The following is a 72,089-nucleotide window of genomic DNA, read 5'->3' on the forward strand; positions in this document are numbered from 1 at the left end:
ACAGTAGTGAAAATGTGCCTGCTTTGCTGATGGGTAACATATGTTGACTAGCTTCTAATACAATGTACTATAAAGCTTATTGTAGCATGTATTCTTACAACTGTAAATATCTAATCAAAACCACAGAATTTACTGTTTTTTTCTTTTTAAAAACAATAAAATTATTGAGTTGAATTAAGTTCAGCACTCCACAACTGTCCCAGTTCCTCTTCATGAAAATTATTTGCCCACCCCTGATCTATTATATACTTTTATCTTAATTACGTGCACTGACCCCTGACTCCATGATGTCAGTGTGTGACTCTTTTAAACCCTGTCTCTTGCATTGCTAACATACATACCTGAGTCGAGGAAGACATATCTCCAACGCTGAAACACCTAATCCTTGTTCTTTTCATAAATTCTTATGAAGATATTACCTGGCTGACTGTCACACTCAGCAGCACTTATATAATAATAATAATAATAATAATAATCTTTATTTATATAGCGCCAACATATTCCGCAGCGCTTTACAGTTTAACAGTTTCAAACAACAATCATAGGTAACAATGTTAGCAATACAATAATAAAGCAAAATAAGACGACCCTGCTCTTGAGAGCTTACAATCTACAATGAGGTGGGGGAGATACAAAGTACAGGTATGTATTTACAATGATGTATTCACAATGATGGTCCAGCCATCTTCAGGGGGTGGGGGATAGATGGAGATAGTGAAAGGGCTACACACACACAAACATAAAATGACCTTGATTAGTTAATGTGGTAGGCAGCTCTGAACAAATGTGTTTTGAGGGAGCGCCTAAAACTATGCAAGTTGTGGATGGTCCTAATATCTTGTGGTAGAGCATTCCAGAGGATTGGCGCAGCACGGGAGAAGTCTTGGAGTCGGGAGTGGGAGGTACGGATTAATGCCGAGGTTAGTCGAAAGTCATTTGCAGAGCGCAGCGGTCGGTTAGGCCAATAGACAGAAATGCGGGAGGGGATGTAAGGGAGTACCGCACTGTGGAGAGCTTTGTGGGTGAGAACAAGAACTTTGAATTGTATCCTGTAATGAATGGGCAGCCAGTGTAACGACTGTCGAAGAGCGGATGCATCTGAGTAACGATTAGCCAGATGGACAACCCTAGCTGCTGCATTAAGGATGGACTGGAGAGGGGAAAGTCGAGTAAAGGGGAGGCCAATTATCACCCCCTTTAGGCCACGTTCACACTAGCAGTATTTGGTCAGAGGTTTACATCAGTATCTGTTTGCCAAAACCAGGAGTGGGTGAGAAATACAGAAGTGGTGACGTGTTTCTTTTATATTTTTCCTCTGATTGTTGTACTCATGGTTTTGTCTTACAAAAACTAATATAAAATACTGACCAAATACTTAATGTGGCCTTAATTTTTATACTATATCTGATACATGGTGGTTCCTACACTGGACCATAATCTTGAGCAGTGGCAGTGGATTCTTTTCATCTCTGGATTTGAAACATAATAATAATAATTTTATTTATATAGCGCCAACATATTCTGCAGCTCTTTACAAATTATAGAGGGGACTTGTACAGACAATAGACATTACAGCATAACAGAAATCACAGTTCAAAATAGATACCAAGAGGAGTGAGGGCCCTGCTCGCAAGCTTACAAACTATGAGGAAATGGGGAGACACGAGAGGTGGATGGTAACAATTGCTTTCGTTGTTCGGACCAGCCATAGTGTAAGGCTCAGGCGTTCATGTAAAGCTGCATGAACCAGTTAACTGCCTAAATATGTAGCAGTACAGACACAGAGGGCTATTAACTGCATAAAGTGTATGAGAACATGATGCGAGGAACCTGATTATGGTTTTGTTTATTTTTTATTTTTTTTGAATGGGCCACACAGGGATAGTTAGGTTAATGCATTGAGGCGGCAGGCCAATCTGAACAAATGAGTTTTTAGGGCACGCTTAAAACTGTGGGGATTGGGGATTAATTGTATTAACCTGGGTAGTGCATTCCAAAGAATTGGTGCAGCACGTGTGAAGTCTTGGAGACGGGAGTGGGAGGTTCTGATTATTGAGCATGCTAATCTGAGGTCATTAGCGGAGCGGAGGGCACGGGTAGGGTGGTAGACTGAGACCAGAGAGGAGATGTAGGGTGGTGCTGAGCCATGGAGTGCTTTGTGGATGAGGGTAGTAGTTTTGTATTGAAACATGGTTGAGCCTGGTGTTTGCACATCCCTCGAAAGTGAACGCATAACCATAAGCCCTTCCTGTCATCCCCCATTTCGACTTCTTTAAGGTCTTCTGCACTATGGCGAGCTCTGCCTTTTACATTTTCATTCTCATTACAGTTTTATCTTTTTACCAGTGGAATGACAAACACTGACCATATTGGAGAACATCAGGGCCTGTAGGTTCATGCAGACTGATCTACTTCTAGATTCTTGTAACTTACTGAAAATGGAGGTTGTCAGTTCATGCTGCCCAAACCCCTGGGAGCATAAATCAAGAGTCCGGCTGCACAATTGTTGTCAGATATGCTATTCTCTGAATGTTTGAAAGATCAATCCAGGGACTATAGGGAGAGATCTGACTAGTCCCCCCTTGACCATGTGATTGACAAGTCTCCCCTTAAACACACATACAGTAGGGACCTGTCATTCACTTGGGGCAGGGTGTGACAAGTCAGACACGGGCAGTGTTGGACTAGCCTCTTTAACCCCTTCACGCCTGAGCCTGTTTTCACCTTCATGGCTATGCCAAATTTTACAATTCTGACACTTAATGTGGTAAGAACTCTGGAACGCTTCAATGGATCCCACTGATTGTGAGAGGTTTCTTCGTGACATATTGTACTTTCATTTAAAAAAAACTGACCATCACATCCAAACACAGACTAAGTGTGAACAGGTGCTGAACCTAGAGTCACCAACTCATATACAGTCAAGTAAATAAGGCAGCACACTGCAGCGCTGAAACATGCAAACATGAAACATGAACTGCATTACTGCACTAGAAATATGAAAAATGAGAGCGTTTAGCGCAAAAAATGGCCAATTTTATGTGTACCTGGTAGCCACTTTAGGGCATCTCTCATATACCAGGTCCTACGCTTTCCTTTCTTAGCTGAGAATAAACGTCTCCATGTGAATGGGTACCTGTGAAACCTCTTCTTAGACTAACATTCTCTCTCTCTGTGGAGGGGAAATGGACCTGTTGCGATTATTTCTAGTGCAGTAATGCAGTTCAGTTTTCATGTTTCATGTTTGCATGTTTCAGCGCTGCAGTGTGCTGCCTTATTTACTTGACTGTATATGAGTTGGTTACTCTAGGTTCAGCACCTGTTCACACTTAGTCTATGTTTGGATGTGACGGTCAGTTTTTTGAAATGTATTCTTCAGCCTTCTGACTGAGCACTCCGCCTTCTAGCCACAGGTGTTTTAATCGCAACAGGTCCATTACCCCTCCACAGAGAGAGAATGTTAGTCTAAGAAGAGGTTTCACAGGTACCCATTCACACAGAGACGTTTATTCTCAGCGAGGAAAGCGTAGGACCTGGTATACGAGAGATGCCCTAAAGTGGCTATCAGGTACACGTAAAATTGGCCATTTTTATGCGCTAAACGCTCTCATTTTTCATATTTCTAGTGCAGTAACGCAGTTCAGTTTTCATGTTTGCATGTTTCAGCGCTGCAGTGTGCTGCCTATATTGTACTTTCATGACAGTGGTAACATTTCTTCGCTTTAACTTGCATTTATTTCGGGAAAAACGGAAATTTGACTCAAATTTTGAAAATGTTGCAATTTACAGACTTAACTCTGATTTAAGGGCATAAAAGTTAGGTCAGACAGCATAGTTAATAACATTTCCCACATGTCTACTTTACATCAGCATAATTTTGAAAACAATTTTGTTAGTAAGTTATAAAGATTAAAAGTATACGAGCAATTTCTCATTTTTCCAAGAAAATTGACAAAACCACTTTTTTTCCCCCTCACAAAAATTTTAATTTAGACCTTTTTTTAATTTTCACAAGGGTAACAGGAGAAAATGGACGCCGATATTTGTTGTGCAATTTCTCCTGAGCACGCAGATACCCCATATGTGGGGGAAAACTACTGTTTGGGCGTATGGCAGGGTTCAGACGGGAAAGAGTGATGTTTGACTTTCTGAATGTAAAATTTGCTGGCATAATTAGCAGACTACATGTCGCATTTGGAGAGCACATGATGTGCCTAAACAGCGGAAATGGCCCACAAGTTACATCATTTTTGAAACTAGAGCCTTCAGGGAACTTATCTAGATGTTTAGTGAGCACTTTTAACCCCCCCCCCCCTTCCCCAGGTGCTTTACAGAAGTTTTTAATTTTGAGCCATGAAAATAACAAAATCACATTTTCCCACAAAAAGGTTTTTAGCCGCAAATTTTTTCACAAGGGTAACAGGAGAAAATGGACCCCAAAATTTGTTGTTCAATGTCTCCTGAGAATGCAGATTTATCGTGTGGGTCTGTGTGTGTGTTTGTGATGTGGGGGGTGGACTACTGTATGGGCGCTCAGAAAGGAAGGAGTTGGAAAGCAGACTTTGATGGAATGGTCTGCGGGTGTCATGTAGTGTTTGTAGATCCCCTGATGTGCCTAAACAGTTGAAAATACCAAGTGACCCCATTTTGAAAACTAAACCCCCTCAAGGAATTTATCTAGATATGTGGTGAGCACCTTGAACCCTCAGGTGCGTCTCAAAGTTTTACAACGTTGATCTGAGAAAATGAAAAATATATATATTTTCCCACAAAAATGTTTTAGCCCCAACATTTTTCATAAGAATGGGGGAAAATGGACCACAAAATGTGTTGTGCAATTTCTCTTGAGTAAGCAGATACCCCGTATTCGGTCGAAAACTGGTTTTGGAGGCACAGTGCACAGCTCAGAAGGGAAGAAGCGCCATATTGGAGTTCAGATTTTGCTGGAATGTTTTAAGGGTGTCATGTCACATTGGCAGAGCCTGTGAGATAACAGAACCCCCATTTCACAAATTACACCTCTCCGTGAATTAATCTAGGGGTGCAGTGATCATATTGACACCACAGGTGGGTCACAGAATTTTATACCATTGTACAGTAAAAAAAAAACAAAAACAAAAAAAACACATACATTTTTACTAACAAATTTTGTTCTAGCCCCAGATATTACATTTTCTCACAGGGAAATGGGTAAAAATAGCTCCAAAATTTACCCCACAATTTCTGAATGTAGAAATATGCCATATGTTTCTGTACTGCTTAGCCACACGGCGAGACTCTAGAGGGAAGGAGTTCTATTTGCTTCCTGAAGTTCAGATTTTCCTAGAATATGTGGACTCCATATACAGAGCCCCGCCAGTGCTAGAAAAACAGAATCCCTCCCTCAAGTGACCCCATTTTGGAAATTATATCCCTTTGGGAATTTATCTACAGGTGTAGTGACAATTTTGTCTCCATGGGTGTTTTCCAGAAACAAGCAGTAGTGGAGGTTGCTGAGTGAAAATTACAAACTGCCATTGTGGTGACCAGTACATGCACCTGTAAATTAGACAGGCTATCATCACTGTATAAATACCAAACATGTGAACGCTAACAGCGGTTTAGGCACACTCTAGTGCTCAGAAGGAAGGGGACCATTTTTATTTGGGAGCACAGTATTTCGTAAATTTGTTTGGGGGGGGACGAGGGGCCATTTAGCTTTTCCAGAGTCTTTGTTCTACCAGTAACGTGGAAGCCCCTATATTTCCGTTAACAGATGAGGGACCTGAATGGGGACTTGCTTTTTTTTGTGGATTGAGTTGAAGCTTTTATTGGGAACATTTTACAGAACGTTTGGGATCACATTTATCCTGTGCTCTACACCAAGCACCTTCATCGAGGTTTCCATTTAAATCTCCGAGTAACGTGATTCGGATAAAACCCCCGCGGGAGCCATTCACTACAAAGTGGCAGCAGAGTTAGGCCAAATGCACACATTCAGCATTTGGTGAGTTTTTTACCCCAGTATTTGTAAGCCAAAACCAGGAGCGGGTGATAAATGCAAAAGGGGTGCAATTGTTTCTATTATGCTTTTGCTCTGACCTTTCCACTTCTGGTTTTGGCTTACAAATACAGGGGTAAAAAAACTCACCAAATACTCAATGTGTGCACATGGCCTTACTCTGGAAGCATTCTGGCCTGATCAGCGTGGTCTCTCCCAGAGATGCACAAAACTGAGGCCAATGGCCATAGCCAGATCATAGGCCAGAAGATGTCCACAGTGCCTCCACCTGCCTCACGGTAGAGAATCTTCCGTGGGTGGATCCGTCTGAATCGCGCATTTCATATATTTCCCCAGAAGCCCTGGTGTAAGCGCTCAGCGGAGAGCGCAAGATAAATGTGAGCAGAGCCTTACTGCGGTCTTTGGGAGGCAGAATGAAAACCGCAGGTGAAGAATTAGCTTTATTTTTTACGCCGTTCCTCATGTGGTATAAGCGATTAGACGACTATTCTATAGGTCCGTGCGATTACAGCGATACCAGTTTTTTTTTTTTTATATGTTTGTCTGCTCTCATACACTAAAAGACGCTTTTATTTGCATCGCCATATTTTGAGGGCTCTAATTTTCCCATATTTCGTCCGACAGTCATGCAAGGGCTTGTTTTTTTGAGGGAGAAGTTGACATTTTAATTTTTACCATTTTCGGGCTCATGATGTTTTTTGAATGCTTTCTATTCCGATTTTTGGGAGGTAGAATGAGCAAAAAACAGCAATTCAGGTTTTTTTTTTTTTTTTTTAATGTCGTTCCGCATGTAGCCAAACTGGCAAGGCAGCTTTATTCTTCGGGTCAGTACCATTACAGCGATACCACATTTATATAATTTTTTTTATGTTTTGGCGATTTTAAACAAACTTTTATAGAAAAAAAATATTTTTGCATCGCTTTATTCAGAGCTATAACTTTATTTTTCAACTCATGGATCAGTATGGCAACTTGTTTAATTGCCAACATTTTCAGAGATATCATTTTTATTTACCATCTTTTTGATTGCGTATTATTCCACTTTGTTTGGCAGTATGATTTAAGCATAATTCCTTAATTTTTTTATGGTGTGCGCTCAAGGGGTTATCTAGTGGGAAAGTCTCATAGGTTGGGTCGTTTAACGCAGCAATACAGAGTAATTTTTTATTTTATCCCACTGCTTTTTGCAGTCCGATGGCTTATAAAGCATAGCTATGCAAGAGAACGGCAATGCTTTATAAAACTGTTAGCGCTGCACTGACTGACTAACTTGCTACACCGTGATCTGAGCATGGTGTAGTAAGTTTACTAGCTCTGGTTACCCGAATGTTGTCATGACATCATCAGATTACCATGACAACAATCGGACCACTGTGATGACAAAGTCACAGATCGGAGGGCAGAGGGGCTCCCTCCCTCAGCAGGCCTGCCAAAACATCGGGAGCGAGAGTCTCGAGTGTCAGCTTCAGAATCAACTGACCTAGCGGCGATCGTGCGCGGGAGTTTGCCATGACGCACTTCCAACAATTACGTGAGCGATACCTACAACCATTAAACACCAGCTGTCATGACACAGCTGTTGGGTGACCAGGGGGCTCCTTCCCTGACCCTACCACATTTATTACAGAGATCTTAACTAAAGCAGTTAAGATCTGTAATCTTTTTTTTTTCCCCCTCACATCTTCAAACAAGTGTAAATATAGACGAATTTGGAAAAATGGACTAGATTAGGTTTCAGTTTCTAAAAATCGGTACGGTATTTAAAATAAATAATTGAGACAAGGGAGAAAAACGTTTGTTCCTGCAAATGTGTGAATATAGCCTTAGTCTGAGGCAATTGCCAAGTTTGCCCGTCCCCTCATGCCCACCATACCCCCAGCTCTATAGCATACTGGTCACATATAGGACGGCATATTCAAATGTTCAAGTTTTAAAAACAAATTTACAAAAGTTTTAACATGGGAAAAAGTTTATTAACACATTCATTGGCAACCAGAAAACAAATACATAAAGCACTGTATACTTTATGGCAACCTCTGGTACCTACCTACTTACAGGCATTAAAGTGCAAAAACACAAATTAAAATTCCGTACATTTAAAAAAAAAAAAAATAACCTACAGAGACAGAAAAATATAATACGAATCAAATTTTTCTTTTTGCAAAAAAAACAAGTTCCAGATTGTATATACATAGATACAAGTAATCAATAAATAAGACAGACAGGTAAAGGCAATCTGAGTTATCATGCAATGTTTATCTAGGAAATTGCTACCGGTTTCCTCCAAGGAGTTTTTCCAACATTTAATTGATAGAATATGTCTTTATGTGATGTAGGAGGATTGGGTCACCAAAACAAAAAGATCTGTGGTTTAGTTTATAGGTCATTCTTGGGTCTCCAGAGAAAAGGCATGATAAGGCTAATGAGAGAGGTGGGAATAACAGGATGTAGCCCATTTTTGGAAACCGTGAGGACACAGACTCCTCAATAATACATTTGTGACTAATCCCATCTATGTGAAAAGGATGTAAAAACCCCTTTAGTCCGAGGTCCATACATGGATTTTTCTGCAGCAAATCTGAGGCAAAATACGAACACAGGTTTTGCAGCAGACTCCTAATGGTTTTTCATCTCTGCTCGAATAAGGTTGGGTCTACGTGGAGAAGTGTCACAACAGTAATTCTCACAAGTCGCGCAAGCAAAAACTTATGTGAAACTGGTCTGCAACTAGCAGTCACATGACCATTTGAGATCTGCAGCTATACTGGAAATATCCAGGGGTACGGCAATACACCGTAAGAAATCATTACAGGAGAGGTCGCAGTGTGACATGTATCACCATGTAGCCCTTGCCTAAAAAGAATGATGTCCGAGGTGAAAAGCCAAATCAGAAATTGACTTGCGGCGTGTGTGTGGGAACCCAAAGCACATGGATGAAACATCTTCCACGTTACGTGTGGACCTACCCTACAAACAGAGTTCAAGTAATGCTGGCCCCAAATGTGACAACTTGCTTCCAATGTCAGTGTTCAGTGATAATTGGCCACCAAGACGTTGGGTGTCAAAGGGGCATAAGCTGAAGGATATACAGAGCGATGGGAATCCTACAAGTGCTTTTCTGCCCAATTATAGATTTTCTCCATAACTTAATACTTTTATTCCAAGTGTTAATCATGAATTGCCAAGAAATTGGGAATCCCACAATTGTTATAGTAACACGGACATTAAAAAAAAATAATTATGGTATGTTCAAGTTTACATCTATGGCCACCTTCAGATGATGCCATAAAAAGTGGATAGTTTTTAAGGGGATTATCCAACCCCTTTACCGTTCACAATGGTATAAAAAAGGAAACAAAGCAATATTTACCTAGCCAATCCCCAGCTTATTGTGTGCCAATGTTTCCCTGGTCTCCATCACCCAGCTTCAGCACAGCAGTGCCCACGTATGAGATGGTGTTCTCCTCAACAAAATGTTAGAATATTACATTCTGCCCAATATTCCCATTACAAGTATTATCATGGGATCTTCTCAAAATGGACACAAACGGGTAAAACAGCTGAATATGGCTTGCATCTAGTGTATCCGATCATTGTAATGACCATGCTGCTGGAGTGCTGTCAAGCATCTTCCAACCACGAAGTGAAGGGGGTAGAAGCATCCTTGTCACTGGATGCAGCAGTCAGGTTTTGGCATGAAGCCTGGTAACCAGAGACTGGTGGGGGAACCAGGGAAGCCATGGCACCGAAGAAGCAGCGGCTTGGTTAGGAGAATATTACTCCTCTTTTTTTTTGGACCATTGCAGGTTGTCAAAATCTCACGAGTTGAACAACCCGTTAAACTATGTCAGCGCACACAAATTGCACCTCATCTTCCCTTTTAAGAACGGTTATTCCACATTGGTTCCATTGTAATGCACGTTTTAGATAATCATCAGGCAACAAGAGTTGTACCTACAGAATATCTACTACAGGTGTCATAAGACAGCTGCACATTCTTGCTATGGAAGGCCATCAAGTGTCAAAACAGACATAGGTCAAGTACCCTGTTCACAGGTCGAGGCTCACCCATGAGAGTGCTGCTGTCGTTAATGGCAAGGCTTGACTTTCACTAGATTAGCAGGAACGGAGCTCCTGCTTCCTATATGAAGCCCACCATGTGTGTGTATACCCTACACCAAACCGGTAGAGATTGGCTCGGCATTTCCTCTCCCAGTGGAATGTGCCTAGCTTTGTTGTCTTTTCCTTCATTTAGGTGAATTTTATTATAGTATTAATACCACTAAGTTTTATAGAAAAGAATATTTGCAGTTGCTACACGGAGCAGGAGAATGAAATGACAATAGGACTGAGAATAATACCCCTCTCTCATGTGCAATAAAATAGGCTGAGAGGCTATTTTTTTGTTTTTAAATAGGAAGAGAGACAAAAACACTAAAATAGGAAAGAGGAGCACAGATAGGGCGAGTCAGAAATTGGACCGAGTCAGAAATTGGACCACTTCTTCAGATTTGACCCTTTGTCTTTAGCAGCATCCGGAGGGACCTCTCCCTTCTGCCTGGTTTGGTCGCGCTCCCCCTAGTGACTCAGTTAAGGATTGCTGAGGGCCAACCTTGATCCCATTAGCCTTTAGAGAAAAAGGATAAAAGGAGTAGAACGTTACAAAACAACAAGCCGACAAGCACAATTCGATTGTTAGTTTTTTGCTATTTACCTCATTGTTTACATCAAAGAGCCCAAGCTGAATTTTCTTGTAGATTTCTTTGGCGGTACCAATAAAGGCCTTGGGGAAAATCCATGCAAAAAAAAAAAATTAGACTAGAACTAGGAATTGAATCTCAGCTAGCTAGTTATTGTAACTGGTACCTCTTCTACATTGGCTGCAGTTTTAGCAGAGGTTTCCATAAATATCAGGCCGTGTTCACGGGCAAAAGCTTCTCCTTCCTCCCTTGAAACATCTCTGCGGCTTTCCAGGTCACTAAGGAGAAATAAGGATGAATATGAGGTATGCTCCGTACAGAGGACTACTGCAATCTTGTCTTATACAACCACATTATGTAGTAAACTGCTCAGTTATTAAAGGGTTACAGAACTGTACATTTTCTAAAGAAATATCTGACGTATTAATGCACAAAATGACTTCAGACGGCGGTTTAGGCTTTGAAGGACATAGATCTGTCAAATTCTGCCCCCCACCATTGTACCTTCACATATACAGCTCAAAGCAATGATGGAGGAGGGAGCGTCAGCGGATGTTCCTGCTGCAATCACTCTGGGTGTGAAGTCTCACGGCGGCAGACGCCTCGTTATACTGTAGGGAGCACCAACTGGGTCCCCGTTATATTGTGGGGCCCAGGTATAATGTAGGCAACACTATGAAGTGCATTATACTGTACGGAGGACTATGTGGGGCCATTATACTGTACAGAGGACTATGTTGGCGCCCATAATACTTCCTGGAGAATCACACCGTGATGGGTTACCATACTTTGCTGGGGTGGTATAGTAGGGTCACTATAACGTGCGTGTGGAGGAATCATACTGTGTTTGATGCCCACAATCTTGCCCCCATACTTTTTCATGTTTTTTTTTATCCTTTTTCTTACATGTTGAAATTAGGCCATTGGGTTATATGCTTTTTACTGCTCTAACCTAGAATAAAAAAGTTAGAATAATATCTTAAGATCTATTAAAACAGTTTCATTTGTTCGTAGGACAACCCCTTTTGCATTTATTTCCATATGAAAATGTTCATTGTTGTATTTTATGACAAGGAAAAAACTTCCTCATGGTAATTTACTTTTTTTATATTTCAATATCAAGGTCGGCCCGCGACTTTGTCCAAACTTTTAATTTTGGCGCTCTAGGTATTTAAGTTTGACATCCCTGCTTTAGGTACATGGAACCTGATTCCAGCAATGTATCACTTACTAGTACACTAGGAGCAGCAGTTATGATAGAATCATAGCTTTCTCTGTCGTAGATCTTGCAGAGCTCGGTTGTTGAGCTGCGTATAACCCACCAATACCACAGCTTTCTGTAGACATTCTACAGTGAGAGTGGATAACCAGTGCTGGGGGTGTGGTTGGACTAGGAGGCACAAGGCCAGTTGTCCTGTAATGATAATCTCCTACTGATAAAACATTGTATAAAAGCAAAAATAGAGCCCAGTAAGTGATACATCCCTGGAATCAGGGTCTCTTCTCCTACATTATGGTCATTTCAGGTTACATAGCAGAAAACTTGTGACAGATTTCCTTTAACCCCAAAGATGGTTTGCACATTAATGACCGGGCCAACTTTTACAATTCTGACCACTGTCACTTTATGAGGTAATAACTCTGGAACGCTTCAACAGACCCTACGATTGCTTTTTCACGAGGAGCCATTTTGCTTTTCCAGAGCCTTTGTGCTACCAGTAATGTGGAGGCCCCCTATATTTCCGTTAACGGATGACAGACCTGAGTGGCGACTTGCTTTTTTTCTTGATTGAGCTGAAGTTGAAGCTTTTATTGGGAACATTTTATATAACATTTGGGATCACATTTATCTGGTGCTCTACACTGAGCACTCACTTTAGGGTTTCCATCTAAATCTTTGAGTGACGCGATTCAGATGAATCCCCCGAGGGATCCATTTACTATAATGAGGCAGCAGAGTTACTTTGGACTCTGTTTTGTCTGTGTTCAGCAGTGCCCTCCTTTTCAGAGTCGCACAAAACTGTGGCCGACGGCACTTTTATGCAAACCTAAAAAGGATGGACACTGCCGGATCACAGGTCCTATGGCATCCACAGTGCCCCCATCTGCCTCATTATAGGGAATCTTCCGCTGGGGGTTTCGTGTGAATCACACATTTCAGAGATTTACACAGAAACCCCCAGTGTAAGCACAGGATAAATATGTGCAGAGCTTTACTGCGATCTTTGGAGGCACAATTGAAAAGGTGTGTGTGTATGTAATGTATATAATTATATATATATTCAGTGCGATTACAGTGATATCAAATTTATACCGGGTTTTTATGTTTGGCTGCTATCACACACTAAAAGATGCTTTTTATTGCATCACCATGTTTTGAGCGGTATAGTTTTTCCATATTTTGGCCCACAGTCATGTGATGGCTTGCTTTTAGCAGGACGAGTTGATGTTTTTATAGGTACCATTTTAAGGCACGACATTTTTTGATCGCTTTCTACGGAAAGTATTCATTTCCTCTTTAAATTTTTCACTCTGTTTCATTACAGCCATTTGGTAAATTCAAAAAAGTTCATTTTTTTTCCTCTCATTAATGTACATTCTGCACCCCATCTTCACTGAACAAAAACAGAAATGTAGTAATTTTTGCAAATTTATTAACCCCTTCCCGACCCATGACGCCACGTAGGCGTCATGAAAACCCGTGCCAATCCGACCCATGACGCCTATGTGGCGTCATGGAATGATCGCGTCCCTGCAGGCCGGGTGAAGGGGTTAACTCCTATTTTACCCGATCTGCAGGGAGAGGGGGAGTGGTGCTTCAGCCCAGGGGGGGTGGCTTCACCCCCCGTGGCTACGATCGCTCTGATTGGCTGTTGAAAGTGAAACTGCCAATCAGAGCGATTTGTAATATTTCACCTGAAAAACTGGTGAAATATTACAATCCAGCCATGGCCGATGCTGCAATATCATCGGCCATGGCTGGAAACACTAATGTGACCCCCCCCCCACCCCACCCCACCGATCGCCCCCCCAGTGCTCCGTTATGGGGTCCGGTCCCCTCGGTCCTGTGCTCCGCTGCCCCGTGCTCCTGCCCGCTCCCCCCGTGCTGCTATGCCACCCCCCCTGTGCTCCGACGCCCCCCCCCGTGCCCCGATCTCCCCCCCCTTATACTCACCGAGGCTCCCGGTGTCCGTCCGCCTCCTCGCTGGGCGCCGCCATCTTCCAAAATGGCGGGCGCATGCTCAGTGCGCCCGCCGAATCTGCCAGTCGGCAGATTTGTTAAAAGTACATTTTGATCGCTGCGATAGGTTCTATCACAGCGATCAAAATAAAAAAAAATAATAAATAAACCCCCCCCTTTATCACCCCCATAGGTAGGGACAATAATAAAATAAAGAAAATATACATTTTTTTTTTTTTCTTTTTCCACTAGGGTTAGGGTTAGAACTAGGGTTAGGGTTACGGGTATGGTTAGGGTTAGGGTTAGAGGTAGGGTTAGGGTTAGGGCATGTGCGGATTTGGCTGCGGATCCGCAGCGGATTGGCCGTGGATCCGCAGCGGATTGGCCGCGGATTGGCCGCTGTGAATTCGTAGCAGTTTTCCATCAGGTTTACAGTACCATGTACACCTATGGAAAACCAAATCCGCTGTGCCCATGGTGCGGAAAATTCCGTGCAGAAACGCTGCGTTGTATTTTCCGCAGCATGTCAATTCTTTGTGCGGATTCCGCAGCGTTTTACACCTGTTGCTCAATAGGAATCCGCAGGTGAAATCCGCACAAAAAAACACTGGAAATCTGCTGTAAATCCGCAGGTAAAACGCAGTGCCTTTTACCTGCAGATTTTTCAAAAATCGTGCGGAAAAATCTTACACGAATCCGCAACGTGGGCACATACCCTTAGGGTTAGGGTTGGAATTAGGGCTAGGGTTGGAAATAGGGTTAAGAATAGGCTTGTGGTTAGGGTTACGGATAGGGTTAGGGGTGTGTTGGGGTTACAGTTGTGGTTAGGGTTGGGATTAGGGTTAGGGTTGGGATTAGGGTTAGGATTAGGGTTGGAATTAGGGTTACGGGTGTGTTGGGGTTAGGGTTGTGGTTAGGGGTGTGTTGGGGTTAGGGTTGGGATTAGGGTTATGGCTACAGTTGGGATTAGTATTAGGGGTGTGTTGGGGTTAGTGTTGAAGTTAGAATTGAGGGGTATCCACTGTTTAGGCACATCAGGGGCTCTGCAAACGCAACATGGCGCCACTATTGATTCCAGCCAATCTTGCATTCAAAAAGTCAAATGGTGCTCCCTCCATTCCAAGCCCCGACATGCGCCCAAACAGTGGTTTACCCCCACATTTGGGGTACCAGCGTACTCAGGACAAACTGGGCAACAACTGTTGGGGTCCAATTTCTCCAGTTACCCTTGCAAAAATAAAAAATTACTTGCTAAGACATAATTTTTGAGGAAAGAACAATTATTTTTTATTTTCATGGCTCTGCGTTATAAACTTCTGTGAAGCACTTGGGGGTTGAAAGTGCTCACCACACATCTAGATAAGTTCCTTGGGGGGTCTAGTTTCCAAAATGGGGTCACTTGTGGGGTGTTTCTACTGTTTAGGCACATCAGCAGCTCTGCAAATGCAACGTGACGCCCGCAGACCATTCCATCAAAGTCTGCATTTCAAATGTCACTACTTCCCTTCCGAGCCCTGACGTGCGCCCAAACAGTGGTTTACCCCCACATATGGGGTATCACTGTACTCACAACAAACTGGGCAACAAACATTGGGGCCCAATTTCTCCTGTTACCCTTGTGAAAATAAAGAATTGCTTGCTAAAACATCTTTTTCGAGGAAAGAAAAATGATTTTTTATTTTCACGGCTCTGCGTTGTAAACTTCTGTGAAGCACTTGGGGGTTGAACGTGCTCACCACACATCTAGATAAGTTCCTTGGGGGTCTAGTTTCCAAAATGGGGTCACTTGTGGGGGGTTTCTACTGTTTAGGCATATCAGGGGCTCTGCAAACGTAACATGATGCCCGCAGACCATTCCATCAAAGTCTGCATTCCAAAACGTCACTACTTCCCTTCCGAGCCCCGGCATGTGCCCAAACAGTGGTTTACCCCCACATATGGGGTATCAGCGTACTCAGGAGAAACTGGACAACAACTTTTGGGGTCCAATTTCTCCTGTTACCTTTGGGAAAATAAAAAATTGTGGGCTAAAAAAATCATTTTTGAGAAAAGAAAAATTATTTTTTATTTTCACAGCTCTGCGTTATAAACTTCTGTGAAGCACTTGGGGGTTCAAAGTGCTCACCACACATCTAGATTAGTTCCTTGGGAGGTCTAGTTTCCAAAATGGGGTCACTTGTGCGGGAGCTCCAATGTTTAGGCACACAGGGGCTCTCCAAACGCGACATGGTGTCCGCTAATGATTGGAGCTAATTTTCCATTCAAAAAGCCAAATGGCGTGCCTTCCCTTCCGAGCCCTGCCGTGCGCCCAAACAGTGGTTTACCCCCACATATGGGGTATCATCGTACTCAGTACAAACTGGACAACAACATTTGGGGTCCAATTTCTCCTATTAACCTTGGGAAAATAAAAAATTCTGGGCTAAAAATCATTTTTGAGGAAAGAAAAATTATTTTTTATTTTCACGGCTCTGCGTTATAAACTTCTGTGAAGCACCTGGGGGTTATAAGTGCTCACTATGCATCTAGATAAGTTTCTTTGGGGGTCTAGTTTCCAAAATGGGGTAACTTGTAGGGGAGCTCCAATGTTTAGGCACACAGGGGCTCTCCAAACGCGACATGGTGTCCGCTAACGATTGGAGCCAATTATTCATTGAAAAAGTCAAATGGCGCTCCTTCCCTTCCGAGCCCTGCCGTGCGCCCAAACAGTGGTTTACCCCCACATATGAGGTATCAGCGTACTCAGGACAAATTGGACAACAACGTTCGTGGTCCAGTTTCTCCTTTTACCCTTGGGAAAATAAAAAAAATTTCGCTAAAAGATCATTTTTGTGACTAAAAAGTTAAATGTTCATTTTTTCCTTCCATGTTGCTTCTGCTGCTGTGAAACACCCGAAGGGTTAATAAACTTCTTGAATGTGGTTTTGAGCACCTTGAGGGGTGCAGTTTTTAGAATGGTGTCACTTTTGGGTATTTTCAGCCATATAGAACCCTCAAACTGACTTCAAATGTGAGGTGGTCCCTAAAAAAAATGGTTTTGTAAATTTTGTTGTAAAAATTAGAAATCACTGGTCAAATTTTAACCCTTATAACTTCCTAGCAAAAAAAATAATTGTTTCCAAAATTGAGCTGATGTAAAGTAGACATGTGGGAAATGTTATTTATTAACTATTTTGTGTCACATAACTCTCTGGTTTAACAGAATAAAAATTCAAAATGTGAAAATTGCAAAATTTTCTAAATTTTTGCCAAATTTCCGTTTTTTTCACAAATAAACTCAGAAATTATCGACCTATATTTACCACTAACATGAAGCCCAATATGTCACGAAAAAACAATCTCAGAATCGCTAGGATCCGTTGAAGCGTTCCTGAGTTATTACCTCATAAAGGGACACTGGTCAGAATTGCAAAAAACGGCAAGGTCATTAAGGCCAAAATAGGCTGGGTCATGAAGGGGTTAAAGAAGAAAAACAGAAATATGACAGTCAAATATTCAAACCCCTTGCTCACTATTGAGTAGAAGCACCCTTTTGAGCTAGTACAGCCATGAGTCTTCTTGGCAATGATGCAACAAGTTTTTCACACCTGGATTTGGGGAGCCATTCTTCCTTGCAGATCCTCTCCAGTTCGGTCAGGTTGGATGCTGAACCTTGGTGGACAGCCATTTTCAGGTCTCTCCAGAGATGCTCAATTGGGTTTAGGTCAGGGCTCTGGAATGGTCACAGTGTTGTTCTGAAGCCACTCCTTTGTTATTTTAGCTGTGTGCTTAGGGTCATTGTCTTGTTGGAAGGTGAACCTTCAGCCAAGTCGGAGGTCCAGAGCACTCTGAAAAACACCCCCATAGCATGATGCTGCCACCACATTTCACTCTCAGGATTGTATTGGGCAGGTGATGAGCAGTGCCTGGTTTTCTCCAAACATACCGCTTAGAATTATCACCAAAAAGGTCTATCTTCGTCTCATCAGACCAGAGAATCTTATTTCTCATAGTCTGGGAGTCCTTCATGTGTTTTTGAGCAAACTAAGCGGGCTCTTGCACTGAAGAGAGGCTTCTGTCGGGCCACCCTGCGATAAAGGCCTGACTGGTGGAGGGCTGCAGTGATAGTTGACTTTGTGGAAGTTTCTCCCATCTCCCTACTGCATCTCTGGAGCTCAGCCACAGTGATCTTGGGGTTCTTCTGTTCCTCTCTCACACGAATTCTCAGTTTGGCTGGATGGCCAGGTATAAGAAGACTTCTGGTGGTCCCAAACTTATTCCATTTAAGGATTATGGAGGCCACTGTGCTCTTAGGAACCTTGAGTACTGCAGAAATTCTGTTGTAACCTTGGCCAGATCTGTGCCTTGCCACAATTTTGTCTTTGAGCTCCTTGGCCAGTTCCTATGATCTCATGATTCTCATTTGGTCTGACATGCACTGTGAGCTGTGAGGTCTTATATAGACAGGTGTGCACCTTTCCAAATCAAGTCCTATCAGTTTAATTAAACACAGCTGGACTCCAATGAAGGAGTAGAACCATCTCAAGGAGGATCACAAGGAAATGGACAGTATATGAGTGTCTGAATACTTATGACCATGTGATATTTCAGATTTTCTTTTTATTAAATTTGCAAAAATTACTACATTTCTATCTTTTTTCAGTTAAGATGGGGTGCAGAGTGTACATTAATGAGAAAAAAAAAAAAAAAAAAAAAAAGAAGAACTTTTCTGAATTTACCAAAGGGCTGCAATGAAACCGTGAAAAATGTAAAGGGGTCTGAATACTTTCTGTACCCACTGTATATCTTTTATGTTTTGGCGCTTTTACACACTATTTTATAGAAAAAATTATTTTTGCATCGCTTTATCCTGAGCGCTATAACTTTTATTTTTCCGCTGATGGAGTTGTATGGTGGCTTGTTTTTTGCGGAAGAAGATGACGTTTTCAGTGGTACCATGTTTATTTACAACTGTCTTTTTTATCTCGTTTTATTATACTTTTTGTTCGGCGGTATGATAAAAAAAACAAGGCAAAAAAAACAATGCTTTGTTATTTTTTTTTTAATGGTGTTCACTAAAGGGGAGTTTTATAGGTTGGGTTGTTGTTGATGTGGCGATACCAAATATGTAATTTTTTTCCTATAAATATTTATTTATAATTAAAATATCTTGATTTTTTTCAAAAAAAACTCTCCAATTTTTTCTCTATTTTTTTTTTTTTTTTTTACTTTGCCCAACTATGTGACTAACAATTTTTGCAGGCTGTTCGCTTGTATAGTACGGTGCAGCAGCATCCCCATGCTCTATAAACTGTCAGTTCTGCACTGACAGACTTGCTGATCATGCACTGCGCATGTTCAAGCAACTTTCCTAGATCTGGTGACCCAGATGTCGTCATGACAACATCGGGTCACCATGGCAACGATCAGGACCCTGTCACGCCATGGGGTCTCCGATCCAAGGGCATAGGGGCTGTCATCCCTCTGCCAGCTCCCGGAATGCTGTTCGTAGTATTTCGGGGGTTAAAGTGCCAGGAGAGGTGCAGGACCATTCCTGGCACTTACTGCCGGGTGTAAGCTTTCAGAATCAGCCGACACCCGGCGGTGATCACCTGCGCACCACCGTGTGCACAGGCGATCCCTGTGACGTAATAATCCGTACCTGGTCAAATAGGCCCAGGGCACAGGGACAGATTGTTATGTCAGAAAGGTGTTAAGGAGCGAACGGCTTCAGGTTACATTACTGTATCTGTAAATCATTTCACCAAAATCTGCTGCATTTACATAAGAGATTTGTAATTAAGATATGAAATGTACCAAGTTCCATCTTTATGGAATATTATTATTTTGTCACTGGGTTGAATCAAAAAATTTATCTCACGCTGCAATATTCGGCCTCTCGGTTCTCCTGAACAAGGCCAACAAATCAATGGAACCCTAGCGATCCAAAAATCAGGGCTTTGGAGCGAGGCTCTTCCTCCTCTGCATTCATTGTCTATCGGACTTCTGAGTGTACAGCAGTCCAGCAGTCCCATAGACAAAGAATGGAGTGAAATCCGTGCATGCGTACCTGATCTTGGGAAAGCCGAGGGTCCCATAAGGTGGACACCAAAATCTCTAAGGTTGAAATGCCCACGCAGAAAATGGTTCTTCTCGGCTCCATAATCGCACATTCTATTCTACCCAACAATTTCCATGAACAGAATTTCCGTCTTATTCTCCCAAAGCACAAAGGATGAAAGTAAAACAAGGACTGCACCTTTTGTTTCCGATCAGTATGATGACCATGTTGCTGCTGGAGTGCTGCCGAGCATCTTCCAACCATGAAGTGAGGTGGATAAATGTTTCCCGTCTGAATATGAAAGAAAATTGGTGACAATTACACATTGAATAATGTTAGAGAAGCTAAAGATATGTATCCATATGGCCAGAAAAGGAACGTATACACGGGATAGGTAATAAATGTATGATTAGTGGGGGTCCGACCGCTGGGACTACCACCGAAGAGAATTTTGGTGTAAAGGCCTCCAAGTGACTAGAATAGGGCGTAGGACAACCGCTGCTTTACTTACCATCTATGGATTGAGGGACCTAGCCCATATAAAGGAAAGGAGCATCAGTAGTGGCAGCAAGTGATTTTACATATTAGGAGGCATTAATAAGCAAGAAATACAATTATAGCATCAGCTTATTGAAAGTAGGACAAGTAAATGGTTGCACCCACCTAGTGATATCATACACGAGCAGTGCCCCCGCAGCGCCTCGGTAATAAGACCGGGTTATAGAGCGGAAACTCTCCTGCCCTGCCTGAGATCAAGCAAAAAAAATACAAAAAACAGACAAACTGTAAAATGAGTGCAACAACTGCACAGGAGATGGAGACAAGCGATTTCCACAGTGACAACTGGATGCACAGGAAATACAGTTCTGCCATTCTCGATCCACGACATGGGTGGAATACCACCAACTTCATGGCAGATCTATGTTTGGCTCATAGTCCACATGGCATGCTCGACTATAAATTATATATTTAAATCCCATCTCACCGTGTCCCATATCTGCAGCTTGATGGGCTTTCCATCAATATTAATCATACGGGCACCAAACTCCACTCCTAAGAAAAGAAACAGTATGTTAGCAAAGGGTGGGTTCAAGATTGAAAAAGGGTCACGGGGGCTGGAAAATCTAATCTACTATATAATTGTCTAAGGGTCACTTCCGTCTTTCTGTCTGTCTCTCATGGAAATCCCGCGTCGCTGATTTGTCGTGGCCAGCTGAAATGGCCGCTCCCTCCTCCCCTGCAGTCAGTGCCCCCTCCTGAATCCCTCATGTAAGGATTCATCTCCACTAAAGGTCTAAATCGGTGCTGCACTTTATGTACATACTGTGAGGCAGTGACCCGTTACAGCTAGGAGGCGCTGTTTGTGCTGCCCAGAATGTGCATGGAGGCGTATGACGGCCATAGGTGTGCATGGCAGTCGCAGGTGTAGCTGTGATTGCAATGTGAGGCAGTGACTCATGTCACAGGTAGGGGTCACTGTGTGTTCGCCCCAGGTTGTGCATGCAGACGGATGAAGTCCATAGGTGTGCATGAGAGTCACGGATTTACGATCCGGGTTTTCCATGTGGCTGAAGGCCACAAGGTTGTGTGTGTTAAAAGCCCTGCAGTAAGAGGTTTGGGGGTGTCAGGTGTGTGAGGTGCACGTCAGTGTCAATCAGGTGTGTGTTGGTGTGCAGATCAGAGGCCTGCAGAGCACTGGCTGAGTGCATGGAGGCACAGGCCAGCGGAGCCAGCACCCAGGGCAGCTGAATAGCCTGGCACCCGCAGCGTATAAAGCGATGCAAGTCATCCATGGTACTGGTCTCGGATGTGGACAGTCCTGTGCCCGGAGGTGGATGTCCTGTGCCCGAAGGAGTCGGATGTGGACAGTCCTCTTCCCGGAGGTGGATGTCCTGTGCCCAAAAGAGGACTAGCATGTGTAACAATTGAAAACAGGTGGATATGGTGCCCAGCTGCTATCCGGAGGATATCCTGGGCTGTGTACGACTGTGTGAGTAAAGAGACTGTAAGACTGATGCAGTGGATGCAGGACACCCACGGGAACTAGTCGGAGGGGGCTGGTGTGTGTAGTGTCTGCAACATATGAGGCTGTGTGTATGGAGACTGTAATATGGCTTGCGGTCGCCCAGGGAAACTGGACAAGGGAAGTCTGGCCTGTTCAGCGACCGCAAATCTAAAGCCATGTGATAGGTATTGGTGTGAACTGAAAACTGATAATATACACTGAAGTTATACGCATTTGTGTGAGTTGGACTTTAATGCTGTGAGGAAACACATTAAAGAGACTTTTGTTGGAACTTTGAGGGTCACTGCCTCTTCACTACGTACGATGCTACCACAATCTTACAATATTACAATACTCACTAGTGAGCAGTGCTGTGGGGTCGGAAGTTTAGGCGAGATGAATCTGTGCTGCACTTCATGTACATGCCCTGAAGTGACCAGTGCTGTGGGGTCGGGAGACAGGGAAATTGAGGAGTCAGAGGTTTGGCTTACTGACTCTACAGCCCTGAGGTAAAATCTTAAAGGGAACCTGTCACCCCCAAAATCGATGGTGAAGTAAGCTCACCGTCATCAGGGGCTTATCTACAGCATTCTGTAATGCTGTAGATAAGCCGCCGATGTAAGGCTACTTTCACACTAGCGTTGTGTGACGTACGTCGCAATGCGTCGTTTTGGAGAAAAAACGCATCCTGCAGAGTTGCCCGCAGGATGCGTTTTTTTCTCCATAGACTTGCATTAGCGACGGATTGCCAGACGTCACATCCGTCGTGCGATGGATGCGTCGTGTTTTGGCGGACCGTTGGCACAAAAAAAGTTCCATGTAACTTTTTTTGTGCGTCGCATCCGCCATTTTCGACCGCGCATGTGCGGCTGAAACTCCGCCCCCTCTTCCCGGACTGCAGAATAGGCAGCGGATGCATTGTAAAACTTCATCTGCTGCCCACGTCTTGCAGTTATTTCACAGCGTCCGTCGGCCCGACGCATTGCGACAGGCCCATACCGACGGATCAGTGTGAAAGTAGCCTTACCTGAAAGAGGAGAAGAAGAGGTTAGATTATACTCACCCAGGGGCGGTCCCGCTCCGATGGGAGTCTCAGGTCCGGTACAGGGCCTCCCATCTTTATTCCATGACGTCCTCTTCTGGTCTTCACGCCGCGGCTCCGGCGCAGGCGTACTTTGTCTGCCCTGTACTGCAGTGCGCAGGCGCTGGAAAGGTCAGAGAGGTCCTGCGCCCTTTGCTCTGCCCTCAACAGGGCAGACAAAGTACGCCTGCGCCGGAGCCGCGGCGTGAAGACCAGAAGAGGACGTCATGGAATGAAGATGGGAGGCGCCAGAGCGGACCTGAGACAGCCATCGGACCGGACCGCAGCGGGACCGCCCCTGGGTGATTATAATCTAACCTCTTTTTCTCCTCTTTCAGGTAACATCGGGGGCTTATCTACAGCATTACAGAATGCTGTAGATAAGCCCCTGATGACGGTGAGCTTACCTCATCATCGATTTTGGGGGGTGACAGGTTCCCTTTAAATTCTCATAGGGTATGTGCACACATTCAGGATTTCTTGCAGAAATTTCCTGACAAAAACCGGATAATTCTGCTAGAAATCCGCATGCGTTTTTATCGCTTTTTTTGCGCGTTTTTGCCCAATGCATTAAATAGCGGGGAAAAAACGCAAAAAAATCCACAAAATTAATGAACATGCTGCTTTTTTTTACCGCAATGCGTTTTTTTTTTTAGGAAAAAACGCATCATGTGCACAAAAATTGCAGAATACATTCTAAATGATAGGATGCATATGCATGCTTTTTTTTAATGCGTTTTTATAGCGAAAATTCCTGAATGTGTGCACATACCCATAAAGAATGGAAGAACGGAAGTGCCCAATACAAAGATATCGGATCCATGTGGAATAGGGGTTAAAGTCATCGTACGTAGCAATACTGAATGTTCTAGAAGCAGATCAGACAAGACTGAAGACTGCCACAATTATCACATACACATCAGTGCGATATACAGAACAGGCAGACATGAAATGAGACGTTTCACCTATTGTCAAATCGTGAACCGGCTGAAATCTCTTATCTGTAAACTGCAGCAGTAAACAGGATTTTCCTACTCCTGCAAAAAATTGAATAAAAATATCCATCAGTTATTGGCAACACTTAAAAAACCTAATAGCAGCCTCCTTTTTCTATTTATTCTGAGAGAAGCATGATATAGTGGCAGAGACCCTAATTCCCGCGATATGTCACTTACTTGACTGCATGCTGTCGTTTTGATTCAATCATTATTTTCTCTGTAGCAGATCTAGCAGTGTTCAGAATGCTAAGCCCTGTATAGCCCACCCCCAACACATGCTGTCAGCTTTCTGTGTACACTGTGCGTTAATAGAAAGTTGCTAGTTAGTGCTGGGGGCGTGCTTGGACTAAGGCACGACACACCTAGTCTAGTGATAATCTCCTGCTGAGAAAACACACTTTACTGAAAGAGCAACATCTAGCTCAGTAAGTGATACATATTTGGGATTAGGCTCTCTGCCCCTACATCATGCTGCTCTCGGACTGCAAAGCAAAGCCTGCTGACAGATTTATCTTAAGATAGGTACAACGTTTTTATTCATTCATATTACCGTAGGTTTTCGCCTATAAAACCGAAAATACGTTACAGGTTGAATGTCCAGTGTGATGTCAGGCAATAAAACTAACCAATGAAGGTTTGTTTCGTATTTTTTTTTTTTATTAAAGAGGATATACTGAGGCAAATTTTGCAATGCATCTTTTGTTTAGTTTAAATATGGTCCATACAATCAGATATGAGGCTATGTATCCAACGGCTGTACCCCCACACCAAGGGTACGATGCTGGCAGTTGCAGCATGGCCAACTCACTTCAAGCAATGCTGCTACTTAGTTTTGACCAAGACAAGACGGCCATGATTCTTTTACTGGTGAGCCGATGGCTTTTTTTTTTTTTTTTTTTTTTTTAATACATATATAGTGAGAATTTGAACCACACTTTTATAGAAAGCTTATATTGATCTTTAATAGCTTAATATAATAGAATCTTCTATTAAGTCTATATTCATTATTTTGCTGACATGTAAGATTTTCTTGTGTGGTGATGTATTTTTCCAGAATGTCTGTGTGGGATGTTCAAGGCCGGGAAATATTCTTACAAGACATGTGGATGGTTTATTAAACAATGTACTCATTGAAAATATAATTAACTTGTGAGGAAAGGTTTCTCTTGTAGCAACAGAAAGGTTTCAAATGTATGTAACTTGTATAACAGTGTCCTTCAATGTTGATTATAAAAATAGATGTAACCCCAGAAGCGGGAGACACTCTGCCTTATCCTTTCTGAGGTGATTTTTTGAGCTGTCGCCTCATATATGAGAAAAACCTGGGTGTTGATACGACCTTAGCTGTCTATAGAATGAAATGGCCAGAGAAGGGAGATTTTTCTGATACACATACCTTAGAATCTGACCAGCACTGCTTGTATCATAGCATTGGCTCGGCTGAGCCTGTGGGAAGATTATAATGAGGGCAATCTGGGCTACTGCCTGAGGCTCCGGGTGTGTTCCAGATTGCCCTTATGTCTTGTGCGCCATCCACCCGACAATATAGCAGACAGCACACTCTGCATGGTCACATCAGCTTCACTCACGTCACGCGCAGAGCCTCTGAAATTCCCGCCTGTCTACCCCTGCAGTGCCCAGTGCTGGCTCTGCCTCCTTGTGCTGCCCTCCTACTGGCAGCTCGTGGTGATGGCAAGAAGCAAACCGCATAGGATAGATTGTGTGCGGTGAGAGGGACGTGGGCATTTTACCCTGGGCGCCGCAGGGCACGTTACCACAGATTAACGTTACTCTGTAGGAATGGAGGCTGAAGGGGAGGCATGTGTGGGCTCATACTGTAAATAGGGAACAATGTGTGGGCTCATACTGTATCTAGGGGCCATACTGCCTGGGCCAGTGAGCTGTTATCCTCATTGCAGGACAGCTTATTGTCTCCTTTTCTTGTCTTAATTGAAGAAATTCCCTGATGAACCACTAAATAACCAAAGGGAGGGGAACGCGTTGGAAGAAGAGGTCACTGAGCTAAGTACATAACTGTGTAAAAATCAGACGACATCTGAGTGAGGTCTAGTTTTCATGGACTGACCGAGTAAAATGGAGAAACTTTTTTTCCCCTCCACATCTGAGACCTACTGATCACCATAAATCGGACCAATTTTCTTGGATGAGAGAAAAACGGTCAGGTGGCCCTAGCCTATCTGAGGGGATGTCAGGGGAAAGAAGCCAGGGGGCGGATTAAGGATAGAGGGCCGCGGGGCAGTTTAGAAGGAGCGGGCCCACCCCCAGCTGACAAAATAGCTGCATAGCGCACATTTTTCCTTATGTACAGAACTATGCAAAACAGCACTATACATAATAGAGCAGTGGTGGGAGATTACTTGGTGGAGGCCAAACCAATAGGCTGAAATTAATTCCGCTCAATTTTAATAACCATTTTTGTTTGTTAATTGCATGACTTAACATTGAGCAGAATTAAGTATTCTGACCACCTTTTATATACAATATGAGCCCCCACAGTCAATCTACGAGGCCCACAAACAAACAAACAAACAAAGTTCTCTCATTCGTTAAAAACCCCAATTCATGACGACATACATGCACATCAAAAAAGATTTAAAAAAAAAAAAAAGCACAGAAATGAGGGAAAATAGGGACATAATTCCCTTCCTGACAGCGGAGGTTGGCACTCTAGTTTGAAATGGTATGGCATGGTGCCTCCGCTCCTCGTCAACTGCCCCTATGTAGCCGTACCACCACTCTACTGACCAAGCATCCTCTATAGGTGATCAGCTAATATGTAACGCACATATATAAATATACACAATACAGATATTCTCAATATATTTCAACGATTTGACCTGACCCCCCCCCCCCCCACTGAGCTCCAGGGCATACTTACCTGAATCATCTTCTTCTGCGCCCGCAGACCATGACTGAGTTGGTAATCCTACCCAGATACCGCTCACCTGCACCGCACGCTACCATGTAGTCCTCCTGTGGCACTTCTAGGGACCCCACACCAGGCGATGCCAGGGACCCCCGCTGCCTGCACCTACAGGGCCTAAGAATGACTCCTTTCTTCAACAGGTATGTCTGAAAGAGGTTCACCTATCAAGGACAGGAAACCAACTGATGCGTGGGATAGGTGTCGCCCTTTTATGTCTGTAAGTTTCCTGTCATTGAAGGAGCTAATCCCTTTGTTGTGGTGCTGTCATGGGGGATTGAGTATATTGCTGCTGCGATTTGGGAAAGTTGCTGTAGTGTTTTGCATTAGTATTTGTTAAGCAAAATCAGGAGTGGAAACAACACACAGAAAACTAAGGAAAGATTTGACCGTCTGTTGCACCTTGATCTGGTACCAGCTTACAAATAGTGAAACAAAAGCCAAGTAATATAACCCAGCAGCGTGCAGCCTGCACCCCTCCTAGAAGAATGTAGAGGAAGACGAGGATGGCGGGGTGGAATGTGAAACATCAGTGGGGCTGGATGTTGGTATCACGTGGCAGGCGGCCAGGGAAGATAAGGAAGCAGTAATGTTTATACAAGATATATCATTTGGCCAGGGCAATGCCACCGAGTCGCTGTAACACACAGGGCTCCGAGTCTGGGGTGGCACACAATCCGCCTGTAATCACTGGAGGATTTCGTTTCTAGCAATTTCTCAAGTGCAAAAAAGGAAATTACAACAAGCTGCCAAGCACAGGAAAGACTGGTACCAGTACTGGAACCCTTCCAGAGACAGGTGTGTGGCCAGGTAAGACCAAGGCGACAACGCCAACTCCACATTAGAATAGTGATGTCTGCAGACACAATGTACACTGATGCATGGCTACAAGCTTCTGGGGAGTTATAGGGCACCCTGTCCAATAACCGGTTTTTAATAGACTAAAAGAGCCTGTTCTTAAAGGGTTAAACAGGAACATAAATGTAAAGCTAGATCTGTGCTTAGTGGGACGTCTCCTAAGGGGTTACCACCGTGTTCATTGTTTATCCGTTAACGGAAGTGTATACATGGTCTTCTCAACCACTGGGTTCCTCTTTTTCTCATATACGGTTTTAACCGCTTGTATTTCTGAAGTTTAGATATGGCTGCCAAGATCTCACAGCTTTTCGTGATTACCTAAAGGGATTCTAGGGGGTATATAAAATAATAAGTGTTACTGGGAATAAATTCTAAATGCCTTTAATTAGTAACTTATATTCCATTTTTCTATGGAGGTAATTACTGTAGTAAAATACGGCCACCATCGTGATGATAAACTGACCGGAACCTGTGTAGAACGTTTGGAGTGGATAGCTGCCCAGGAGCATGTGCAGTAGGACGCTCCTCTGCTGTAACCCGGAGGTAGAAGTAGGACATGGTATAGGTCATCTCCAGGACATGCTAGAGGAGCGTCAGGCTGCCTGGGAGCAGTGCAGTAGGACGTGGTATAGGTCATCTCCAGGACATGCTAGAGGAGCGTCGGTCTACCCGGGAGCATGTGCAGTAGGACGCTACTCTGCTGTAACCGGGAGGTCTTAGTAGGACGTGGTATAGGTCATCTCCAGGACATGCTAGAGGAGCGTCGGGCTGCCTGGGAGCATGTGGAGTAGGACGTGGTATAGGTCATCTCCAGGACATGGTAGAGGAGCATCAGGCTGCCTGGGAGCAGTGCAGTAGGACGCTACTCTACTGTAACCCGGAGGTAGTAGTAGGACGTGGTATAGGTCATCTCCAGGACATGCTAGAGGAGCGTCGGGCTGCCTGGGAGCATGTGCAGTAGGACGTGGTATAGGTCATCTCCAGGACATGGTAGAGGTACGTCGGGCTGCATATGCTCACAGGCACCTGACTGCTCCTAACACGCCAGGACAGATTTCTGTCAGTGTAACAAGAGGTCTTTCACGTCGGTGTACTAAATAAAATCTATATCTATATATATATATATATATATATATATATATATATATATATATATATATATATATATATATATATATATATATATATATATATCCACACACACACTTTTTTTTATGGGAACACTAATTCAACTTATTTTCACATTTATTTACAATGACAATGTCTCATTCTTTATTTCCTGTAATCTGCATAACCCTTTAAATGCAGATTCAATACCACATTTCACAACACAATCTGTATAGAATATTAAATAACATACCAGGTGAGATTGATGTACTTACTATGAAAAGCTATATCAGAATGGCTGTCTAATCCTTCCCTTAAGACCATGTTCACACATTAAGCAGTACAGAAGTGGTGCCGTGTTTCTATTATACTTTTCCTCTGATTGCTCCACTCCTGGTTTTGGCTACAAATACTGAGGCAAAAAAAACCCCTCAAATACTGAATGTCTGAATGTGGCTTAAAACGACCATTTGAGAGCTGATGAGCCCAAGGGTATTTAGTCCCATCCCCCAGCCTGACAGCTGCAGGGAGGGGGGACACTGAGCAGCTGCCAGACAGGCCAGGATGTAAACATTCAGAAAGGATTAGACAGCCATTCTGATATGGAATCTCAAATTAAAGTAAATACACCATCATTATCAGGTCCAAGATCTATACCGATCTGTGCAGTCTGCATTGTGAAATCTGGTGACAGATTGGATTTTAGTAACAATCAGAAAACAAAACAAATATCAGTAAGAAAAATACAATATTCTAGTATTAGTAATCAGTTACTGCTAACCTGGGGAAACAGGCTCATCTAGATGTGCATACAATTCATCCTTCTTACGTAGATATATCCAGTTCTGACAAAAGGTAAATTAATCCTTAAAGGGGTTGTCCAGACTAAGCAATTCAGGTTCCAAATTAAAACAAAAAACAGTGAATAGCCACCTCCTGTAGGGGCGCCGCTCCATCAATGTCAGCTTTGCTCTTCCAATGGTTTTGTTACATTGCTGTGTCACTTGGAACCTGCAGCCAATAAGCGACTGCTTGTCAGCTGCAGCCTTTACTATGTCAGAGGCACGGCACATGACAATATAATGTCACCACAAGGAGGAGCAGTGAGGACATTACTGAAGTGGCGCTGCCATAGGAGAGGCGCATACACTCTTTATTACCGGTAATTTGGGCCCTGAATTGATTAATCTAGGGTTGTCTGATAGTGGTTAACCCTTTAATGACTACTTCCTAACAATTTGTCTCCATAAAAGAAACACGTGATATAATAATGATTAACAAATCAGCTGAACTATGCACCACTTGTGTAGGATTTCTGCCGGAGAACAGATAGCCGAGGCCAATACCGATCAGAGCTCAGTGCTGCTAAGATAAGGAGCCCTAGCTGGAGACTCCGCCATTGCTCAGGGGATCAGTGCGCTGCAGGTAAGATTTAGCTAAGCCTCGCTTTTTATACAATGAATGTTGGGCAATATGATAAAACAGACTGATGTGACAGCGGGTAGAGCAAGATGCAAACATGCCCTGCGAGGAGGAAAGAAGTAGGGTACAGAAAGATACAAACTGGCGCAAGGGTCACAGCACTTAGCTGCTAGCGCCAACATATTATCCACTATCAGTGGGGGAAATGATAGGAGAAATGCACCCAGTCCACGAGGTCTGTATGTGGTGTGCGGCAGCAGGGAGAAGGGCCACAATTAGGGAGGAGCGAATAGCTTCTTAGAGTCATCAAAAGGCGGCAGAACTTGGGGGGTCTCAAAATTAACTTTAGTCTTAACACTTAATGGTGATCTGAGGATTCCCAAGTCTGCAGCCACACAGCGCCGGGCAAACCCTGCTAATGCACGCACTGCTCCGGACGGTGGATTCTCCGATGATGTAGGCAGCTTCGCCTCTGCAGGATCACGTAACAGGCAGCGTCACAAGCTGCAGAGCAACGAGCCTGGAAGCGCCATGTTCCTTGCCCAGGAGCCCAGCCACTGCAGAGGGGGCCGGGAACTGGGGCAACAAGCAGAAAACTTAAGAGGGTCTTTAAGAAGCGGGAAATTGTAGAGTAGCTGGATTTTACCTATTTAAGAAGCAGAGAATAACCCTGTAATGCGGGGAATGGTTAAACGCTCCAGGCCACAGTGGTTACTTAGAGCTAAGGGGAAGGCCAGATATCGTGCGCATGTCTAGAACATGCCGCTGCAGAGTTTACATAGAATGGAGGAAATAATAATGGAGGTCTTGGTTCCTCAGGCCGGTAAGAAGCGGAGCGTGGGCACATGGTCTGGCCGCCCTGGAATAAGACGTGCCATTATTACACTAGGTGCTGGCTCCTCTGGCTGTGATGCCGCCAGATGAGGACACACCTGGGCACAGCACCCACACACAGTCTGGCAGTCAGGGCACCATTCAGACTGACAGCGATCAGCGGCAGGGAACTGCGGCGCCCTTCTCCACTGATGGCTGCACAGCACATGCTCAGTCATTGTACAGGGTTTTTTTTTTGGGGGGGGGGGATTATTAATGTGTGCTCCTGGTGGAATCTGCCTGCAGTGTTGTGCACTCGCCCCCTACATAGGCGTTCGCGGAGGGGATGCAGCCTACTCCTATGTTACAGCGGGCTTATATTGGGGGGCTCTATGTCCAGGGAGTCACATTGTTATGTTACATGACTGCTGCAACCAATCAATAAGCAATGATCGGCGGCAGCTCATCTACAGTCACCACAGTGTGCCGGTACCAGTGTATCGGGCAGCAGCCGGGGAACATCCCATCCCTAGAGACACCCGATGTGGCCACAGACCCCCAAGCATGTCCCCTGTGCTGCCCACCAGAGACCTGATTTAATGGAGAAAGTGGACATTTAGAAAAGCTGCCCCTCTAACCAGCTCTATCCATACTGCGGTCACCACCAGGACGAGGGCCCCTCCGGCACTGACCCCCAGCAGCCGCCGCCATCACGCACCTGTGTCCCCGATAATGATGTATTTGAACAGATACGCGTATGACATGACTGCAGCCGGAGAAGGGAGACGCTCTACCCGCTGGATGTCTCGTCTATGCTGCAGATGGGGACGGCCTAGCCTCTGTTCAAACTCTATGGTTCCCGGAAGTGTCATCCTATATGTCAGCCGAGTGGGGGCGGAGCCATAGCGCTACTCTAGGCACGCCCCTCCGCTCTGACGCTGCACTGCTCTTGTCATGTTCTCGTACACTAGGTGACACTAGTCTCGCAGGATGACGTCCCGTGCCTCCCCGGAAGCGGATGTGCCGCCATCTTGGTGGAGGCGGAGAAGTGTAGTTATAAAAAAGAAGGGGAGCCCGCGGCCCTGACGATGGAGGTGAGGCACCCTGTTATATGAGATGGTAGTGGAGGCAGGTGTGAGGAGAAGGCGCTCTGGGACACGGCTCAGGCGGATTGTACCTGTGGTGATAACGGCTGTGCACGCAGTGTGTGTGGTACGGCGCCTTGGGGGAGACTCCATGGTGTCTGCAGTAGTACGGAGGCTTCTGGGCAGGTGTTGTCCTGTGTGGCGGAGGCTTGTAGTCAGTGGCCTGCGCTAATATGGAGGCTTCTTTGCCGTGGTTGCCTCACTTGTGACCTCGGTTTTTCTACCTTCCCTCTTCTCTGAATCTTCTTAGGCTTCATTCTCCGGTGAGGGTTTCCGAGCCCTTCCCTCCCTCATTCTGGCCTCCTCCATCCCCATGGTGCCTGTGCACCGGGTGTAGCTCGCTCAGACTGGGGCATGTGTGCCTGGTGCCATGGGAAGCGGACACTAGTATATTTACCAGCAGTAGAAGGGTGAGCTTGCGTCTGATGTTGCACAGTTTCGGTGCATACTTGACCTGGACCTTTGATGGTTTCAGCACTATACATGTGGAAGGTGCGGGTTTATCATGTGTCCGTGGAAGGTAGTTGTGGAATATTTGGAGGCTTCCCCATGAGAACAAGGCTGACAGTAACCATTCTCATCTGTGAAAGTCATGGAATCTTCTGTGTGAGTGAACATACTCTTAGACTGGCCATACATTGCTAAGTGGACGTCTCTTTGGCGCTTCTTTAATGGCCTGTTTGGGCAGGACGACCTTCTAATGCACACAGAGCAGCTGCTGATCGATCGTTCAGTGTTAGTAGACTGCCATTGTTCTCGGCAGCATGTTCCGTCTACATTGGATGATGTGCTGACGAGTGATTTTACGAATGCTTTCAAATCGTTCTGCCCGATGAACAAGTCTTTTTGCACTCCCAATTATTGGGAGATGGGCATTCCTAGGAACGCATGATTTCAGTAATTGTGCAGTGTGAACGCCCCATAAGTTATCTATCCATTGTGTAGGTGATCATTGTCAGAGATCCATCAGATCACATCTTCCCTGGTTCTATTCTGGCTGCAAGACCACAAACAGGAGGTGGTCAATGGAATTAGGAATATGCCCTAGCCCTCCATTTAGACACCAATGATGTATGAGGGCTGCCGATCAGCAGTGTCGGGGGCTTGAATGGAGTGACAGGGTGGCTGCGTGACACTGCTCGACACCACCTGGTAATGGTCTTGCAGCAAGGGAGAAGGGGAGAGGAGGAGGTCACATGTCCCCGTACTGAAGATTGGTTGGGGTCCCACACTTATCTGCAGTAGTGACTGCACTATGGTGGACAGAGGTTGAACAAGCATGGGAAATGTTTGTGTTTTCAATTTTCCTGGGGGTAACGGTTGGGGTGTCAGCACCCAGACCACCAGATCATTCTTTGGTGTATGGAGATGGCCTCAGTGCCCTGATGCCTCCAGTGTTTGCTCTTGTAATTCACGGTTGGCACCAAAGACGGAGAATGAAAAGGCTTCAGCTTCATTATTCTGCCAAGTGGGTTCAGTTGTGGCAGTTGCCATGTGATTGGGAACCTCACTGGCCCCATGGCTTGTCTTGTGGTAAGAGGCTATGTAAGTTCTGGGGCAGTAGCTGACATTCTCATGGATCTTCTTGTGTGAGAACATGTAAAAGCCCCAGAAATGCTGATACTTGGGGTTGTGATTGGCGGTAGCCATAGTTGTAATGAGGCGAGAGCCGTCCGGCTTGTTCTAGTTAAGGAAATGCTTTGTGTTTGTATCGTACAATATTAGTACCTGGAGTTAACCCCGTATGTTTCTGCAGACTGTGGGACTACTAGTCAATTAATGGACTCCCATTTCTTTATGCGTTTGGATGGTGATAATGCTGATGGGAGTACTGCATTTCCTGGCCAGCATTTACTGTTATCAGGGGAGGACGATCCATCCTCTCTGCTGGACTCCTCAGCTCTGGTGCCCACCCAGCGTATGTTTGGCATGTATGGGCAAAGCAAGGTGAGAACTGGGGGCATGGGTGTAATAATTATCTTGAACAATCCACTATGCTAATACATAGCAGTTGATCTGATAAGTCAATAGGCGCTTGATTTCGCAGCCCCCTACATATACATATATATATATATATATATATATATATATATATATATATATATATATATATATATATATATTTTGTTCTAACGTGACATGTTGGCTTTCCTGTGTCATTCTGACCTTTGAGTCAAGTTTCTCACATTACAGACTGCACCCAATGTTGTGTTGACCTAAGATTAATAATATGGGTGGTGGTGCTATTAATAGCCAGCTTATACAGATAACTGGTTGTAAACTTTATTGGGGTAAGGCTAATTACATGGACATTTGGACCTTCGATACTTAAACACTTTTCACATTTCACTTTTAATGGAAAATCACCTGATGGATAATACTGATTTTACTTGTAATAAACAGCTGACATGCGCATAACAGGATGTCTAACAAGGATGTATATGCCCACTCAAAAGAGTATATAAGGGCAAGGTCTGATTGAATATGTTCATGGCATTTGATACTCTGTCTCTATCCATCACTTGCTCGAGCAATCACAACATTTGACAACCATCCAATATATTTTATGGTCTTACTTGAAGACCACTCTAACATTTTGGCGTCCCTGTGTGGGCTGGTCAAAACGGAAGACTCCCAATATCTGAACTCTGGCAACCGCAGGCTGGGGATCAGAGGACACACAGACCAAATCCCGGGAAGGTAAGAACTTTAGTTTCTTACAAACTGTGTCTCCGCTTGTCTCACAATCTGCAGACCGAGCTCTGGGTATGCTATAATCAAGTCTTTCTACACGACCAGCCCATATTGTTCGGCAACAAACTGTAGAATATCCTACAGGAAAGAAATATATCTTGGTACCGTGTTAGCCAGTAGATAGAGAAATGTTTAGAATTGAGAGTCCTCAGTGGTTGATACCTTTTAATGGCTAACTGAAAAGATGGTAACAAATTGCAAGCTTTCGAGACTACATACGTCTCTTCATCAGGCAAAGACTAAAACAAATTCTGAAGAATCACATATTTATGCACAACATAGTATAGAGAAAAAAAAAAAAGAGGGGAAAAAACCATGGATAAGCCAGGTGACATGAAGCAGAAAGAGGGGAAAAAACCATGGATAAGCCAGGTGACATGAAGCACCATGTCACCTGGCTTATCCATGTTTTTTTCCCCTCTTTTTTTTTTTTTTCTCTCTATACTATGTTGTGCATAAATATGTGATTCTTCAGAATTTGTTTTAGTCTTTGCCTGATGAAGAGACGTATGTAGTCTCGAAAGCTTGCAATTTGTTACCATCTTTTCAGTTAGCCATTAAAAGGTATCAACCACTGAGGACTCTCAATTCTAAACATTTCTCTAGAATATCCTAGTGATACTTGAAGGTGTATATTGGATTGGATAATTTTCTGTGCTGCGATCTGTTATGTGTTCTGTTATTTGTCTAGCGTATGACTGAAGTATGAATGTATGATTCAACCTTGAGGAGTGATAGAGATACGGTGTAAAAAGAGTATATAAGGGCAAGATCTGATACTCTCTCTATCCATCACTTGCTCGAGCAATCGCAACATTTGACAACCATCCAATATACTTGATGGTCTGACTTGAAGACCACCCTAACAATGTAAATAATCAAATCTGCTTTTGATAGTGATCACTGCCATGTTTGTATGAGCTATGCATATTTTTTTGCACTAACACAAGAACTTTACTCACATTTTTAGTTTGGAAACACACCAAAATATACACACAAATGGTGCCGATCTGCAGATTATGTGCACACGTTGCATTTTTGCTGCGTTTTTGTTGGGGGTAAATAAAGCTTTTTACAGTAACAGCAAAGTGATGAGATTCCTGAAATCCCATGCACATACATGCTGCTTATTTTTTTTGGTCTTGCGGATTTGAAGCCGTTTAATATCTGAAGCATGTCTATTACAGAATTTTGCAGCATTTCTCATGCATGCTAACAAATGGGGGGGGGGGGCATGTCTGTATTTTACAGTGTTTCTTTTTCTGTTAGAACATCTGTATTTGAAGCAGATTTTTTGTCTGAAAATACTGAATGTGTGCACGTACCCTGAAGGTCCCCATTGAAGTTATTGAGTAAAATCTGCACTAAAATGGAAATTTACATGCTGCAGATTTCGGTGCAAAAAAGCAACAAAAGCCAAAATCTGCTTTGATTTCACACCAAAAAAAAATGCAGCATGTGGCTATAAAATCTACACCAAATACTCACTGTGGTTCTGTCAGAAAGGCACCTTTATAGAGCATGTTTTAGAAGGTTTACTAGTTGCATTGCCTTACAGATCTTAAATCTGTTGATGGTATATGATTAAGACTTGACCTCTAGGACCCCCAGTGACCCTAAGAATGGAGGGAAAAGGCACCAGTTTAGCAATTTCCCTGCAGGGAAGCTGATGGGAATGCCCCTTTAAAAGACAATTTATTTCTAGGCTAAATGTTGAAACAATCAATAAATACACTTCACATAAAAGAAGCAACACAGTAACTCTAAACTTTGTATATGAGAACTACTAGTCAGGAACAGGCTGTTTTGTTTTTTTTTTGTGAGTGAAACATTGATGGCCTACACGGTTTCATCGATGAAAGTCTGACCATTGACAGTCGGCAAAAGAAAGGGGAAATGTCACTCTCCGAATCCTTTATTTGCGTGGCGACACAAATGAACAAAACAAAAGGGCTCAGTCATTTTGATGGTTGCCTGGTTTAGGACCCCCGCTGATCAAACCTTAATACCTGTCCTAGGGATAGACCGTAAAGTGTTCTTTTGGAACCACTTTAATGAGTATTTGTGTGAAGGCCGAAAAGGCAACGTTGTGGAACTATGGAAATCACAGGATCGATTTAAAGGGTTGCTGTCCCTTGATCTGTGCTGCACAGTCCACGGCCAGCATGAATCTGAGCCTGGCTGCAGGATTATTATTGAGTAAATCATTATCTGAAATGCTCGAGCGTTTCAGAGAAAACTTAGTTTGACGTGCCATCCAGGAACAAGAATTGTGACTAGTCTGGCTCATCTGCCTTCTCACCACACTGCTTTAAGGCCTCTTTCACATGTCCGTTTACAGTATTTCTGGTACCGGAAAAATCTGTATGGGAGATGTCCGTGTGTGTAATACTTGCCGCACACATGTGGCAAACGTGTGCCGCCCGTGTACCACATCAGTACCACACAGACGGCCGCCGGGGAAGAAGCGCTACAGTAAGCGCTGTTCCCCAGCGATGGGTGCTGAAGCCGGCTCTCATCATTCTCCCCTGCTCTGCCAACGATCGGCGCGGGCAGAGAAGATATTCTAACAATGGCCGCAGGTTGGAGCAATTGTACCAAAAGCCCCCATCATCCGACACCTGCTGCTGCTAATAACAGTGACAGCAGGAGCGGGTGATCAGGATATTCCACAGCCGCCGCCTGCGAACTAACGAAATAAGTGAAGAACCCAACGTGGGTTCCTCCCAAGAATTATCAAGAATAGAAGGGTAGAGGCATTAGATGCGCCTTATCTGGACAGTTGCAGGCTGCTGTTCTTAGGATGGGGGGGCCTATATCAATGGCCCCTTACGAGCCTGAGACTAGCAGCCCCCAGCTGTGAGATTTAGCAAGGCTAGTTGTCAAAAATGGGGGGGGGGGGGATCCCATACCATTTTTTTTAAACTATTTAAGTAATTTAAAAAACACAGCGCGTGGGGACCCCTCTATTCTTGATAACCAATCTTGCTGACAGCTGCAGCCCCCGGCTGTGAGTTTTGCCTGGTTGGTTCAAGAAAATACCGGGAACCCACGCTGGGTTTTTCATTCATTTATATCGTTATATCGCAGGCGGAGATCATCCCAATTATCTGCTCCTGTCGTCACTGTTATTAGCGGCAGCAGGTGTCGGATGATGGGAGTAATTGTCCTAAAAGCCTCCACCTGCTGTCATAGTTCAGACTTTAATATAACTCTCATCGTTCTCCTCTGCTCGCGCTGATCGCAGAGAGAGCAGGGGAGAATGATGAGAGCGTCTTCAGCACCCGCCGCGGGGGAACAGCGCTTACTGTAGCGCTTCTTCCCCGGTGCCGTTGAGTGTCACACGGATGACATCAATGAGTGCTCTCTGTGTGTGAATTTCTACGTGTGTGTGTCTCCGGTACATGTGAAAACTGTCACCACACGTACCAGAGACACGGAGGTGTGAAAGAAGCCTCAGTGATGGACACATGGGAAAGACCTGTCAGTCAACGAGAGCAGTTCCCGTCTCTTCTATGGTGCCTGTCTGGATCTTCAAGCTGTTCTCGGAAAACAGCGGAGCATTTCAGAGAAAAACATACCAGGCTGCAATTTTTGCTACCAGGATCAGATTCATACTGCCTGTGGTTTGCACAGCACGATTCAAGTGACAAGTTCCCTTCAATGATTAAGCAAATTATTAAGAAACTAGATGATAGCCCGATTCTAACGCATCGGGTATTCTAGAATATGTATGTAGTTTATTTAAGAAGATTTTAGAATAATACATTGAATACACAGGATTCGGCTGGCCGCGACCAATTAGCAAAGCGTGGTTCAAATCCCGCGCCAATTCGCGGCCAGCCACGTAGCGTATAGCACAGCCCACGTAGCGTATAGCACTGTGGGCTATATACTCACCTTCCGTTGGCCCCCGGATCCAGGCGAAGCGGTTACCGACGCTCCTCGTGCGCTCCGGTCCCAAGAGTGCATTGCGGTCTCGCGAGATGATGACGTAGTGGTCTTGCGAGACCGCTACATCATCATCTCGCGAGATCGCAATGCATGGAGCGGTCGCCGGAGCGTCGCGAGGAGCGGGGAAGGTCTGTTCTGGATCCTAGGGGCTGACGGACGGTGAGTATATAACGATTTTTAATTATTTTTTTTTATTATTATTTTTAACATTAGATCTTTTTACTATTGATGCTGCATAGGCAGCATCAATAGTAAAAAGTTTGTCACACAGGGTTAATAGCCGCGTTAACGGAGTGCGTTACACCGCGGCATAACGTGGTCCGTTAGCGCTGCCATTAACCCTGTGTGAGCGCTGACTGGAGGGGATTATGGAGCGGGCACTGACTGCAGGGAGTAAGGAGCGGACTGTGCCCGTCACTGATTAGTCGCGGCAAAACAGCCACGACCAATCAGCGACTTGGGATTTCCGTGACAGACAGACGGAAGTGACCCTTAGACAATTATACAGTAGACTAGATGGTGGCCCGATTCTAACGCATCGGGTATTCTAGAATATGTATGTATATAGCAGCCACATAGTGTATATAGCACAGGCCACGTAGTATATAGGAGTACTACGTGGCCTGTGGTATATACCATGTGGCTGCTATATACATGCATACAGAATGTAGAATACCCGATGCGTTAATATAGCCCACGTAGTATATAACACAGCCCACGTAGTATATAACACAGCCCACGCAGTATATAGCAGCCACGCAGTATAGAACACAGCCCACGTAGTATGTAACACTGGCCAGGTAGTATATAGCAGCCACGCGGTATCTAACACAGCCCACGTAGTATTTAGCAGTGTGGGCACCATATCCCTGTTTAAAAAAAAAAAAAATAAATAAAATAAAAAATAGTTAAATACTCACCCGCCTGGATCCACCGAAGATCCAGCGAATCTCTGGCGATGCGCGCGTGGCTGCCTCCATCTTGCGTTCCCAGGATGCATTGCAAAATTACCCAGATCACTTAGCGGTCTCACGAGACCGCTAAGTCTTCTGGGTAATTTCGCAATGCATCTCTGGAACCGGAAGCTGGCGGCAGGCGCGAGCGCATCGTCGGACTACGGAAGGTGAGAATAGCAGGTTTTTGGTTTTTTTTTAAATTATTTTTAACATTAGATCTTTTTACTATTGATGCTGCATAGGCAGCATGAATAGTAAAAACTTGGTCACACAGGGTTAATAGCAGCGTTAACTGAGTGAGTTACCCGCGACATAACGCGGTCCGTTACCGCTGTCATTAACCCTGTGTGAGCGGTGACTGGACGGGAGTATGGAGCGGGCACTGACTGCGGGGAGTATGGAGCGGGCGCTGGGCACTGACTGCGGGGAGTATGGAGCGGGCGCCGGGCACTGACTGCAGGGGAGTAGGGAGGGACTAATCAGACTGTGGCCGTCGCTGATTGGTCGCGGCAGCCATGACAGGCAGCTGGCGAGACCAATCAGCGACTTGGATTCCATGACAGACAGAGGCCGCGGCCAATGAATTTCCGTGACAGACAGACAGACGGAAGTGACCCTTAGACAATTATATAGTAGATGTAAACAAAAACTCTTGGTTTATTTAGTATGAGCGCCATGCCATTTTTGAAGACCATAACACGAGGCTGCAAGTTGCTCGTGCTACTGTAAGTGGCGTGCATAGCCTAAACATTCAACCATGGCCTGCAAGGTCTCCAGACTTGTTTCCCATCGAGCACATCTGGGATGTCTGCAATTACAAAAGGAGCTTCTATCAGAGGATCTTGATTTGTGTACCCAAGTGTATTCAGCGCAACAGAACACTCCTCAGACAACCATTATGAACCTCAATGATACCATGATAAGGTGTGGAAGTGCATGTATTTCTGCACATGATGCTCATACTTCATACTGAATAAATTGACATGGTTTGATTTTTTTTTTTTTTTTTACATCCTTTGCATCTCATTGACATGCTTATTGATCCTATGATCTCCAGAATGCCATGACTTTCTTCTTGGTGTTACTATAAATGTATATCTCTCTATCTTTAGATATAATTGATGAAGGGGTTACTTATTGGCCCTGTCAGCCGACCAGTAGCAACAGGACCAATTATGAAACTGTTCTCACAAGTGAATAGTATGGTCTCTAGTTAAGGTGCCCATACACTTTAGCTACAAGTTGATGACTTTGTTGGGACCCACTATCTAAGGTGTAGCAAGTTACATTGGCTTTTAGCTTGTCTGAGCCTTTGTTGCAGTGGGAGGTAAGCTGCAGACAAGGCTTACATGCCGAAGAACTGTGGCCAGCAGTCCTCCATTTAGTTTCTGTGCAGAGTGTAGAAAACCAACCCTTTGCAGATCTATGTGCCTCCATATCACTAACAAACCCTGTGTTCTTCATGAGAAAGATATGCCATTCATAATGGACATCTAATGTGTACGTCTGCTGAAATTCCCCTAGAAAACTAAATTACAGTCAGCGGTTGTCTGGTGATATTTATCAATTAACAAGGAGCACGTACCCAGAATGAGCTAAACATTAGATTGGGTGAACATGATTTGAAGAGAACCTGACTGCAGATTGTGACACCCCCAAACTAATGTCAACTATGTAAAGTTGCTGTAATGTTTGATAACCCTACCTTTTGTGTTTAGAAATCTTGGTTGGCACTCCACTTAGTTTTCTGGCCTATTATTGTGTGGTCTCCGCCTGCCTTCTGTTAGTAACCTGCAGGTCACTCATGTCTCCCCCCACCTTAGATCTGACCCAGGCACCATCATTACCTGCGCTAGATCTTGGCGCTAGGCAGCTGAGTGACCTGCTGGTTACTACCAGGCGGTGGGCAGGAAAGCTATAAATTAAGTGCCAACCTTCTACCTCATTTGCATAAAAACATTTGCAATTGGGGTTGAAATACTTTTTCCATAGCGGTCTGATCCTGCAGTCGTCCCAATCAGTCTGTTCTCTCCTTCTTGCTTCCCTACCACATGAATTTCCATTCTGCAGTTTCCTGGGGGGAATGACAGTTACCTGACCATCACAGGATCCGGGCACCCCTTCCTGACCGGGACAGAGGTGAGTGGAGAAAGCAGAATGTTATGGCTTCTCTTTATTACTCCCTATTTGGGGATGTTCACACATGGTGGATTTTGTTATAGAAATTTCTGTCGTACGTCTGAATGCAGCTGTTTTACGTGAATGGGACAGTTAAACCGTTCCAGAACTTTTCTCTAATCTGCAATTTATGAATCTTTACACTGTTAAAATGGTCTACACCTATGGAAATAAAAAATTAAACTGCAGCAGATTTCCTGTGCATTCACTTGTGCATGTGATTTTAGGAAATCTCTGCAGCATAAATTTAACAAGAGCTGTGGCTTTGAGAGCCAGGGAATATGCTGCGAATTTAACGAGTAACAAGCCAGCAGGAGAACTCAGTAGGTGTGTTTTTATGGGAAGATTACCTGGCATGTGGGGGTCAGTGCTGGGGGAGGGGAGCGGTGCTGGTCTCTGCATGCTGGGTATTCTTACGGTGTGCACTGACAGGGCGCTCTCCTACTGGCTTGCTACTTCTGATCAGAGCCACAGAGAGCGCACTGTCACTGTGCATATTACAGTGACCAGAATCTACTGAGTATCTGTTTGAATTGACAACTGATACATGTTCAGTAGGGCAGGGACTATCCCAGCCCCTGAAACAAAGGTCTCTGATGACTCTGCCACCTCCCTGAAATGAAGAGTGCAGCAGTGACTGCAGCCTATGCCCCTTGTTGATGATTTGTTTGAATATCCCGGCATTCACTACAATTCTCAAACAAATGAAGCATCATTAAAAAAGAAAGTAGCCAATAAAAAGAAAGCTATTTAATGTATATTAGAAATAGATTAGATCATGGCATTAAATAAGAGGCATTTAGGATGAAAATTAATGTTTCAGACCACCCCTTTTAAATATCAGTAACTATCCTGCTTTAATTCCTGTATTGATGGAAATGTGTCCAATTCTTTTCTACAGACCTTTCATACACCCAGCCTTGGGGATGAAGAGTTTGAGATTCCCCCGATCTCTCTAGATTCTGACCCTTCTCTGGCAGTGTCTGATGTGGTGGGACACTTTGATGACCTTGGGGATCCTACAGGAGTCCAAGATGCAGGTTTTGCAGCACAGTATGGAGTGCAGACTCTAGATATGCCAGTGGAGATGAGTCACGAGGTTATGGAGCAAACAGAAGGACTGCTTGGATCTGGATTAACCATGGTAAAGGATTATTTTTTCTTTTATAAAAGTGTAAAAAAACAAACAAAAAAAAAACATAAGAATATGAAAATGTTATGTTTTGCCATGTTGTCTGCATACTGTTGTAATGATCTTTGTTGATGATTCAGGATTTGGATCACCCTATTGTCACTGCTTACAGTGCCAATCCCCCAGTCACGATAGATGTTTCAATGACGGACATATCATCTGGGCTTCTGGCTCATAGTCAGCTGACTACTATTGACCAGTCAGAGCTGAGCTCCCAGCTGGGCTTGAGTCTTGGCGGTGGCACTATTTTACCTCCAGTTCAGTCACCTGAGGATCACCTTTCTCCTGCCCCTTCTCCAACAAATTCTCTGCATGATGAGGACATGGAAGACTTTCGAAGGGTGAGTTTATTATGTGACAGAATTGCACATTGTTGGGAAGCTCTGGATTGGACAAATTTGCACCGATAGGGCAGTACCTTAAGAAACAAAATGGGGGTGAGGGTAAGAATAGTGCTTACCTGTAAGGATTCTGTGAAGACACAACACTGTAGAAGCCAGAAATGCTGTAGCTACATCCCCATGGCTGGAGGAGAGTATCCTACAGGTAGCAGTTTGGAAAGCTGAGATTATCACCGTGCACCACAGAAAGGGTTAGATCCGCACAGTATAAGCAAGGTTTTTGTTTTCACACCAAAACGTTTTGGCTTTTTATCTTGAGAAAGGTGCTTTTCTGACACTGAAACGCATCGGTGTTACAAAAATCTTTTCCCATACTCTCCGGATCCAATCCTTTCCGTGAGAGCAGCCTGGACATCGTGATGATCTCAGCTTTTCCAAAGTGCACATTAACACAACAGTTAATGTCAGTATTTATGTAGTATTCCTTCTGTAATTCACTTACCAAGTTAGGAAACCTATTTTGTAGTTTCATGCAACTATAACATATTTTTATTCAAGCCAAGTGCAGATTTTCAGTTTTTCACATGGCGTCTGATTCATCTACAGATAACTGCCCCTAAGAGTATTGTCGTTGAACAAGCAAAGAAACAGAAAGCTTCAAAAAAAAGGAAGAAGAAAAATCCTAATGAGCCTCAAAAACCACTCTCTGCATATGCCCTGTTCTTCCGGGACACCCAAGCGGCCATCAAAGGACAAAACCCCAATGCCACATTTGGAGAGGTATCTAAAATTGTGGCTTCCATGTGGGACAGTCTTGGAGAAGAGCAGAAGCAGGTAACTGACTGTGGTCCTTGTGGATACATTGTGAACAGATTGTTGTATTGAGTCCATGTCAATCTATTTCATTGCTCGCTTTAGAATTTGATCAGTTAAATCTTTTTCTAAATATCCATTTCTTCTCAGGTTTACAAAAGGAAAACAGAAGCTGCAAAAAAGGAATATCTGAAGGCTTTGGCATTATACAAGGAAAACCAGATGTCACAGGTAGTCGTTCTGAAATGTATTTTTACACTGGTTATTGAGTATTTTCTCACTTTGTATGGCCCCTCAGGCTGTAAATTGGTAGTATGGCATCAAGTAGATGAAGGAATGGTCTCCTTACACCACCAAATGCTTTAGATCAAGGTTGTAGGTATAGTGGCTGAGCCTTGTGACTCGGCAATGCTGCTTCCTCCACAATGGACTCTTGAATTGCTGAACTTTGAACTGGACCACCTTAATGAAACACTGCAGCATTTTTGCACATATAATGGTATGTCACTAATAATATCCTAGCTATGTAATAGGTTTTGTTCCTGTTCGGGTGCATTTATATATTTTAACCCCTTCAATATGGGCACCTGAGATGTTGTGTAGATTGGTCGAACTCTCGTGGACAAAATCCTGTGTTCGATAGGATTGTATCACCATGGCTTGTAGAATGTGTCAAGGCAGGTGTATAATTGTCATAATTGAAGGCTTGATAGTATTCCCCTGACTCCTGCTTGTGATAATGTTTCTCCCTGTTAATATTAGGAAGCAAGGAAATGAGCTGATGCTGAGTCACACAGGATAAACTAAACACTCTGAAGTGCCAGTTAGTTTTAATGCCAAAGGGCATGAGTTCTGTCACTTTCTATCATTGCGTAAGAAACTGTAGTGGGATGAGATTCTGCAAAGTGAGAAGTGTAATGGGAAATGTAGGCTGCAGGCCAGTGTCCGAGATTGTTTTAGAGAAGCCACATCAGGAAGGAAAGAGCCAGGATGTTGAGCGGCATATAATTGGGACATTAATACAAACACGAGCCTAGGTTATTCCTTAATAAAGTATGTGGCGACAAATTCCCCTGAAATGTATTCTACAATCCATGACACCCATATTTTTTTTTTTTTTTTTTTTTTTGTATTTTGGTCTAGTCTTGATGACAATTCATTATTTATTGATATATCAATTCTTCGGACAGTTGAGTATGGGAATTAAACCACAACATGGGAAAAGTGCTACTGTATTGCTACAAAATCGGCTTGTCAGTATATGCGCAGTGATTTATTACTGTGTCTTTAATGCTGTTCTATTTCATTTACACAGGTTGTCGTTGATTCACTGGATTTAGACCCCCCGGCTGCCCCGGCTGTGATTACAGAAGCACCAGTTCCATCTCCCTCTATTGTGACAATGTCAAGTGTTCCACAGTGTGTTTCTTCACCACCTACACCTACTGTTACCCAGGCACCAACTCCACCACCTGCTCCTACACCGCCACCTCAAGCAACGCCCCCTCAGCCCAGCATTGCTAAAATAATCATTTCAAAGCAAATGCTGCAAGCAGGACAGATTCCCACGTCTATTGCCATGTCTCAAGGCATGGTGACAGTAATCCCAGCCACCATGGTGACTTCCAGAGGCCTTCCTCTCCATCAGTTACAGCCCAGCCCCCAGGCTCGAATTACCCGTTCTGTACTTCAGGCAGCAATGCAGTTACCCCCTCGCTTACAGCCTCCACCATTGCAACAGATGCAGCAGCCCCCTCGTCTGCAGCAGATGGCCCCCGCTCAGCAACCATCCATTACTATTCTTCAGCCACCGCCACCTCTGCAGCCTATGCAGAAAGTGCGGCTGAGTGTACATCAGCCACCTCCATTGCAGATCAAGATTATACCACCTCCTCTACAACCTCAACCACAGACTGTTCAAGTCCAAGCAAAAGCCATCCCAATTATCAGTGTACCCACCTCCCCTGAGGTCTCGGTCTCACCTGAGCACTTGGAAGTGTTAACAGAAGTGGTTCAAGAAGTGAGTTTCAATTATTTCATGTTTACGGGGAAGTCAGTAGAGATGGATGGAGTGCTGCCTCCTTTCTGTGAAAAGTGGGGGCATGTAAAGGGAGGCAGTCTGTCCAAAATATAATCTAAACATTGTAGGAGATTTCACCTATAAAAACTTACATTTTGCTTCTAACCGCTGCATCCATTCTGCAGAAACTGAATCTTAATTTCCTTGACGACCTATGACATACAATTTTGTCACAGGTTGCTAAAGCTGCATGGAGCAGGCTCAGGAGCTGAGCCCACTTCCTATGTAGTAGTTGCTGGCAGAATTTAACCCCTTACTGACATCGGACGTATTGTACATCGGGCCAGAAATATGCACATCGGTGACCCGTCAGGTGATCGGTAGTGATGAGAGAATATACTCGTTACTCGAGATTTCTCGAGCACGCTCGGGGGGGTCCTCCAAGTATTTTTTTTAGTGATTGGAGATTTCGTTTTTATTGCCCCAGGTGTTGTGAATTCTGTTTTTGGCTCCCTCTGGTGGCTACTGGTGGTACTGGTTGACTTTGGTCTTGTGTTTCCAGTGCACCTGTTTTCATCAGGAAATTGGGAGTTTCCTATTTAGTCTGGCTTCTCAGTCACTCTAGTGCCGGCAATCAATGTTACCAGAGCATCTCTGTTGCTTGCTACCTGCTCCAAGTCTGCAATTCAGCTAAGTTGAAATCTTTGGCTTTTTGTGTTTGTTTTGTCCAGCATGCATTTATATTTCTCGTGCTGCTGGAAGCTCTAGTGATCTGAAATTACAACTCCGGTGTCATGAGTTGATAACGGAGTTAAGGTAGTTTCAGGATGGCTGCTTAGGGTTTTGAGGTAACCGCGAAGTCCTCTTTTGTATTTTCATCTATCTAGTCAGAGGGCCTCACTTTGCTGAATCTATATTCATACTGCGTTTGTGTTTTCCTCTTACCTAACCGTTATTATATGTGGGGGGCTACTATAACTTTTGGGGTTTCCCTGGAGGCAAGCCAGGTCTGTGTATTCCTCTTATAGGGGTAGTTAGCTCTCCGGCTGGCGCGAGGTGTCTAGGGATACAACGTAGGCACACCCCCTGGCTACTTTTATTTGCGTGTTAGGTTCAGCATCGCGGTTACCTGAGATACCATCTTCCTAGAGCTAGTCCGTTTTTGCCCATGTCCCTGCCATTGGGAATCATGACACCCAGGCAACCCCCACATGTACTTATGCTGGCTAATAGCTGTAAATCATTCAGCTGCGGCAAGAAAAACTAAATCTCCGAGCACTAAAAAATACTGAGGTCACCCGAGCCTGCTTGGGAAATCTCGAGTAACGAGTATATTTGCTCATCACTAGTGATCGGGGGTTATCGGTTCGTCGGCATGACAACCAGAGGTCTCCTTGAGATAGGAGCTCCTCCTCATAGCAACTCAGTAATTCTGCTACATACAGATGATTTGACCATCGCCTCTATATAGCAGAACCAATCGAGTTGTGCCAGCTTCTAGCCTTCTATGGAGACCATTGAAGCATTGCAAAAGTAAAAAAAAAAAAAAAAAATGTTTAAAACAATAAGTTCAAATCACCCTCCCTTTTGCCCCTTTCAAAATAAAACTATAAAAAAAAATCTAACATATCACCACGTTCAGAATTGCCCAATCAATAAAAAAAAGTTAACCTGATTGCTAAGCGGCGTAGCAATAAAAGTAAAATCGCCAGAATTACATTTTTTTTGGTCGCCGCGACATTGAATTAAAATACATTAGCAGGCGATCAAAATAACGTATCTCCACCAAAATGGTATCATTAAAAATGGCAGCTCAGCGCTCAAGAAAGAAGCCCGCACCCAACCCGAGATCAACAAAAATAGAAACGCTACGGGTATCGAATTTTATTTCTTTCTAAGCAGTGTTTGCTTTCACCACTTCGATAAAAAAGAACCTAGACATATTTGGTGTCTATGAACTCGTAATGACTGGGAGAATCATAATGTCAGGTCAGCCTAGCAAAAAAGCCAGGCAAAAAACAAGTGTGGGATTGCACTTTATTTTGCAATTTCACCGCACTTAGAATTTTTTTCCTGTTTTCCAGTACATGACATGGTTAAACCGATGGAGTCGTTCAAAAGTACAACTTGTCCCGCAAAAAATAAGCCCCCACATGGCCATATTGATGGAAAAATAAGAAAGTTATGGCTCTGGGAAGGAAGGGAGCAAAAAACGAAAACGCAAAACCGAAAAAAAGGTCATGAAGGGGTTACTTGGTGCAAATGCCAGTATGCACGTGCATCGGCTCCTTGCGACTTTGTTGCAGGGAGCTGATGAGTGTCCATGGCAGCAGGAGGCCTGCTGTGGATGTCCCCATACCTGCCATGTTGGTCCTCCCGTTAAAGCTCTGTTGCTCGCTGGGCTTATAAAACTACAATGCTAAAGTAATGCTGTAGTATTGAATGATTACATAACCTCAAAAAGAAAAGGAGTACAAGTCCTCTATTGAAAATATATAAATTACATTTTATTAGTCATAACAACATCCGATGTACAATAAAATCACATTTAGAGTCAAATACATAAACTGAACAGCGAGGAGAGCTAGGAAAAAACACTGGAAATAGTCACTACGATAGTATCCCCAAAATGCCTCTGCATATTTCAAATTATAAAGTGCTAATAGTGCATTGTCATGGCAGAGGGAGATACCCCATACTGGGTCACTTCGTGGTAAAGTTACATTACACGGAGCCGACGCGAAACGCGCGTTGGGGCTCCGGTGGTGTTCCCTGCGTCTCTGCTAGAATGGGTAAGAGGGATTCAACCAGGCTGAGCATGGTACAGACCTAGACCAGGCTCTATAAGTGGATCCGTGTAATGTAACTTTACCAGGAAGTGACCCAGTATGGGGTATCTCCCTCTGCCGTGACAATGCACTATTAGCACTTTATAATTTGAAATATGCAGAGGCATTTTGGGGATACTATCGTAGTGACTATTTCCAGTGTTTTTTCCTAGCTCTCCTCGCTGTTCAGTTTATGTATTTGACTCTAAATGTGATTTTATTGTACATCGGATGTTGTTATGACTAATAAAATGTAATTTATATATTTTCAATAGAGGACTTGTACTCCTTTTCTTTTTGAGGTTATGTAATATGTAGGTGGAGTGTCCTTAAACGTGATATGTGATCTCCTCAAATATTTTGATATACACACATGACCATGAGCATGTGTGGGAGATCGAATGTATTAGTATCCATTGTGGGATGTTTTTATTATTGAATTATTGTAAGTTCAAGTCTCACTAAAAAAAATAAAGTAAAAATAAGTTTTAATCCACCCCTTTTCCCATTTTAAAAATGTAGGGAAAAAAGCATATTTGGTATCATATTGAAAAAGTCTAATCTATCAGAAGTATTTAAACGGCAAAAAGAGAAAAATTGATACACCAGAATTACTGTTTTCAGCTTTTTACAATAAAAAGGGTTTTTGTTTTTTTTTATGTTCCCCAATAAATGGTGTATTTTAAAATTACGACCCAGATTCGTCAAAATGATGACTCTAGAATTCCTGTGGGTAGAACAGTGCTCTCGGCTTCTTGGCTACACCAAGGGTGTACCGAGCACCCTAACTATCGTGCTTGATGACATTTCTGTTTCTGCAGAAGGATTAGAACACTAAGGTTATGTGCCCACATTCTGGATTTTTAGCGTTTTTGCGGCAGTTTTCTTACATTAAGCATCCCATTATTTTAATGCATTCTGCAATTTTTGTGCCCATGCTAGTTTTTTTTTCCGCAAAAAAACCCGCAGCATGTTGATTAATTTTGCGGAAAATTAGCGTATTGGGATGCTGTGGAAAAAAACGCGTGCGGATTTCCTGCGAAAGGAGTCCGGTTTTGATCAGGAAAATTCTGCGCACAATCCTGAATGTTGGCACAGTCTAAAGGTGTCCTTTTACAAGGCTTTATGCTTGGTTTATACTGTAAGCTTGGGCTGAAATCCTCAATTTAAAGGGGTTGTCGGTGACTTTTCAAAGTAACTGGTTGACTTTAAAGCTACAGTGAGGGCAGAGAATGGTATAAAAATAAAGGGAGAAGGAAGGAAAACAAACTAAAACTTACCTGTTCAGTCCGTTGTTTGTCTCATTCCTTTGGTCCTACAACGATGGTCTCATGTCAATCATTCATGTGACTGTTGCAGCTAATCAGTTTATATTTACTAATAGCATGACCATGGGAGAGATTTATTATAGTAACTTCTTTTTTTTTTTCCCCCACTTATTTCCTGTCCGTGCCCAATAAAAAAAACCAAACAAACAAAAAAAAAATTATCACCGTTAATCCTTTTCGAGTAAAAATATATATTAATGTTTGATTTCTCTAGGAATCTCCCCCTTCACAAATGGATGTTCAGCTAGTGAGTGGTTCTCCTCCACACAGCCCATCGCCCCAGCCACGATGCCTGCGCTCTGGGTGTGAGAACACCCCTGTAGAGAGTAAGGATTGGGATAACGAGTACTGCAGCAATGAGTGTGTGGTGAAGCATTGTAGGTGAGTCCTGTGGACATATCATCAGATACTTCAGTGTTATACTGAAGTTCCAAAAATGTAGGTGAAGCCCCTGGGCTATATTGATTTTAGTATTCTGGCTTTACACACCATTGACATATATATAGATGGATATCATTTTTTTTTCCTGCCTTACAGGGACACGTTTACGAATTGGATTGCAGCTCGAAATCAAGGGACACTTGCTTCAGTGAAATAACACTAGTTACCCTTTGTAGGATTATCACGTGGAAGGAAAGAGGTTGTAAACTCTCAACGCCAATATGTATAGGAAAAGGAAAAATAAAACGAGTTTTTATTGACTGTTCTGTGTATGACCTGAGCAAAGCAAGGACAAGATGGTACAGAGTAAATTTTGCCGACACCTATGCCAGAGGACATGGAGTGGGTATCTGTGTTCTTTGTCTAATTCTCTTTTCTGCGATGAACTTGTAACCAGAGGTAGGAGGGTGGCACACACAGGAGATGTTGCACTGCTGTCATGGAGTCTGAAAACGATTGACATGCTTCCTTGGAGCAAGAATCATGTACACCACCAATCTGTAGTGTTTTCTATCATTTCTCAGCCACTAAGATGTTCGGAAGCCTTTATGGATGCAGTCTCGTTAGACCTAACAGGTCACCATTTTGTGGAGCCATCTGTATTAAATGTACTTCCAGATATTTTGAAGATGTCACATTTTTATCCTGATACGTAGCCTTTTTAATGCCGATTTCACAAGAGGCCTAGTGCGTGTCATTTGCAGGTCGAGAAGTTAGACTTTTCTGTAACTCCTGAGTACAAAGAGGTTCCGAATTGTTTCAGCACCTACTTTGGAGTTAGAAAGTCACTTTGTTTTAATTTGGGACTGCATAATTTTCTCCTGTAATGTTTCCAGTCATTCATTCTGTACAAGGGCTTTTATGATCACTTGCACATTCATTGATTTGGAGTGGTTAAAGGTCTGTGTATTAAAGGGAACCTCTTGGTGAAAGATGCATTACTGGCCTGCAGATATAGTGGTAGTCTGCATTTAAACCATGTCTATCAGGCTTACTGGAGTAGCGGCTGCAAGGAGAAAATTTAAGTTCTATTCTCCCTGCAACCTCATGTGCCCAGTCATCAGGGCAGTGTGGGGAATGGCTATGGTAACCGCTGACTAGTGACTATGCTATAATAACTCCCTTGCACATTTAGTAACCTGTTCTGTACATATTCTGGAGAGCAGGCTCTCGGTGTACTGGAGTATGGTTACTGTACTGAGCAGTGCCTCCAATGACTAGAAGCAAGCAGCTGCAGGGAGAATATAGCTTAACTTTCTTCTTATAGCATCTGCTCCAGTAAACCTGCTAGACACGTTTTATATGCTGTTTACCTGCAGATTACTTCCATATCAGTAGGTATATGGCATTTCTGGAGGAGGCGATGGCTACCTTTTAAGTATATTGGCAGCGGTTAGACCATAATATTTGCATTTGGTTCTTTTTACGTCTCCACTTGGCAGAGCTCATTACTCTGGGCAGTTTGGCAGGGGTGAATTAATAAATCCTTTCAGTAGGAATGGCCATAATAAGATTATTTGTGGTATGGTGGGACATTCCCCAAAAAATAAAAAATTGTCATGGTTTCGCTAATATTTAAGAAGGCCACAGTGGTGGCAAGAACATAGTCAATCTAGCAACTATAGTGTATAAGGAATGGGCTCCAAATGCTGGTGCTAATGTCTGCTACAGTCGTTTTTGTATGATTTCTCTAATCACAGTAGGATAAATTAATGAGAATCTGGTAAATGGAAGATTGGCAATAACATTTTATGTAATTTGAAACAAAACCTACACTAAATGTTTTATAGTACATAGGACAGGTGTACATAAAAGATATGGCACCTTATGCAATCGTTTTAATATCTATTTTATATTCTATAGGTGAACTTAGAGTTTTCTGGTAGGGTCAGACTTGATCTATGTATCACTGGCAACACAAGTTTGCAGAGCAATGTAGACAGAATTGGTGAAATGTATTTACCGTATATACTCGAGTATAAGCCGACTCCCCCCCCCCCCCCCCCCCCCCAATTTTGCCACAAAAAACTGGGAAAACTTAATGACTCGAGTATAAGCCCAGGGTGGAAAATGCAGCAGCTACCGGTAACTGTCAAAAATAAAAATAGATACCAATAACAGTAAAATGAGTTGAGACATCAGTAGGTTAAGTGTTTTTGAATATCCATATTGAATCAGGAGCCCAATATAATGCTCCATACAGTTCATGATGGGCCCCATAAGATGCTCCATATATAATGCTGCACAAATGTTGATTATGACCCCATAAGATGCTCCATACAGACATTTGCCCCCATATCATGCTGCACATGGCCACATACGATGCCCTATGCAGATATTTGCCCCCATATCATGCTGCATATGGCCACATAGGATGCCCCATACAGATATTTGCCCCATATCATGCTGCACATGGCCACATACGATGCCCTATACAGATATTTGCCCCCATATCATGCTGCATATGGCCACATAAGATGCTCCATACAGATATTTGCCCCATATGCTGTTGCTGAGATTAAAAAAAATTTAAGAAATTATATACTCACCTCTCCGGCCCCCGGCACTTGCTATAGTCACTTGCTCCCCATTCCACCACTGACCGCCGCTGTGTCTTCCCATCCTCTGCACCGACGTTCAGGAAGAGGGCGGCGTGCACTAATCGCGTCACCACGCCCTCTCACCTGAGCGTCACTGCGGAAGACACAGCGGCACAGACGGTGGAACGAGGAGCAGGTGAATATTGCACACTGCCCCCGTTATACTCACCTGATCCTGGCGTCGTCGCTGCACGTCTATGGGAGGTGGAGCCGCATATTTATTACTGTAATGAGCGGTACCATGTGACCGTTCACTACAGGAAGAAACTGCAGCGTCGGGAAGCAGGGACCGTGCCAGGAGCAGGTTAGTATAATTAGACAGGCCCCCCTCCCCCTCCCCTGCCGACCCCTGGGTATGACTCGAGTATAAGCAGAGAGGGGGACTTTCAGCCCCAAAAACTGAGCTGAAAATCTTGGCGTATATACGGTAATTAAAAGTAGGTAGAAAGTTACTTAATAGGACATTGAGTAAAACATAAGATTGTAAAGGTGTGCATAGCCTTTAGCTAACATTGAATTTAGATTAATATTACAGGGGTTTTCCCACAAACAAAAGTTCATGTTAATTAATAGATTTTGAAATAATAATTTCTACAATCGTATGTATTTATACAAAATGTTCCTGTGTGGAGATAATCTTATAAATGTGCCCTTGCTGTGTAATGGCTGTGTCTGGCTGTACAGGAACATGGTCTGATCATATCGCAGTCCCCGGCCAGGGGAGGAAGTAAGAGTATACAGACAGGACAGCACGGGATCACAGCTGAAGTAAAACATTGTTTGAAAACAGGCTGTGAAATGTTTACCTTGCAGAAATAATTATTTGTGATCCCCTGCTCTAATGTCTGTATACTTTTTGTTTTTCTTTTTCTTCTCCCCCTTCCCACTACCCCTATGATCAGACCACAAGCCTGACGCACAGTCAGATACAGCCATTACACAGCGCACAGCAGGGGCACGTTTACAAGATTGTTCCTGTCCTGATATCATTTATTAACACATGCAATTGTAGAAGTTATTTCAAGATCTGTTAAACAAAATCAACTTTTGTTCGTGCGAAAACACCTTTACGTTTTGAAAAACTGTCCCCTCCCTCCGCTCTGAATTCGAAGCCTTTTTGGAATCAAGGAACCGGGGCTGTAGCCAAAGTTTGGTGTAGCTGCCTCCATCCGCTCCAACTACTTAGTTTCTACTTTGTTATACACATTGCTTGGAGAACTGGTGCTGTTCTGGCACATCGTTCAGTATTGTAGGAACCTGCCTGGCAGAGTATTTTGCACTCTTGATTTACAATTCATGTAAACATGAGGTATTGCAATGACAAGTTTTATGTCTGGGCAACAATAAATTATTTTGTAAAACTGGTTTCTCCATTTCTGCATGGACCCAATCTCTGTTTATAAATTGGGTTAAGCCTTCAGCTGGGGCACAAGATAACAGGATCGGGAGACAATTTCCAGAAAATGACAGATGTAACTAACAGCACAACTTCTGCAGCAACATCACCTACACTGTGTAACCCCCTAACATGCTGCTGTAAATGATGACTGCAGCCTCTGGGCCATTCACTGAAGGTGATCTTATTTTTAATCCCATCAGCACTTTCCTTGACCTGTGCTTCACAGAAGTTTATAACGTAGATCTGTGCAATAAAAAAATTACATTTTTCCCATAGAAATGTTTTTAGCCCCAAATTGTGCATTTTCACGAGGGTAACAGGAGAAAATGGACCATATAATTTGTTGTGTAATTTCACCCAAGTATACTGATACCCCATACGCGGCAAGGCTTGCAAGGGAAGGAGTGTCATTTGACTGTTAGAACACAAGATTTCCTGGAATCATTAGTGGACTTCATGTCATGCTTGGAGAGCCCCTAAACAGGGAGAATTTGGAGTTCAGATTTTGCTGGAATGGTTTGAGGGTGCCATATCACATTGGCAGAGCCCCTGAGGTGTCAGAACACCAGAAGTAACGTCATTTTACAAACTACACTCCCCAATGAACTCCTCTTAATGGTGCAGAGAGCACGTTGACACCAAATGTGCCTTAAAAATTTATACAATTTGGCTGTGAAGAAAGAAAAATTACATTTTTACCGCTAAAATGTTTAACCCCTTCACCCCCAAGGGTGGTTTGCACGTTAATGACCGGGCCAATTTTTACAATTCTGACCACTGTCCCTTTATGAGGTGTTAACTCTGGAACGCTTCAACGGATCCCAGTGATTCTGACACTGTTTTCTCGTGACATATTGTACTTCATGATAGTGGTAAAAATTCTGTGATAGTACCTGCGTTTATTTGTGAAAAAAACGGAAATTTGGCGAAAATTTTGAAAATTTCGCAATTTTCCAACTTTGAATTTTTATGCAATTAAATCACAGAGATATGTCACACAAAATACTTAATAAGTAACATTTCCCACATGTCTACTTTACATCAGCACAATTTTGGAACCAACATTTTTTTTTTGTTAGGGAGTTATAAGGGTTAAAAGTTGACCAGCAATTTCTCATTTTTACAACACCATTTTTTTTTTTTAGGGACCACATCTCATTTGAAGTCATTTTGAGGGGTCTATATGATAGAAAATACCCAAGTGTGACACCATTCTAAAAACTGCACCCCTCAAGGTGCTCAAAACCATATTCAAGAAGTTTATTAACCCTTCTGGTGCTTTACAGGAATTTTTGGAATGTTTAAATAAAAATGAACATTTAACTTTTTTTCACACAAAATTTACTTCAGCTCCAATTTGTTTTATTTTACCAAGGGTAACAGGAGAAAATGGACCCCAAAAGTTGTTGTACAATTTGTCCTGAGTACGCCGATACCCCATATGTGGGGGTAAACCACTGTTTGGGCGCATGACAGAGCTCGGAAGCGAAGGAGCGCCATTTGACTTTTCAATGCAAAATTGACTGGAATTGAGATGGGACGCCATGTTGCGTTTGGGGAGCCCCTGATGTGCCTAAACATTGAAACCCCCCACAAGTGACACCATTTTGGAAAGTAGACCCCCTAAGGAACTTATCTAGATGTGTGGTGAGCGCTTTGACCCACCAAGGGCTTCACAGAAGTTTATAATGCAGAGCCGTAAAAATAAAACAAAAATTTTTTCCCACAAAAATTATTTTTTAGCCCCCAGTTTTGTATTTTCCCGAGGGTAACAGGAAAAATTGGACCCCAAAAGTTGTTGTCCAATTTGTCCTGAGTGCGCTGATACCCCATATGTGGGGGGGAACCACCGTTTGGACGCATGGAAGGGCTCGGAAGGGAAGGAGCGCCATTTGGAATGCAGACTTAGATGGAATGGTCTGCAGGCGTCACATTGCGTTTGCAGAGCCCCTAATGTACCTAAACAGTAGAAGCCCCGCACAAGTAACCCCATTTTGGAAACTAGACCCCCTAAGGAACTTATCTAGATGTGTTGTAAGAACTTTGAACCCCCAAGTGTTTCACTACAGTTTATAACGCAGAGCCGTGAAAATAAAAAATCTTTTTGTTTTCCCACAAAAATTATTTTTTAGCCCCCAGTTTTGTATTTTCCCAGGGGTAACAGGAGAAATTGGACCCCAAAGATTGTTGTCCTATTTGTCCTGAGTACGCTGATACCCCATGTTGGGGTAAACCCCTGTTTGGGCACACAGGAGAGCTCGGAAGGGAAGGAGCACTGTTTTACTTTTTCAACGCAGAATTGGCTGGAATTGAGATCGGACGCCATGTCGCGTTTGGAGAGCCCCTGATGTGCCGAAACAGTGGAAAACCCCCAATTATAACTGAAACCCTAATCCAAACACACCCCTAACCCTAATCCCAACAGTAACCCTAACCACACCTCTAACCCTGACACACCCCTAACCCTAATCCCAACCCTATTCCCAACCGTAAATGTAATCTAAACCCTAACCGTAACTTTAGCCCCTAACCCTAACTTTAGCCCCAACCCTAACTGTAGCCTTAACCCTAGTCCCAACCCTTGCCCTAACCCTAGCCCCAACCCTAACCCTAGACCTAGCCCTAACCTTAGCCCTAACCCTAGACCTAACCCTAGACCTAACCCTAGCCCCAACCCTAACCCTAGCCCTAATGGGAAAATGGAAATAAATACATTTTTTTTATTTTTCCCTAACTAAGGGGGTGATGAAGGGGGGTTTGATTGACTTTTATAGCGAGTTTTTTAGCGGATTTTTATGATTGGCAGCCGTCACACACTGAAAGACGCTTTTTATTGCAAAAAATATTTTTTGCGTTACCACATTTTGATAGCTATAAATTTTCCATATTTTGGTCCAGAGTCATGTGAGGTCTTGTTTTTTGCGGGACGAGTTGACGTTTTTATTGGTAACATTTTTGGGCACGTCACATTTTTTGATCGCTTTTTATTCCGATTTTTGTGAGGCAGAATGACCAAAAACCAGCTATTCATGAATTTCTTTTGGGGGAGGCGTTTATACCGTTCCGCGTTTGGTAAAATTGATAAAGCAGTTTTATTCTTCGGGTCAGTACGATTACAGCGATACCTCATTTATATTATTTTTTTATGTTTTGGCGCTTTTATACGATAAAAACTATTTTATGGAAAAAATAATTATTTTTGCATCGCTTTATTCTCAGGACTATAACTTTTTAATTTTTTTGCTGATCATGCTGTATGGTGGCTCGTTATTTGCAGGACAAGATGACGCTTTCAGCGGTACCATGGTTATTTATATCTGTCTTTTTGATCGCGTGTTATTCCACTTTTTGTTCGGCGGTATGATAATAAAGCGTTGTTTTTTGCCTTGTTTTTTTTTTTTTTCTTACGGTGTTAACTGAAGGGGTTAACTAGTGGGCCAGTTTTATAGGTCGGGTCGTTACGGACGCGGTGATACTAAATATGTGTACTTTTATTGTGTTTTTTTTTTATTATTTAGATAAAGAAATGTATTTATGGGAATAATATTTTTTTTTTTTCATTATTTTGGAATATTTTTTTTTATTTTTTTTTACACATTTGGAAAAATTTTTTTTAACTTTTTTACTTTGCCCCAGGGGGGGACAATACAGTTCGGTGATCTGCCAGTTTGCATAGCACTCTGACAGATCACCGATCTGAGAGAAGTGCAGGCTGCTTCACAGTGCCTGCTCTGAGCAGGCTTCTGTGAAGCCACCTCCCTCCCTGCAGGACCCGGATCCGCGGCCATCTTGGATCCGGGTCTGGAGCAGGCAGGGAGGGAGGTAAGACCCTCGCAGCAACGCGATCACATCGCGTTGCTGCGGGGGGCTCAGGGAAGCCCGCAGGGAGCCCCCTCCCTGTGCGATGCTTCCCTGCACCGCCGGCACATCGCGATCATGTTTGATCGCGGTGTGCCGGGGGTTATTGTGCCGGGAGCGGTCCGTGACCGCTCCTGGCACATAGTGCCGGATGTCAGCTGCGATAGGCAGCTGACACCCGGCCGCGATCGGCCGCGCTCCCCCCGTGAGCGCCGCCGATCGCGCTGGACGTACTATCCCGTCCGTGGTCATGGGGGCCCACCCCACCTCGACGGGATAGTACGTCCGATGTCAGAAAGGGGTTAAGCCCCAAATTTTTTATTTTTATAAGGCCTAATAGGAAAAAATGGACTGCTCAGTTTGTTGTGAAACCTCTCTTGAGTGCGCCAATACCCTCTATGTAATCAGGAACTACTGTACATTTGAGGCACAGTGCAAAACGCAGAAGGGAAGAAGCACCATCATTTCATGCAGATTTTACCGTTATGGTTTGCTGGTGCCATGACCCACTGTAAGAGTAGATTGAGAGGCCCATACATTAGAAACTCCATAAAAGTGATACCATTTTTAAAAAAGCAACATTTTTTAACCCTTCAATTGCTACACAGGAATTAATGTAAAGTGGAATGGATTTTTTTTTTTTTTTTTTAAACCTCTAAAATCTTGCTTTAGCCCCAAATTTCTTACTTTTGCAAGTGTTACCACCAGGGTGGATTTGATTTAAATCTAACTAGTGATTTAAATCGTGATTTAAATCAGTCAGTAAAGCTTGATTTAAATCAGTGATTTAAATCAAAGTTTCTACCTAAACTAGTTCTTGCTACTTTAACATGCAAGTAGATGAAGATTTTTAGAATCACTTTTTATATTACTTTTTTCTCCCCAGTTTAATGGGTTAATCATTCATATTTGGACACCACTGTTCTGTTGTACTTAGGAAGGAGAAAAATAATCCTGACCTTAACCCCTTCATGACCTTGGGATTTTTCGTTTTTCCGTTTTCGTTTTTCGCTCCCCTCCTTCACAGAGCCATAACTTTTTTATTTTTCCGTCAATTTGGCCATGTGAGGGCTTATTTTTTGCGGGACGAGTTGTACTTTTGAACGACATCATTGGTTTTACCATGTCGTGTACTAGAAAACGGGAAAAAAATTCCAAGTGCAGTGAAATTGCAAAAAAAGTGCAATCCCACACTTGTTTTTTGCTTGCCTATTTTGCTAGGTTCACTAAATGCTAACACTGACCTGCCATTATGATTCTCCAGGTCAGTACGAGTTCATAGACACCTCACATGTCTAGGTTATGTTTTACCTAAGTGGTGAAAAAAAATTCCAAACTTTGCAAAAAAAAAAAAAAAAATTGCGCCATTTTCCGATACTCGTAGCGTCTCCATTTTTCGTGATCTGGGGTCAGGTGAGGGCTTATTTTTTGCGTGCCGAGCTAGCGTTTTTAATTATAGCATTTTGGTGCAGATACGTTCTTTTGATCGCCCGTTATTGCATTTTAATGCAATGTCGCGGCGACCAAAAAAAACGTATTTCTGGCATTTCGATTTTTTTTCTCATTACGCCATTTAGCGATCAGGTTAATGCTTTTTTTTTATTGATAGATCGGGCGATTCTGAACGCGGCAATACCAAATATGTGTAGGTTTGATTTTTTTTTTATTGATTTATTTTGATTGGGGCGAAAGGGGGGTGATTTAAACTTTTATGTTTTTTTTATTTTTTTCACATTTTTAAAAACTTTTTTTTTCACTTTTGCCATGCTTCTATAGCCTCCATGGGAGGCTAGAAGCAGGCACAGCCCGATCGGCTCTGCTACATAACAGCGATCATCAGATCGCTGTTATGTAGGAGAATTGCAGGTGTGCTGTGAGCGCCGACCACAGGGTGGCGCTCACAGCCACCGGCGATCAGTAACCATAGAGGTCTCAAGGACCTCTATGGTTACCATTCAGAAGCATCGCCGACCCCCGATCATGTGACGGGGGTCGGCGATGACATCATATCCGGCCGGATGCGGTAGTTAAATGCCGCTGTCTGCGTTTGACAGCGGCATTTAACTAGTTAACAGGCGCGGGCAGATCGCAATTCTGCCCACGCCTATTGCGGGCACATGTCAGCTGTTCAAAACAGCTGACATGTCCCGGCTTTGATGCGGGCTCACCGCAGAGCCCTGCATCAAAGCAGGGGAGCTGACCTCGGACGGTATAGTACGTCCGAGGTCAGTAAGGGGTTAATAACAATTTAAATAGATTTATTCAACTGAAACAATAACAACATTACAGCATAAGTTATTTGCTTAAACAAACATCCATGTTTGTTAACTAATTTGGCTAAACAAAATATATATATATTTTAAGAAACTTAGACTGTCAGCCCAGCCGACACATGAAAAACTTAAATACTACTGTCCCTGCTGTCCTCTGTAGCTCACTTGTCGTCGTCATCATCATCATCATCATCATCTTCTTTGTTCCTATTTATAATCTGGAAAAGAAAAACAAGCTTTCCTGCTTTATTGGGTCCCAACCGATTTCTCAATTTAGAATGAATGAGTCCAAAGGAAGAGAATATTCTTTCAACGCCTGCAGAAGAAGCTACTGCTGTTAAAAGTGAAATCATTACTTGAACAGTCTCTAAATCCAAGCGCTTAAGTGACTTCCACCAGTTTACTGGTGTGACCTTCCTTAAAATATCTTCAGCAAACATATATTTCTTGAATGGTTCCCCCTTAGCTCTGAAGTTTATTATAGTTGGCATTAAAGATGGATGATTGCTGGATACCCATGTCATAGCTAACTCCTCTTCCTCACTGGGTGGATTGATTTAAATCACGCCGATTTAAATCATGATTTAAATCACGATTTAAATCAAAAGATTTTTTTCTATTTAAATCGGATCGATTTAAATCATGATTTTAATCATGATTTAAATCACTGATTTAAATCAAAAGGTTTTTTTTAATATAAATCACGATTAAAATGAGAAGTGAGAGCAGTGCGCATGTGCGCCCATAGTTACACGGACGAAACTAGGGGCAACGATCTAACGCCAGGGTGAGGGGGGACCCCAAAGTAAGTAAAAATCTTTTTTGTTTTACTATATGGCAATAGGTAGGTGTTTAAAAGCAGCATGTCTTAATTGTATAAACTATTAATAGCCTCCACATTTTGTTCATACTGCCCCTTTAATTCCACACTTCTAGCTTGGTTTCACTTTTGGTTTAGTTTCTTTTTCCATTCAGTTGACATGCCCAAACTTGTTGGATAGTCAGCATCCTACAGAAACCTCTGGAAGAGCATGGCATTGTGAATGTTACACATATACAGCCTTTATTCTACTGAGTTAAACAACTCAGCTTTATCTCATGATGGAAGAACCTTTGGATGGTAAAATATTTTCCTCAAAAAGCAGTTTATTGAAAAAAATCCGATTTAAATCAAAAAAATCCGATTTAAATCAAAAAAATCCGATTTTTTTGATTTTTTTAAAAAAACATTGATTTTTATCCACCCTGCTTCCTCAGCACTTAGGTTTTGACCCTGATATTGGATATTGACAATATTTGCCAAAAAATGAGCTAGTCAGTGCTTGTCCCATTCGTTTGTTTACTGCTTGTAATTTAATTCTGTCCATGTGTAGTTCTGTTTTTAAGTGTTCACTCAGTTCCTTCCAAATTTCAACAGCATCCGCAATAAAACAGCTATTTTTCTGTATTTTGTTTAAAGCTTGAGAGATGGGTTTCAGGAAGCTCAGCATATGTTCAACATTTCTCTTAAGCCCAATGTTGAGGATTTTGGCCTTGACAGTGCCATCTATTTTATCTCGATTTTCTTCACAAAGTGTCATCAGAATAGGCCAGTTTTTGATATACTGCTCAAAACAGTCCACCACAGAGTTCCATCTAACATCTTGTGGGAGCGTTAGCTTGGTTCCACCCATCCTTTTCAGAGCTGCTGCAGCAAAATGATTATTACGGAAGTATTTAGCAATTTCAACATTAGCCTTTATTTCTGGAACACTTAAGTCTTTGCTTAAGAGGTGCAGCAAATGAGCACTGCAACCATATGTTATTAGCAGCTTTGTATTCCCTCCTTGCTTTTCTAAATCTCTTCTCATCTTGGATACGTTTGCAGCATTGTCAGTGACCAAACTGCCTACTAGACATTTGAATTTTTGTTCACATGTCGTTATAGCTTTTACTGCCACTTCTTGTAAGTATTCTGCTGTGTGTGCATTTCCTGACGTATCAGTTGTTTGTGCAAGGAAGACTTTACCTTCTTCTGTTGTTATACAAGCACATACAATAGGATCATTGTGGACATTACTCCACCCATCAATACTTAGGTTAACAATTTTACCCTCCAGAGCTGTTGCACATTGCTCCATTTCTCTGTCATACACTTGATCCAGCAGTTTCCCTGCAACATCAGCTCTGCTGGGTGGACTGTATCCTGGTCTCAGTGACTGAACCATATTAATGAAATGTGGGTTCTCAGACGGAAAGAAGAGTTTGTTGCATAAATAAACTGGGCAATTTTTTCATCAATCAACTCTTTTTCTAATCTGCTAGTTCTTATCACATACCTATCTATGGTGGTTCCAGGAGGTAAAGGTTTTTTTTTCCTTTTGGGTGATGGTGATATGTGGCTGTGGGTGTCTGATGATGATGCTGCTGCTAATGAAGCACTATCCTGGATGGATAACTCTGAAACTGTAGAACAGGATGATGGTGATCTTGGAGGTGGATAGTTTCCAGAATCCATGAATTCCCCTAAACAAAAAAAAGTCAATACTGTTATTTTATTGTTTGTACAATTTCTGCTTATTGTACACAACACATCACTGCCCCTGCCCCTAAAGGAATATTTGTTTTTCTTCATAACTGTACCAAATGACAGTAACATGCAGTAATAATAAGAAATATAATTTTTCTCACACATGACAGTTCAGTCTTTAGAAATAGGATTCAATAAAAATGTTTACCAACCTGAAGATCCTGCCTGTTCAGAAGTGTTTCTTTGGTCATCTTCATCACCGCACTTCTCATGATGTTGCCTCATTCGCGCCACCAGGCCTTGCATCTCTTTGTTGCATCGTTTGCACTTTGCACGCATGACTGCCTTACCGATAGGCGAAGGAGCTTCATTAAAATATTCCCAAACTGGGTCTCTTTTACGGCCTGCTGCCATTATAAGGAAAGAATGTAATAAACCTCAGATCGTATCGTACACACAAACAGATCCAGACTTGTCTGTCTGTGGCTATGCTGCAGTATTGTGCTCAAAGTTTCACTTTCATTTTCTTGTCTGCTTGCCCTTCCTCCTCCTCACACTTAGATTCACATTCTTCTTGTGTTGTGCAGATCTATTCCACTCCAAACAATCAGAAACATATTGTCTAACTTCTTGGACTTGGCACTGAAGGGGTTGACTCTGTATTCATAGGTTTGTAGAACAATAGGATTAAGGTCTTTTTCTCAACTCTGTTCATGTTGTAACATTTTTGCCGTGAAGAAGAGGCTGGGACCTCTGCGGAGTCAAATTCAGTTTTGAGAACTGCGTAAGTAAAGCGAGCGTCTGTGATAATATAGGAGAGAAACTGCCCACTAATCCTACAGAAACCTCTGGAAGACCATGGCATTGTGAATGTTACACATATACAGCCTTTATTCTACTGAGTTAAACAACTCAGCTTTATCTCATGATGGAAGAACCTTTGGATGGTAAAATATTTCCTCAAAAAGCAGTTTATTGAAAAAAATCCGATTTAAATAAAAAAAATCTGATTTTTTTTTTTTTTTTTGGTTTTTTTTTTAAAAAACATTGATTTTTATCCACCCTGGTTACCACCAAAAAGTTGAAAAAGTAGAGGGAAAAATAACACTCACCGTTAGGGTTGAGCGACTTTTACTTTTTTAGGATCGAGTCGGGTTTCGTGAAACCCGACTTTCTCAAAAGTCGGATCGAGTGAAATCGGCCGATTATTGTGAAAAGTCGGGGGGCCGACTGAAACACGAAACCCAATGCAAGTCAATGGGAATTTTTTTTTTTCTCTTTCCCTTTCTCTCTCAAAATGGCGGTTAAAGCGTCATACGAAATGCGACTTTGGCGCGAAGATTGCCGACCGCATGGCCGATCCCACACTGGGATCGGCTCGGGTTTCACGAAACCCTACTTTGCCGAAAGTCGGCGACTTATGAAATTGACTGATCCGTTTCGCTCAACCCTACTCACCGTCCTTTAAAACGTTTCTTTTTTGGAAAATTTAAAACCGGGTGAACCCCACGGTTTCTTACCCACTTTCTTGCGAGTGCAACGCTACCCCACAGGTATTCAAAAACTTCTGCTTGGAGAAATGTCAAGGCTCGGACCGAAAGGAGTAATATTTGAATTTTGGAACACAAATTTGGCTGAAAGACGGCAGGCACCATGTCACATTTGCAGGACCCCTACTTGCCTAAACAGAAACCCCTCACAACTGACCCCATTTTGACACCTCAAGGATTTTATTCAGGGAAAGGCCGGGATCACACATACGCGAGATACGGCCGAGTCTCACAGGTGAAAACCCAGCTGTGGAGCGGAGCGTGCCGCTCCGTGTTGCTGTGCGGCTGCGCGCTCCACTCCGGAGTGCCGGCACCAGAGCTGGGTTTTCACCTGCGAGACTCGGCCGTATCTCGCATATGTGTGATCCGGGCCATATAGTGAGGATCTTGAACCCAAAACGTACTACACAGAATTTGATAACATTAAGTCGTCATATTGAATATGTCGTCATTAGTGTTGAGCGCAAGTGCTCGCTACTCCAGTTTGCATCGGCTCTGCATGTGTCTCGGCTGTTAACACACTAAAAAAAAAAAGGGATTGTCTGTATATGGTTGGCAATCTCCGCATGGTGGCTCCCAAAAAACAATCCAGTAAATTATGCGCTACGAAAGTCAAACATTCCCCTTCCTTCTGAGCACCGCTCCTAAATCACAGCGTTCACATGTATGTCATTGCTGTAGCAGAGAACATAGTTTATGGGGTGCATGTCTCCAGCAGCACAACCTGGACAAAATTTATCAATACGGTCTAATTCTTACACAACCTCTTAACGGCCCAGGACTATAATTCTTTTCCTCCAATTGCTACAAGAGGCAAAATGTTTTTTTTTTCTTTTGTCGAAATAGCAGTGTGAGGGCTTTGATTCTACAGGACGAGTTGTCGTTTTGAATTACTCCTTTGATTTTATGATAAAATTTACTGAAACAAGGTTAGAAAATTCAATTGCGTTTGAAATTGCATACAAAATTAAGTTAATTCTGCCCTTTTTTTTAGTTTTGTTTTTGTGACAATGTGTGGTAAGATTGACCCAGCTATACGATTCTGCAGGCTAATACAATTACTTCAACAAACGTACAACTATACATGACTCAACTTAATGCATTTGTATGCGAATAGGACCTGAAAAAATGTAGAATAGACCCAAGAAACGAAGTATAAAATACAGGAGAAGACGAGTCAAAGCTACAAAAAAATCGTAGTTACTTACTGATAACGGTATTTCTCTGATCCCATGACGGCACCACGGAGAGAGGGATCCGCCCTCAGGGACCGGAAACCTACAGGTGAAAAAGGCAGTACATCTCTCCCACATCAGTTGGTTTACAGAGCCTTAACAGAACTTCAGCTGTAACTTAAAAGGTTAAAGGGAACCTATCACCCCGTTTTTTTCGGTATGAGATAAAAATACTGTTAAATATGGCCTGAGCTGTGCATTACAATAGTGTAGTTTGTGGACCCCGATTCCCCACCTATGCTGCCGAAATACGTTACCAAAGTAGTCATTTTCGCCTGTCAATCAGGCTGGTCAGGTCGGATGGGCGTGGCTTCTTCCCCCAGATATTGCGTAGTTTTCCGTTGGTGGCGTAGTGGTGTGCGCATGTCCAACGTCCCCAATCCTGCACGGGGGGGGTGAAAATAGCAGCGATGTCCGTTATTCCATTGGTGGTCGGTGGGCGCGGCCATCTTCCTTTGGCCGCGCGTGCGCAGAAGCGGCGCTCTGCTGGCCGCGGCTTCAGGAAAATGGCCGCGGGATGCCGCGCGTGCGCAGATGGAGATCGCGGCGGCCATTTTCCTGAAGCCGCGGCCAGCAGAGCGCCGCTTCTGCGCACGCGCGGCCAAAGGAAGATGGCCGCGCCCACCGACCACCAATGGAATAACGGACATCGCTGCTATTTTCACCCCCCCGTGCAGGATTGGGGACCTTGGACATGCGCACACCACTACGCCACCAACGGAAAACTACGCAACATCTGGGGGAAGAAGCCACGCCCATCCGACCTGACCAGCCTGATTGACAGGCGAAAATGACTACTTTGGTAACGTATTTCGGCAGCATAGGTGGGGAATCGGGGTCCACAAACTACACTATTGTAATGCACAGCTCAGGCCCTATTTAACAGTATTTTTATCTCATACCGAAAAAAACGGGGTGATAGGTTCCCTTTAAACTAAACAAAAATCTTTTAATTGTAAGCTTATAAGAGGCACCGCGTGACTAAATATTAATAGTTAAATCTAGTGTGCACACCCACACGTGAAGGGAGGGAATGTACGGGTGCCGTCATGGGATCAGAGAAATACTGTTATCGGTAAGTAACTACGATTTTCTCTTTCCCCCATGACTGCACCATGGAGAGAATTTCATAGAATGTACATTAGGGGGGGACCACTGCCTCCAGAACCCTTCTGCCAAAGGTGAGGTCTGAAGTAGAGGTAAGGTCTAGCCGGTAATGATTTAAGAACGTAGAGGGAGACGACCAAGTGGCTGCTCTACATATCTGTTCAATTGAGGCTCCAGCTCTCTCTGCCCACGAGGTCGCCACCAATCTGGTCGAATGAGCTCTAACCCCCTCTGGAATGGCTTCATTACATGAGGAATACGAAAGGAGGATAGAGTCTCTTATCCATCTCGCCAGTGTGGCTTTTGATTCTTTATGTCCCTTCTTTGGACCCTGAAAGCACACAAATGGAGACCTATCCTTCCTACACTCCCTCGTGGCTGACAGGTATTGGGTTAAGAATCTTTTAACATCTAGTGTGTGTAGGAGTTCTTCCTTTCTATTTCTGGGGCTGGGACAGAAAGAGGGCAAAGAGATTTCCTGTGATCTATGGAAACGTGATGCCACTTTAGGAAGATAGGATGGGTCTGTCTTAAGGACCACTCTGTCATCTAGTATCTGGGTTAAAGGCGGGTATGCTGAAAAAGCCTGTATATCACTAATTCTGCGAGCTGATGTTAGTGCTACGAGCAGAGAGGTTTTGAGAGATACAATTTTTAGGGAGGCTTGTGACAACGGCTCGAAGGGTGCTCTGGTCAATGCAGAGAGTACCAAGTTTAGATCCCAGGGAGACGTAGTGCGGTGGAAAATGGGTCTAGATCTACTTGAGGCTTTAATAAACCTCATTACCCAGCGATTCCCCGCTAAGTCGCAGTTGTAAAGGGCTTCTAATGCTGCTACTTGAACTTTAAGTGTGCTTGTTACTAACCCCCTTTCTAACCCTTTCTGAAGGAACTCTAGCACTTCTTTGATTGGAATCTCCCCGGATAAACTGGCACCCGAGACTGACAAAAATCTCCTCCAAACCTTCCAGTACGCCCTAGTAGTCACAGGTTTCCTACTTGAAAGAAGAGTAGAAACTAGGTTTGCAGAGAATCCCTTCTTAATCAAAAGCTCCCTTTCAAATTCCAGGCTGTCATATGTAAGTTATTTACCTGCGGATGATTCACCGGCCCCTGAGACAGAAGGTTCGGGAACAACCCAAGGGTCTGTTATGGACACTATCCGTAGCCACGGAAACCATGCTCTTTTCGGCCGAAAGGGGGCTATCATAATTACCCTTGCCCTGTCCTCCCGAATCTTCCAAAACACTAAGGGAATTAATGCTATTGGGGGAAAGGCATAGGCCAGATGAAAATCCCAGGGAAATAAAAAGGAGTCTAGGGTCACTAGGCTCCCCCATGGATCGATTGAACAGAAAGCGCGAGTTTTCCGGTTTAGACTGTTACGATCAAGTCTATCCCCGGAAGGCCCCAAAGCTGTACTATATGATCGAAAGCTCCCTGGTTCAATTCCCACTCCCCTTGCCTCAACTGTGTTCGGTTTAGAAAATCTGCGGCTCGATTCTCCGTGCCCCTGATATGAAGGGCCGATAATGAGGCTAGATTGGACTCTGCTGACAGCAGGATGGATCTCTTTACTTCCATCAATGCTCGAGACCTGGTGCCCCCTTGGTGATTCAAATATGCTACCACTACCTTGTTGTCTGAGAGCACTCTTACGTGATAGGATTGGAGGGAGTCTAGAAAGTGGTTGACAGCACATTCCCCCGCCAGGAGTTCTTTCATATTTGAGGAGACGGGTTTTTGCTCTTCCGATCAAGGACCCTGCGCAATCTGATTGTCTAGATGAGCCCTCCAGCCCCAAGGACTTGCGTCTGAGGTCAGTGTTCTAGATATTGGCCATACCCAAGGGACGCCCCCCGCTAAATTGACCGGATCCACCCACCAAGCTAGGGAACGTATTGTTTTTGAGGAGATTTTTAAGCGCTTTTCTAAATCTCCTTTTAAGCGAGACTCTGCTTCTAGTATCTCCCATTGAAGGTCCGTGGTATGAGTTTGGGCCCATTGGACTGCTGGTCTTGTTTGAGTCTATAGTTATCCCTAAGTACTGTTGTACTTGGGTTGGGGTAATTCTTTGCTAGGTTCAACATTCAGCCTAGATTTGTCAGGGATGTCATCACTTTGCCCAACTGTTGACTGCAATGGAGAGAGGACTCGCCAATTACCAGGAGGTCGTCCAGATATGGCACTATTACTATATTTTGCTCTCTTATGTGAGCCATGACCTCCGCCATTAGTTTAGTAAAAACCCTCGGGGCTATGGCTAGACCAAAGAGGAGGACTCTGAATTGGTAATGTTTTAACTCCCCTTGCATCATTACCACCATCCTGAGGAATCTGGTGACCTAAATGGATGGGTACATGGTAATATGCGTCCTTTAAATCGATGACAGTCATGAAACAAGATGGATAAAGTGTTCTCACACGTTTTTATTGTCTCCATTTTGAAACTTTCCGTCACCAAGAATTAGTTTTTTCAAATTTATGATTGTCCTGTAAGTTCCATCCAGTTTTGTCCGGAGAAACAGAGGGGAGTAAAACCCCGTGCCTCTCTCCTCCTGTGGAACTTCCTGCAGGACGTTCTTGGTGAAGAGTCTGTACTTTTTTCTTGAGGGCTAGCTGTTCGGCCTCTACTTTCCTTTGCGGGGTTATGACAAAGTGATGGGATGGGACAGTGTGGAATCTTAGCTTCAGCCCTGTTCTTATGTTTAATATCCATACACTCCCTGAAATTTTTCTCCAGGCTGGAAGAAAGTGGGTTAACCTCCATCCCAGCTGGGGCACACCCTCATTGGGGTTGTTTTTTGTTTTCGGGTTTGTTGAACATGAAGCCTTTTCCCTTGTATCTTTTTGTCCTCCCATCCCTTCTTTTGATTTTTAGGGGGCTTCCCGCGTATAAATCTTCTGCCCCGAAAGGGCTGTCTATAGGACTGGTTGGGAATCCCCGTGAAGGCCTTTTTCTTATCCCCTGCCTTTTCAAGAAAGTCGTCTATGGTTGGCCCAAATAAGAATACCCGTTCACAGTGAATGGAGCTTAGCTTGGATTTTGTTTGTAAGTCTCACCAACTCTTGAGCCATAAAGCCCTTCTTGCTGCATTTGAAAAAGAGGCAGACCTTGCCGCTAGCCTAATGAGTCTATAGAGGCGTCCGCTAAGAACGCAGCTGCTCCTTTCATTATTGAGACAGAGTCCAAAACTGATTCTCTGGGAGATTTATGTTTTAACTGTGACTCTAGGTGGTCTAGCCACACCATTAAGGCTCTGGCAGTGGCTATGGCTAGTTTCAATCCTCTGGCCGCCTCACAAGAGCCTTTTAACCCCTTCACCCCCGGAGCTTTTTAGTTTTTCGCTCCCCTTATTTCCAGAGCCATAACTTTTTTATTTTTCCGTCAATATGGCCATGTGAGGGCTTATTTTTTTGCGGGATGAGTTGTACTTTTGAACGATACCATTGGTTTTACCATGTCGTGTAACAGAAAACGGGAAAAAAATTCCAAGTGCGATAAAATTGCAAAAAAAAGTGCAATCTCACACTTGTTTTTTGTTTGGCTTTTTTGCTAGGTTCACTAAATGCTAAAACTAACCTGACATTATGATTCTCCAGGTCATTACGAGTTCATAGACACCAAACATGTCTAGGTTCTCTTTTATTTAACCCCTTCCCGACATTTGACGTACTATCCCGTCGAGGTGGGGTGGGCCCGTATGACCGCCGACGGGATAGTACGTCATACGCGATCGGCTGCGCTCACGGGGGGAGCGCGGCCGATCGCGGCCGGGTGTCAGCTGCATATCGCAGCTGACATCCGGCACTATGTGCCAGGAGCGGTCACGGACCGCCCCCGGCACATTAACCCCCGGCACACCGCGATCAAACATGATCGCAGTGTACCGGCGGTATAGGGAAGCATCGCGCAGGGAGGGGGCTCCCTGCGGGCTTCCCTGAGACCCCCGGAGCAACGCGATGTGATCGCGTTGCTGCGAGGGTCTCCTACCTCCTTCCTGGCTGCAGGTCCCGGATCCAAGATGGCCGCGGCATCCGGGTCCTGCAGGGAAGGAGGTGGCTTACCGAGTGTCTGCTCAGAGCAGACGCTTGGTAAGCCTGCAGCCCTGCACAGCAGATCGCAGATCTGGCAGAGTGCTGTGCACACTGCCAGATCAATGATCTGTGATGTCCCCCCCTGGGACAAAGTAAAAAAAAAAAATTTTCCACATGTGTAAAAAAAATTAAAAAAAAAAATCCTAAATAAATAATAAAAAAAAAATATATATTATTCCCATAAATACATTTCTTTATCTAAATAAAAAAAACAAAACAATAAAAGTACACATATTTAGTATCGCCGCGTCCGTAACGACCCAACCTATAAAACTGGCCCACTAGTTAACCCCTTCAGTAAACACCGTAAGAAAAAAAAAAAAAAACGAGGCAAAAAACAACGCTTTATTACCATACCGC

General features: G+C 43.5%; 2 protein-coding genes across 15 annotated transcripts; one reads left to right on the forward strand and one right to left on the reverse strand.

The window, feature by feature from the left end:
• Nucleotides 1-7,936: 7,936 nt before the first annotated feature.
• On the reverse strand, nucleotides 7,937-32,114 carry RAB2B (RAB2B, member RAS oncogene family). 2 transcript variants are annotated; one of them, XM_077298449.1, is made up of 8 exons: nucleotides 31,869-32,114; nucleotides 23,974-24,045; nucleotides 20,908-20,975; nucleotides 20,586-20,668; nucleotides 20,121-20,213; nucleotides 10,868-10,979; nucleotides 10,716-10,784; nucleotides 7,937-10,628 (listed from the first exon to the last, which is right to left on the reverse strand). In XM_077298449.1, the coding sequence occupies exons 1-8, from the start codon at nucleotides 32,020-32,022 to the stop codon at nucleotides 10,527-10,529; spliced, it is 753 nt and encodes a 250-aa protein (XP_077154564.1). In that variant the 5' UTR covers nucleotides 32,023-32,114; the 3' UTR covers nucleotides 7,937-10,526. The 2 variants fall into 2 exon arrangements, with proteins under 2 accessions (XP_077154564.1, XP_077154573.1); XM_077298458.1 differs by lacking the exon at nucleotides 31,869-32,114 and adding an exon at nucleotides 31,742-31,866.
• On the forward strand, nucleotides 27,059-51,843 carry TOX4 (TOX high mobility group box family member 4). Of its 13 annotated transcripts, none has more exons than XM_077298412.1 (10): nucleotides 27,059-27,093; nucleotides 27,661-27,760; nucleotides 42,030-42,098; nucleotides 43,039-43,281; nucleotides 43,410-43,670; nucleotides 44,277-44,504; nucleotides 44,634-44,714; nucleotides 45,799-46,503; nucleotides 50,874-51,040; nucleotides 51,197-51,843. In XM_077298412.1, exons 1-10 carry the CDS (start codon nucleotides 27,074-27,076, stop codon nucleotides 51,255-51,257), a joined length of 1,935 nt encoding a protein of 644 aa, XP_077154527.1. In that variant the 5' UTR covers nucleotides 27,059-27,073; the 3' UTR covers nucleotides 51,258-51,843. The 13 variants fall into 13 exon arrangements, 12 of the variants coding, with proteins under 12 accessions (XP_077154527.1, XP_077154551.1, XP_077154533.1 ...); XM_077298436.1 differs by lacking the exon at nucleotides 27,059-27,093 and adding an exon at nucleotides 30,226-30,340 and having other exon boundaries at nucleotides 27,562-27,760; XM_077298370.1 differs by lacking the exons at nucleotides 27,059-27,093; nucleotides 27,661-27,760 and adding exons at nucleotides 32,146-32,244; nucleotides 34,052-34,242.
• The last annotated feature ends 20,246 nt before the right edge of the window (nucleotides 51,844-72,089 follow it).

Source organism: Ranitomeya variabilis, chromosome 1 (genome assembly GCF_051348905.1).
Source record: "Ranitomeya variabilis isolate aRanVar5 chromosome 1, aRanVar5.hap1, whole genome shotgun sequence".
In the NCBI taxonomy this organism is placed as follows: Eukaryota; Metazoa; Chordata; class Amphibia; order Anura; family Dendrobatidae; genus Ranitomeya; species Ranitomeya variabilis.

Coding starts and splice junctions, on each gene's coding strand:
- RAB2B (XM_077298449.1), bottom strand. CDS start 32,022: ATGACACTTCCGGGAACCATAGAGTTTGAACAGAGGCTAGGCCGTCCC. Junction 20,214..20,585: donor CTCGTGTATGATATCACTAG/GTGGGTGCAACC, acceptor TTTCATATTCAG/ACGGGAAACATTTATCCACC. Junction 10,785..10,867: donor CTGCAGCCAATGTAGAAGAG/GTACCAGTTACA, acceptor ATTTTCCCCAAG/GCCTTTATTGGTACCGCCAA.
- TOX4 (XM_077298345.1), top strand. Junction 44,715..45,798: donor AGGAAAACCAGATGTCACAG/GTAGTCGTTCTG, acceptor TCATTTACACAG/GTTGTCGTTGATTCACTGGA. Junction 51,041..51,196: donor TGTGTGGTGAAGCATTGTAG/GTGAGTCCTGTG, acceptor CCTGCCTTACAG/GGACACGTTTACGAATTGGA.